General features: G+C 43.0%; 1 protein-coding gene and 1 pseudogene across 4 annotated transcripts; both read right to left on the minus strand.

Annotated features, from left to right (window-relative positions):
* Positions 1-2,997: 2,997 nt before the first annotated feature.
* LOC115162801 (transmembrane protein 25-like) lies at positions 2,998-8,411 on the minus strand (annotated as a pseudogene).
* On the minus strand, positions 8,093-58,779 carry LOC115163130 (serine/threonine-protein kinase SIK3 homolog). Of its 4 annotated transcripts, none has more exons than XM_029714768.1 (25): positions 58,460-58,779; positions 41,239-41,355; positions 40,965-41,028; positions 40,525-40,686; positions 40,264-40,388; positions 39,802-39,925; positions 39,554-39,672; positions 39,300-39,410; positions 39,028-39,162; positions 35,061-35,138; positions 32,668-32,777; positions 32,398-32,554; positions 32,159-32,308; positions 25,460-25,533; positions 24,829-24,963; positions 23,533-23,674; positions 15,592-15,711; positions 15,252-15,310; positions 14,915-15,018; positions 14,451-14,748; positions 12,421-13,109; positions 12,064-12,230; positions 11,646-11,775; positions 10,970-11,096; positions 8,093-10,382 (listed from the first exon to the last, which is right to left on the minus strand). In XM_029714768.1, exons 1-24 carry the CDS (start codon positions 58,742-58,744, stop codon positions 10,975-10,977), a joined length of 3,777 nt encoding a protein of 1,258 aa, XP_029570628.1. In that variant the 5' UTR covers positions 58,745-58,779; the 3' UTR covers positions 8,093-10,382; positions 10,970-10,974. The 4 variants fall into 4 exon arrangements, with proteins under 4 accessions (XP_029570628.1, XP_029570627.1, XP_029570630.1 ...); XM_029714767.1 differs by having other exon boundaries at positions 15,592-15,720; XM_029714770.1 differs by lacking the exon at positions 24,829-24,963.
* Positions 58,780-71,997: the final 13,218 nt, after the last annotated feature.

Genomic DNA, 71,997 nt, shown 5'->3' on the forward strand with positions numbered 1-71,997 from the left:
GAAGGCCAGCCCTGCACTTTCCCAACTGTCCCCTGATGATGCCCAGTCCTGACATGCAAAGCACAGCTGACCTATGACAGCATTAATATGACAAGAAGACACACCGTTATGTGTAAATCAATAGACAGTTGGTTCCTTTAGTCTCCAACTAGGGTATTTGACAGGGTAAGATTAGTGCCCCCTGCTGGTTAAATAAAAACAAACGCAGAATAGACTGTCCATAGTCAAATCCATAGTCATACTCATCTTAATTAGATGTATTTTATACGCATATACATATACATATGAATACAAATATACATGTACACGTTATATACTTTGAGAAATATCTATTGTTTATGTATATATCCATAGAAATATATCTGTTCACATACATTGTCTTGGACATTCTTATGATATACAAAGAACCCTAAGCATTCCGTAATCCAACAGGAGTTCATGGTTATGGTATGTGATCAACAAACTGCAGTATATGGATATTTGCTATTTGCTATTTTATTAGGATCTCCATTAGCTGTTGCAATAGCAGCAGCTACTCTTCCTGGGGTCCACACAAAACATGATATATTACAGAATGACATAATACAGAACATCAATAGACAAGAACAGCTCAAGGACATAACTACATACATTTTTTTTTTAAAGGCACACGTAGCCTACATATCAATGCATACACAAACTATCTAGGTCAAATAGGGGAGAGGCGTTGTGCTGTGAGGTGTTGCTTCATCTGTTTTTTTGAAACCAGGTTTTCTGTTTATTTGAGCAATATGAGATGGAAGGAAGTTCCATGCAATAATGGCTCTATATGATACTGTATGCTTTCTTGAATTTGTTCTGGATTTCGGGACTGTGAAAAGACCCCTAGTGGCATGTCTAGTGGGGTAAGTGTGTGTGTGTGTCAGAGCTGTGTGTAAGTTGACTAAGCAAACAATTTGGGATTTTCAACACATTAATGTTTCTTAATAAAAGAAGAAGTGATGCAGTCAGTCTCTCCTCAACTCTTAACCAAGAGAGACTGGCATGCATACTATTTATATCAGCCCTCTTATTACAGTGAAGAGCAAGACGTGCCGCTCTGTTCTGGGCCAGCTGCAGCTTAACTAGGTCTTTCCTTGCAGCACTCGACCACACAACTGGACAATAATCAAGATTAGGCAACACTAGAGCCTGCAGAACTTGCTTTTTGGAGTGTGGTGTCAAAAAAACAGAGCATATCTTTATTACGGACAGATCTCTCCTCATCTTTACAACCATTGAATCTATATGTTTTGACCATGACAGTTTACAATCTACGGTAACGCCAAGTAATTTAGTCTCCTCAACTTGTTCAACAGCCACACCTTTCATTACCAGATTCAGTGGAGGTCTAGCACTTAAAGAATGATTTGTACCAAATACAATGCTCTTAGTTTTAGAGACATTCAGGACCAGAGATGTGGTAGTTGTCAGTCAGTGTAAACCATCTAAAACACTGGTACAGTATACTCCCCACACTGAGCATCAGTTTAGGTGTTTAGAGCCATCTAAAACACTGGTACAGTATACTTCCCACACTGAGCATCAGTTTAGGTGTTTAGAGCCATCTAAAACACTGGTACAGTATACTTCCCACACTGAGCATCAGTTTAGGTGTTTAGAGCCATCTAAAACACTGGTACAGTATACTTCCCACACTGAGCATCAGTTTATGTGTTTAGAGCCATCTAAAACACTGGTACAGTATACTTCCCACACTGAGCATCAGTTTAGGTGTTTAGAGACATCTAAAACACTGGTACAGTATACTTCCCACACTGAGCATCAGTTTAGGTGTTTAGAGCCATCTAAAACACTGGTACAGTATACTTCCCACACTGAGCATCAGTTTAGGTCTTTAGAGCCATCTAAAACACTGGTATAGTATACTTCCCACACTGAGCATCAGTTTAGGTGTTTAGAGCCATCTAAAACACTGGTACAGTATACTTCCCACACTGAGCATCAGTTTAGGTCTTTAGAGCCATCTAAAACACTGGTACAGTATACTTCCCACACTGAGCATCAGTTTAGGTCTTTAGAGCCATCTAAAACACTGGTACAGTATACTTCCCACACTGAGCATCAGTTTAGGTCTTTAGAGCCATCTAAAACACTGGTACAGTATACTTCCCACACTGAGCATCAGTTTAGGTGTTTAGAGCCATCTAAAACACTGGTATAGTATACTTCCCACACTGAGCATCAGTTTAGGTGTTTAGAGCCATCTAAAACACTGGTATAGTATACTTCCCACACTGAGCATCAGTTTAGGTGTTTAGAGCCATCTAAAACACTGGTACAGTATACTTCCCACACTGAGCATCAGTTTAGGTGTTTAGAGCCATCTAAATGCATTAATTTGATTCTACAACTGCACCTTTTGATGATTCAGTCCATGGCAGTCAGAGTTATTAGCCTGGTCCCAGATCTGTTCATGACATATTGTCACACCAAACAGACAGACAGCACAAACACAGGACCAGGCTACAGATGTATACCCGTCAGCTTGAAATACACTATCCAATAAACAAAGGACCTGATATTCTGAGTTTCTGATTTTCACTGAATCAAGTTGGCATGCTGTAATATGTTAATCTGGACAACCTCAGAGTGAGATAGCCAACTACAGTATCTTCCTGATCGGTTTCTCTTGCTGGTCCGCGCCTGTAATCATCTCAGCATCTCTATTGGTCCTTTTTGAAGATGGGATCGGCTGATTGGCTGACAGGCTCCAGGTTCCTATTGGCCGGTTGAACTGTGGTTTGACCACCCAGTGGTGGGACTGTGGCATAGTAGTCAGAGACAGATCTCATCACTGCTCTTGCTGTTCACCTTATAGATGTAGCCCACCATGGAGTACCGGCCAAAGCCTGGAGGGGGTGTCAACAACAAACTTTATAACAATGTACAGACATATGTGGTGCACGGTATTTACACACAAACAATAATTATACACACACACACACACACTAATATATAAACTTATTCACACCCTTTGTAACAGCCTGAAAGTATGTAACATTACATTAGTGTGAAGTGGGCCAACTAATTTCCATTCAACAGGCAAGCTGACCCTAAACCTCTGAACCATGTCTTAACCCTAGCAGCATAGGCAGCAGAGAGATCCTCCTCTTCCTCGCTCATCTTCTCCCCAAGGTGTTGTTTGGCGGAGTCTCTTCCTACAGAGAGACATCGTGATGAGGAAGTAGAGTAACAGATGGGACGGAGTCATGGAGAAGACCACCGGGACAGGTGCCAGTGCCCAGGGCACCAACATGGCCACTCTGTTTCCTGTTTCCTGTTCTGTAATTGCTTTGCACCATTGATGAGACTTCTACCTCGGTTCTAATGAGGTATCTGTCTCTCAGCAGTAGTGTCTTACCTTTACGCAGGGTGCTGAGGTCATTGAGTTGCATGTTGAAAGGTAGAGACATGTTCTCTCTGGGTAGGTATATCTTGTCTACCTTCATAGTAGGTGATTCGATACTGAAACAAGAATCATGGGGTGTATTCATTAGTGCACACCGTCGCAAACCAAAGCAATGAAAATTAGTCTCTTATTGGATAAGTTCAGGTATGCCCCTCCCCATTTTGGCCTGTTTGCTTCTGTTTGTTTCCTAGTGAATACATACATGTAAAGGATATTATTATACAGACACTTGCCTTATATATTGTACAGTAAATATAAACAGAGGAGCATGCTCATGCATAAATATATACCATTGAATACAATACGTAGGAATTACATCTTAGTAATTTTACCAGACACTCTTATCCAGAGCAACTAAGTGTGCATACATTTTCATACTCCCTCCTCCTTTACCTTTTATTTCATATTCAAAGAAAGACACATTTAGACCGATACCTATGCTGACAACTGACACAAATAGATAAACTAGCCAAATAACGTACGTTACCATTTTTTCGCCATTATAATCTCGACTGGCTCATCTGAAAAAGAACAGGCACAGACATTCTTCAGAGACTTAAAGCACCTCATTCATTGTATCACCGAAATACAACAGTTCCTCCTTGCTCCCCTGTCTCACCGATGATGGCCTTGCCCTTGTGCAGAAGGCAGAGCACCAGAAGGCTGAGGATGAGAAGGGTAATGAAGGCCACAGCGCCCCCTGTCAGGATGCCCAGCACCGGCAGCTCCACCCTGGACTGGAGGAACACTGGAGAATACAGATTCAGGACTGTAGTAGAAAAAAGGGGCTTTTACATTTACATTTACATTTAAGTCATTTAGCAGACGCTCTTATCCAGAGCGACTTACAAATTGGTGCATTCACCTTGTGATATCCAGTGGAACAACCACTAGAAGGATTACTTTATCCTATCCCAGGTATTCCTTAAAGAGGTGGGGCTTCAGGTGTCTCCGGAAGGTGGTGATTGACTCCGCTGTCCTGGCGTCGTGAGGGAGCTTGTTCCACCATTGGGGTGCCAGAGCAGCGAACAGTTTTGACTGGGCTGAGTGGGAACTGTGCTTCCTCAGAGGTAGGGAGGCGAGCAGGCCAGAGGTGGATGAACGCAGTGCCCTTGTTTGGGTGTAGGGCCTGATCAGAGCCTGAAGGTACGGAGGTGCCGTTCCCCTCACAGCTCCGTAGGCAAGCACCATGGACTTGTAGAGCTACTGATCTGAGCCGAGCTGGGCCAAACCAAGCTATGCTCAGGTGGCCTGGTTACGCGTCCACCCTTCACTGGAAATAAAATATGCAAGACAGTCTGGTTCGGTACCATAGTGAGAAAAGGGTAAAAATGATAATAACCTGCCAGACCTGCCAGAGGTAGGTTGCTCTGAGCTGCACCGACACTGTTGCTGGTGTTCACAGAGACGTTCCCTGATAGGCTGCTCAGGGTGACCTGCAGCGTGTGATTGGTCAGCCATGGGTAGCGCCGTGAGTCCAGGATGAGGAAGTCCGAGGTGTTGGCCACCAGCTGGCCAGACTGGTCCACCCAGGTGATGTGTGCAGGGGGTTGGACTGTACCAAGGCAAAGAGGACCAGGGAGAGGCCAGGGTCTGAGGTTTCAGAGTAGTGAGCGTTTACACGCAGAATCTCTGGCAGGACTGGGATAGAAAAGGTATGGGAACATAACAAATAGAGGGAACCTGAGCATCACATCGGTTCAATATACTACTGGGTTTAAATAACCTACAGTGGTGGGATCATATTGGATATTGATATTAGCACTGGGACCAATGATAATATCTGAGTGGGCAGAAGGACTGGGGTTAATACTGTATTTGGTTATGAAACCATAGCAGCCACAACATATAATCATATAAACACATCCCCACACCACAAAACATCAGTAGATCATTCAACAAGCCTCCTGACACTGCACATTAAGGGTGACGGTGGCGTTGTAGCTCTCTCCACAGTGAGGGCTGGAGGCAGCACACACCAGCTTTCTATCCCACTTCCTGGCTCTCAGAGAGAAGGTGCTGTTGTGCTTGGAGTCCGATTTCAGCAGCCCAGACTCCTCCACTGATGTCACCACCAGGCGCCCAGGTGTCCGTTTGTCCGTCGGCTGTCTCTGTTGCTTCCCGTTGAGACAGCACGTCAGCAGGGGCGGGGCATTAGGATTCCAACCCTCTGACTGGCAGTTGAACTTGCGGGTGACATTCTCTTTCAGTGTTAGCGCAGCTCGATGCCGTCCATCAATCTTGGGATCGTGTTCGATCGCACCTGGATGTATAGAGAAGTTTATATGTTCAAAATATGTGCACTTGAAACCCAGTGTCTATTTAAATGTACTTTTCATCTGTTTCTCATGAGACTCTTTATCCTTTATCAGTATATTGTAACTCAAAGAACTGAGTAGTATACTGTGTGGTGGTATATTTTCCATGATCCAGTCTTGTTACTGACCTGTCCATGACCAGGCCAGACCCCTGCATCAGACACACAGGACCACCAACACCCAGCTGCTATCTCACACACACACACACACACACACACACACACACACACACACACACACACACGCACACAGATTGCTCTCCAGTGACTGATTAGAGGGATTACACAGACAAGAGAATAACAAGGAAAACAGAGGTGGACAAACAGACAGAAACAAGACAGGGAGAGAGAGTGCGAGAGAGCGAACATTGACATGTAAGAATTACATTAGCCCTAGAAAGAAAGACAAGAAACAAGAAAACACTGACAGAAGGAAAGAAACTGGAACCAAGACAGTAAAAACACGCAGGGATAAAGAGGACAGATCCCTACGAGAGACAAAGAAAATGTGGTGAACACAAGTTGAGATGGATAAACAACTAATGTGAACATACAATGTCAACAGAGGAGCAGTAGCTTCCTGGACAATCCATCAAAAGACACAGGAACAGCCAATCAGAGAGGATACAACAGTCTATGAAAGACACAGAAATAGCCAAAGTGCATTCCAATTTATTTTTTACATTTTAGTAATTTAGCACTCTTATCCAGAGCGACGTACAGTAGTGAAATCATACATTTCCATACTTTTTTCATTTTTGGTCCCTTGTGGGAATCGAACCCACAATACTGGCGTTGCAAGTGCCATGCTCTCCCAACTGAGCCACAGGGGACCATAGGCATATAAAGACACAATGAACAGTGACGAGGAGAGGTAGAGTAAGAGTTGATTATGCTCTTCACAAATAGACCCTGAATTCAAAGTATTCAATAATAATAGTAAATGTGCTTGTTATCAAAACAAGCACAATCATAACAAGCACAGGCACAAAAGATTGAAGGGAGTAATGGACAAGAGTGGGCTAGACTCTGCACAACACACTCAATCTGCTGTGTAGGGATGCACTCAGTGTCTCAAAACACACACACAGCAATGCACACAGCACTGTCTTTCAAACTCAGATACACCAACAAACACAACACATAACAGTCCTAATCTTTCTTCCCTCATTCTTTCTTATTTTTCTCTCTCTCACACACACACACACACACACACACACACGTTAGTGCTACCTTGGCACAGTCGGCAGAAGGATGATTCAGCCTGTCGGTCCTCCATGCATGCTGGGTAGGGTAGCAGAGGAGACGATAGGAAGCCACCCCCCCCCCGGCTCACTCAACCACACACACACACACACACACACACACACACACACACGATCCTCCGACTGCAGCAAGCAGCATTTAGTGTCTGACGCAGGCCGTCATGCTGTCGCCACACAGATAACGAGAAGGGGAGAGGAAAGAGGAGCGGGGGCGCGAGAGGAAAACAGGATATGCTACGCAATGCAGCCATCATTTAATGAGCCACTAACCATGTATTCCAAGGTGTGAGAGAGAGAAAAGGGAGAGATGGCTGGAAGGAGAGTGATGAGGGGGCAAGGTGTCAGTCTATTAAGGCACAGGGACTAGACTTATCCATCTTCCAATCGCAGCATCCCTGCCTGCCCCTCCCCTATTACATACTACAGGGCTCCCATATATCTGTGCTCAGCTACCATTGCCTGAAAAGCCACTGCAGTGCAGCTCTACAGACAGACCAAAGAAGATGATCACAGAGCACTGCAGCACCAAGGTAGAGGGATGTAGTAGATCAATAGCTTACCCAATGATCCCCAATTCATCCCTACAGTGCTCCTGTGTCAGGGACAAAGAGGTCCTTTCCTTAAATCTGACAAATACAACTAGTGGAGTTGTTCTTCTTACCCAGGAGCATTTTAGGTTTGTGCCCCATGTATCACATACTGTCAGATCTGGAGTATATGGCAGGGTTGATCATTTTTAAATTCAGTCAATTGAGGAAGTCAACTGAAATTCCAATTCCAGTGGGAATTTCTGTTTACTTTCTGAATTGACTTTATTGAAGTGGAATAGAACGCAATCCTGTTATAGTGCATAAAGGTGTTTGCCGTCGGTGTACATGATTGACCATCATTAAGTCTGCTCCTCAACTACAAGCAACTGCATTACAATAACTTCTAGCTTTTGTATCGAGTCATTCAGTATGAAATTCAGACTGGCAAAAGACAAGCATTAATACAAGCAAACTTTCCACACAGGTGGTATACAGATTCCTTAAATGTATTGAACATCACCCAAACACATTGTCTTTTTAAATTATTTATTTATATATATTTATTTAATTCATCTCAGTTTGGTTGGAATTCTATTTAATCATCATTGTTGCACTTTAGTATTTTTGTACTAAAAATAAAATAAAAAAAATGAAAGGATAGAAAAAGAGAACATAGGTGCCGAGCAGAGAGTTGGTTTACAGACGATGAGAGAAGTCAGACAGAAACAGATAAGGAAGAAGAAAACGAGGAGGTGGTCACTCATCAGCAACACACTCACAGTCCCTCGCTGGACCATGATGCACTGGGAGTCCCTGCGGACAAGGGGGAGGATAGGGGGGCAGATCATTCTCCCAACCCCTACGCTCACTATCTGAAGTGTACATACTGCGTTGGGGTCAAAACCCGAGACCGCTCAGTTTATGGTCAGTTCCTCATTTCTCTCCTTCTGAAGCGATGGAGGACTGAGTCCAGTATTGGGGCTGGAGTAGGTCTCACTTGCTGATCATGTGACGAATGGAGGGAATGAGATAGAGCGAGAAAGAGATAGAAAAGGGGGGCAGCACATGTGCAGAGTAGTAGTCTCCTCCTTGGATGTGGCCGTAGTGGGGCCAGAGTCGGGAGGAGAGACCATGTCCATTGTGTCTCGGCCAATAAGGGGGCGACGAGGTCAGAGACGGAGGGTACCACTGCAGATTGGGGGAGCGAGAGGAGAAGGGGTCTTTCTATCTCCACCTCTAAATGTCTTACGTGATGATGGGGATGATATGTCAGCTATATTACAGTTCCCCTCCATTTCAATTACTGCACTCCCAGCACCGAACCGCCCTACAACCCCATGCCTGCAAAATCTACCCCTAAAAAGCAGAGAACGATAACAATGACAACGGCATCAATGATTGAAATGATAAAAAGTAACAAATAATCACTCTCCTCTTCAAGTGTCTCGATAATAAAACAATAAGAACAATATTTTTTTTATGACAATGAAGGAGACTTCTCCCTGTACTCTTTTGGCTAAAAATCTCAATATTCCCCCCCCAAAATAAAAAAAATATGATATCTGAAGACATCCAAAAATACAAATAATAACAATAACAATATAAAAATGCCTCAACACCTCCCCCCAAAAATGTGATACAGAAATTGCAATCTATACATGGTGTCGCTGTACAGTGGAGGAACGGGAAGAATGTCAGTTAAAACTACCCACAATGCCACACTGTCACAAGAGGGGGCAGGGGAGCGATGGGGAGTGGAAAAAGAGAGAGGAAGGATGGAATGATGAACAGGGGGAGGAGAAGGGCATAAAACAAGAGAGAACAAGGGAGTGAGAAAAGGAACAGGCAGTATGAGAGGGTAAACAGGGAGAAGAATAAAAGATAGCATTGAACTGAAAGTGCAGAATTACGTAAGTAATCAAAACTAAAATGTTGTCCTCCTTGCAACACAGAACATTTTTTTCCCCTTTAATAATAGTCATTGTAATCATAATAACAATAAAACTTCTTTTACAGTAAACAGTAATAACAATAATAGTAACAATAATGATCATAACTTCTAGATGAACATTAGCCGTAAAAATTAATTTTAAAAACAAGGAAAAGAACAACAGAACAGGAAAATAAAATGTAAAAATGAGAGCTGGTTGTGCTGTGCGATCCTCGATGTCACTGAGCTCCATTGTTTGTTTTTTTAGCACCCCTGAGCCTGAACCAAACCCATCCCCGCAAGCCCAACGTAATGGGTCATTCTGAGAGAGAGCCTCATGGGATCTGAGATCACAGCCGCTCCGGAATGGTCCACCGGAATACTGTGGAGGGGAGAGGGAGGAGCGGACAGAACCCCACAGGAATCCCCACGCACAGACTTGGTGTGAATACTTTGGGTTTGTGGCTGAGTGTTTGCACGTGTATGTTTATGTGATCTATATGTTTTGCCTGTATGACTGCCTGGGACATTGAGGCGCATGAGTATGTTGCTACAGCAACAGTTGGGGGAGGGGGACCACAAGGGGGTAGGAAGGAAGAAGTGAATGGGGTTGGCAGAGCCCAATCTATCCAATCGGATGGAAGAGCAGAAATGGAGAGAGCCAATGACGGCAACGCTTACTAGATGGCTGTGCAGAACAGAATGCTAGCATTGGACCCACTCCCCTCACCCAGCCAATCCCCTCCCACCCACCCCGGACTGCAGCCTGCTGGCAGCCTGCCCTCCCCCAGGACTGACAGAGTGCCCCCTCCAGACAGACAATGGCGGTTTGGCGTGATGCTGCTCAACACAGGTGGCTGATGTGGACCTTTATACACAGGACACACTCCTAGGAGAGAAAGAACACAGAGGGACAGAGTTAACGCTAGGGGTGAATCCCAATTGTCTTTCCCTCATCTTGCTCTCATCTCAAAACACATTGAAAGAGCAGATTTGAGGTTCCTCCCCACGGTCCTTCTCCTCCAGTGCACTTAGAGAAGGTGGCGAAAGAGGTGAGGAACCAAGTTAATACTATTGAGATTCACCCTCGATATCCCCTAGCTAGGAGCACCAACAGTACAAGTACTGTGCTTTATCATGTTCACCTCTTGACCAACAAAGTCAGTACTGTGAATGAGAATCAGGCCAAAAATGACCTGCCTGGCTAAATTAAGGTTTAACTAACTGACAGCTGATCTAAGAACAGCATTAACAAACAGTGGCAACAGTATGGACAACCATTGACATGAGTCTGGCTAAAGACATTCACTCACTGTAGACGGAGTCTAGCACAACAGAGTCATACTGTAAGGTTACTCCAAAATAGCTCCCTATTCCCTATATAGTGCACTACTGGTCAAAGGCCCTGATCAAAAGTAGTGCACCACATAGGGAATAGGGCACCATTTGGGACGCGCCCTAAGTGCATGTGCGTACCCGTGCTAGACCCCGGCCTGCTCCATGCTGTACTGCAGGTCTGGGGGTTTGTAGGTATGAAGGATGTTGCTGGTGCAGGACGACGGGTAGCAGGCTCCAGCGTGGAGTTCTCCCTCCACGTCACATACTGCCAGGAGAAAACACACAGACACACAGCCTTTCAGAATGAAGAACTCCTCCATGTTCAAGGCAGGCATTTGGTGGGTATTGTGAGTGCATGTGCATGATCCTCCGTGGCTCAGTTGGGCGGCAGGTAGCCTAGCGGTTAGGACGTTGGGCCAATAACCAAAAGGTCACTGGTTCGAATACCCGAGCCGTCAAAGTGAAAATCTGCCGGTGTGCCCTTAAGCAAGGCACTTAACCCTAATTTGCTCCAGGGGCGGTGTATTACTATGGCTGACCCTGTAAAACAACACATTTGACTGCACCTCTCCAGTGTATTTCACAATAAAATATTTATTTAAAACGCTAGGATTCTGGGTTTGATTCCCTTTGGGACCACCAATTGAAAATGTATGCACGCACTACTGTAAGTTGTTTTGGATAAAAGCATCTGCTAAAATGGCATATATTATACTATACATTAGTCATGTGATAGAAAGGATTTACTTAAACCAGACTTCATGTTTCACGCACTTTAACCCATTTGGTGTGTGTATGTGTACGTGACACTGACCCGACTCTTCCCGCTGGTGGAGCTGCTGGCTTCCTGTCAGAGGTGATTGGCTGAGGATGTCAGACATGCGGGCGGAGCTCAGAGCCTTGCCAGCCAATAGGCTCATCCCAGTCATGGGCTCGGCCTGGTCCTGAGGAGGTACAGAAAGACACGTTAAGTACATAAATGCACGCACACAGACACACAATGTTCAATTCCAAATCAACCCCTAGTCCCTACCCCTAGGCATGCCATACAGATCTGAAAGGATAGGTATGAGCAACACGGTGCATCGTGCCCTCTGATAGGCTAGGTAAACTAAGACCTATCCATTGAAACTATCCAATCCTTTGAGATCTACATAAGAGGCTGAGAAATTCTGTACATTCTATTTCTATGGTCCCAAACGGAGCACATTATGGCACCGTGAGAGACTCACATAGGCGTCGTCGCTGGTCTGGATGGTGTGGTGGCGCTGTAGCTGGCCCCGGGGCCGATAGCCGTCCCCCTGGGGGCCCCTGGTGGAGTAGCCCACTCCGTTATGGTCAGGCACGCCCTGCTCCATAACCTGCTGCCCTTGGGTCCTGCAGTCAACATGCTCATTGTCTGGATGGGGGGAGAGGAGGAGGGAGGGATTACTGAAGTTAACAATGTAGAATGTAGCTTGTGCGACCGAAGCAGGAGAGCATGTAAAATGCATGTGAATATTAGCATACAGTGACGTGAAAGCTGTTTGAGACTACAGAAATAGAATGACTAGGTTCTACTTCTGTGGTTGAGCCTGCTTGGCCATTACCTCTGGTCGTGGTGGTGCTTCTGATGTAGCTGTGTCTGTGTGTGGGGGAGTTGTAGGGGGGCGTCCCTCCCCGGGGGGGGCCCAGCAGGTCATGGCCGTCCCCACAGCCTTGGGCCTTGGCCAGGAGGCCCTCATGGTAGCCGGGCGGCAGGTCATCCTCCTCCATGCTCTCAGAGTGGGGTAGGCTGGGGGGCTGGACGTCTAGGGGCCTGATCTGGAGGAGGTGTTGGTAGGGGCTCCCCGGCTCCAGAGACTCCCCTTGGCCGAGCTGGCGCAGCAGCATCTCCCCGTAGTCCTGGGGCACATTGGGGGGCGTGGGGGGTGCCGGTCGAGGGCTCTGCCTCTTCAGCAAGGAGGCCAGGTCCTGGGGGGGCAGGCGGGGGTCGGCGTGGCCCGTCAGGGAGTGGCGGGGGGAGAGGAGACCCTGTAGAGTGGGGGTGACGTGCTGCTGGGGCCGGTACTCGAGGGGGGTGGGGGAGAGGAGAGCCTGCTGCAGGGCAGAGGGGCTCCCGTAGCCCCCGCCTCCGGCCCCACCCTGGTAGCCCTCCATCCCTGGCACCTTAAGGGAGGTCCCCTGGAGATAGGGGTTATAGCCCCCCACCACCCCCGAGGCCCGAGACCCCTCATTGAACAGATGGGGGTTGTTGAAGGCGGCCTGGTCGTATGTGTTGAACCGTCCGAGGCTGCGACTGGGGAGCGAGGGACCCAGGGAAGAGAGGGAGAATAGTCAGCTAATGCCCCTTGCAACCAAATGTACCATCCAACACAAACTCTAGCAAATACTGAGAGTGTTCTTACAGGAAAAAAAACGAATACACCATTGAGATAGTATTCTGGATTAAGGAAGTATACAAGAAATACATGACAGTTATTATTTTTAGTAGTATAAAACTGAAAGGAGTTATTTATGAACAGTATGAGAGGAGTATGTCACAAAACACAAATATGTCTACGTGATACAATGACAATACAGTTCTACATGTTCGTCTACACTTTTAACTACAACACTATGACCCACTATGGGTCAAAATCAGCACAGAAACCCTTACGGTTTTAAAGGTCACAAGTCCACTGAGGGGTGTGCAAGCAGTCAAATACACACAAATGCTGATGCTTTTCCAGAGGAAATGACAAGAAAATTAAAGGATGAGGTAACTGCCAAGCTTGGCTAAATACAACACAGACTGGTAGGCGTAGAGCTGCCTAGCTCCTACAGTATGGTGACACTACTACCGTTAGCAGTCATCCCACCACCTACGTCCATTTTAGTCAGCCAATCTCAGTGGAGGACTCAGTGGTGACGTCTTCTTCTTCAGCCAAGTACGTTGTTTTGGGTTATCAACAAACTTTAGTAACAACGGTATTTCTCAATGTAAAAACCCACAAGGATTTGTCTGAAATCCACTAACCTATCAGGTGTAAGACTCTGTGTGTCCCTAAATAGCAGGGGTGTCCAAAGAATTTCCCCCGCGGGTCGCATTCAGTCTTCCCCGAGGTCCCGAGGGCCACACCTAACGTTGGTTATATTTACTCACAGTCAAAATGTGCAAAACATAACATAAGCATCCATCCATCCATCGCTTTTGGGATTTTCTATGATCCCTGACTGTCTAGATTGTTTTCAAAAGGGCCGGATTGAATGGGCTGACGGGCCCATATGTTTGACACCCCTGTTATATAGAGTACTTTGATCAGGGCACATGGTCTAAAGTAGTTCACCATATAGGGAATAGGGTGCCACAGGCAACACGGTTTAAAAAATGTACTATGAGTGGCTTCAGGAACATGGCTTCCTAGGGTTAACTGAGGTATGAGAGAATGAAATCTACAATAACGGTGAACATTATGAAAACGAAAAATAAAGAGGGGAAAAAAATTTAATTGAAGAATTCACAGGAGTGAGGACATGCGAGAAAGTCCAAAACACAGAATTGAAGAACATGAAAGTTGAAGAAAAGTGCTGGCAGAAGGTGCAAAGGGAAAAAGGCATGCCAGGTCAGGCGCAAAGTGAGCAGCAGTGTGAGGGTCACCTGTGGGTCTCGGCGTTGTCTGCACTCAGCTGCTTCCCCAGGACCCGGTGGGCGCACGGCGTAGAAAGGAAGGCATGCTGCTGGCGCTGTTGGGCCCCGCCCCCTCCCAGCTCTACCTCCTGCACCTGGATAGTCACCTGCTGCTGGGGCATGGGTACACCCCCGCCACGGGAGGAGGAGCAGGGCTGCTGCTGCTGGGGAGGCAGGGTGACGGGGCGCAGGCCGCAAGGTGGAGGACTCCCGCTGGAGGGCTGATAGAGGGCGGGGCCGTGCTGGTACTGAACCGCTGATGGCACACCTGTGGGAAGGAAGGAGAGAGCTACTGTACCTACAAACGGGTCATTTCAACCATCACTACGTCCTAATAAGGGATCATTAACCATTTAGTCATATTGACTGATCATTCCATCCTTTAGTCCAATAAAAAAAGACAAGTACGGCTAAGGGGTGGAGTTAGATCTCACCATGGCCCTGCATCATCGCTGTTGGAGGGGGACTCTGATTGGGCTGTCTGAACAAGTGGTTGCTGGGATGTGTAGGCGGTGGGCTGGAGGGCTGGATACGCAACCTGAGGGAAGGGAGAGAACAGACAGGGATGTAAATAACACTCAAATGAATAGAGCGGCACAAAAGCCTGGCTTGTTGGTGGAGCTTCTCTCAGCTACACTACATGTGTTTAGCAGACTATTGCCATTGAGTGTGTTATTTTGAACCTATGTGTCTAAAAAGAAATGCTTGTTTTTAGTCACTAATGATTATCATTAGTCTCTCGCTCAGAGTTGTTGTGTGTGGGGTTCTCACCTCTGGAGCTGGTGGGTAAGGTGACTGGGCTGGCACTCTCCGTGTCCCAAAGACAGGGCCTGCAGAAGGTGGAGAAAGATTCAGATAATGGAAAAACTATTTAGGAACACATCATGGCATGTGTTTACTGTGTTTGTGTCACATCGACCTGCATTTCATGGTGTGCGAGTGTCTTTCAGAGAGAGAAGAGATGGGGACAGAAATGTCTAGGCTAGGGTCATAGTGACTTGCATCTGCTAGTGTAGAAAACGCTGCTCCCGCTGATACAAACCATGCAGTGTGCGTGGGGTTCTCTGTGAGTGTGTGTGTCCATGTCTGTGTCAGTGTGTGTCACAGGGACCTGTATCTGCTGGTGTAGAATCTGCTGCTCCTGCTGGTACAGGAAATGCTGTTGTTGTGTGTGCTCAAGCAGCCTCTCGTCCTGGGGGCAAGCGTACATCTTCTGCAGCTGCTCACACTCCTGGTACACATACGCGCACAAACACACAAACATATTGTCGTTAGAGACCACACAAAGAAAGAAAGACGGTGGCACCCGAAATAAAGGAATAGCATTATTTGCTGTCACTTTCACTCAGAATACCCCCATCCAATGATAATAGAATGCAACGATAAACGAGACTCAAATCAATCCAGGTCTAGATCCGAAAGGCTTCTAAACAGCTTTTACCCCCAGGCCATAAGACCGCTGACCAGCTAATCAAATGGCGACCCGGACTACTTGCATTGACCCCCCCCCCCTCTTTATGCTGCTGCTACTCGCTGTACATTATCTATGCATAGTCACTTTACCGGTTAGGACATCTACTTTGTAAATTACACAAGTCATTTTTCCTACAATTATTTACAGGCAGATTATTTCAGTTATAATTCATTGTATCACAATTCCAGTGGGTCAGAAGTTTACATACACTAAGTTGACTGTGCCTTTAAACAGGTTGGAAAATTCCAGAAATTGATGTCATGGCTTTAGAAGCTTCTGATAGGCTAATTGACATCATTTGAGTCAATTGGAGGTGTACCTGTCGATTTATTTCAAGGCCAACCTTCAAACTCAGTGCCTCTTTGCTTGACATCATCGGAAAATCAAATGAAATCAGCCAAGTCTGGTTCATCCTTGGAAGCAATTTCCAAATGCCTGAAGGTACCACGTTCATCTGTACAAACAATAGTACGCAAGTATAAATGCCATGGGACCACGCAGCCGTCATTCCGCTCAGGAAGGAGACGTGTTTTGTCTCCTAGAGATAAAAGTACCTTGGTGCAAAAAGAGCAAATCAATCCCAGAACAACAGCAAAGGACCTTGTGAAGATGCTGGAGGAAACAGGTACAAAAGTATCTATATCCACAGTAAAAATGAGTCCTATATGGACATAACCTGAAAGGCCGCTCAGCAAAGAAGAAGCCAGTGCTCCAAAACTGCCATAAAAAAAACTGAATGCGGTTTGCAACTGCACATGGGAACAAAGATCGTACTTTTTAGAGAAATGTCCTCTGGTCTGATGAAACAAAAACAGAACTGTTTGGCCATAATGACCATCGTTATGTTTGGAGGAAAAAGGGGGAGGCTTGCAACCCGAAGAACACCATCCCAACCGTGAAGCACGGGGGTGGCAGTATCATGTTGTGGGGGTGCTTTGCTGCAGGAGGGACTGGTGCAGTTCACAAAATAGACAGCATCATGAGGTAGGAAAATTATGTGGATATATTGAAGCAACATCTCAAGACATCAGTCAGGAAGTTAATGCTTGGTCGCAAATGGGTCTTCCAAATGGACAATGACCCCAAGCATACTTCCAAAGTTGTGTCAAAATGGCTTAAGGACAACAAAGTCAAGGTATTGGAGTGGCCATCACAAAGCCCTGACCTCGATCCTATTGAAAATTTGTAGGCAGAACTGAAAAAGCGTGTGAGAGCAAGGAGGCCTTCAAACCTGACTCAGTTACACCAGCTCTGTCAGGAGGAATGGGCCAAAATTCATCCAACTTATTGTGGGAAGGTTGTGGAAGGCTACCCGAAGTTAAACAATTTAACGGCAGCATGGACATTTCTGTAGGCTGCTGCCTACACGCTTAGGTGCAGAAGGAAGATACAATTAAACAGAAGCGTACAGGGTAAGGCAGGACAATGCTTAGGAACTGCAGTGCTTACCCAAATAAGTATTGTAGACCGCAGATCAATGCAAAAAAATACAAGTTTGTCTTTACATATTTCAATATAGTTCAGCCAGCCCTGGAGTTGTGCAGGTGAGAAAATGTAGGAAAAAACTGGACAAAAAAGCTGGAAAAATGAAGCTGGAAAAGTGCATTGATGACTTGTTCTTTACATGGAAAAAATATTGAATGAAAAGCAGAAAATTAAAAATGTCTGGTTTCTGGGAAAACTAAAATGGTATGGTTCCTGGAAAAAAAGATGGATGGGAGAGGGATCTTTAAGTATACAGACTAAACAAGAAACAAATGATCTAATGATTCTGTCTCTTCACAGCAAAATCTGCAGAGCTGGGATGGTTGTATCCCCCATACACACTACCGTTCAAAAGTTTGGGGTCACTTAGAAATGTCCTTGTTTTTTAAAGAAACCACATTTTTTTGTCCATTAAAATAACATTGATCCAAAATACAGTGTAGACATTGTTAATGTTGAAAATGACTATTGTAGCTGGAAACAGCAGATTCTTAAAGGAATATCTACATAGGCGTACAGAGGCCCATTATCAGCAACCATCACTCCTGTGTTCCAATGGACGTTGTGTTAACTAATCCAAGGTTATAATTTTGTGTTAGCTAATCCAAGTTTATCATTTTAAAAGGCTAATTGATCATTAGAAAACAATTTTGCAAGTATGTTAGCACAGCTGAAAACTGTTCTGTTTAAAGAAGCAATAAAACTGTCCTTCTTTAGACTAGTTGAGTATCTGGAGCATAAGCATTTGTGGGTTCGATTACAGGCTCAAAATGGCTAGAAACAAATACTTTCTTCAGAAACTCGTCAGTCTATTCTTGTTCTGAGAAATGAAGGCTATTTCATGCGAGAAATTGACAAGAAACTGAAGATCTCGTTCAACAGTGTGTACTACTCCCTTCACAGAACAGCGCAAACTGGCTCTAACCAGAATAGAAAGAGGAGTGGGAGGCCCCGGTGCACAAATGAGCAAAAGGACAAGTACATTAGTGTGTCTAGTTTGAGAAACAGACGCCTCACAAGCCCTCAACTGGCAGCTTCATTAAATAGTACCCGCAAAACACCAGTCTCAACGTCAACAGTGAAGAGGCGACTCTGGTATGCTGGCCTTCTAGGCAGAGTTGCAAAGAAAAAGCCATATCTCAGACTGGCCAATAAAACGAAAAAATTAAGATGGGCAAAAGAACAGACACTGGACAGAGGAACTCTGCCTAGAAGGCCAGCATCCTGGAGTCACCTCTTCACAGTTGACATTGAGACTGGTGTTTTGCCACTCAAGTCTCAATGTCCTTGAGTGGCCCAGCCAGAGCCCGGACTTGAACATGATCTAACATCTTTGGAGAGACCTGAAAATAGCTGTGCAGCGACGCTCCCCATCCAACCTGACAGAGCTTGAGAGGATCTGCAGAGAAAGGGAGAAACACCCCAAATACAAGTGTGCCAAGCTTGTAGCGTCACACCCAAGAAGACTCGAGGCTGTAATCGCTGCCAAAGGTGCTTCAACAAAGTACTGAGTAAAGGGTCTGAATACTTATGTAAATATGATTTCAGTTTTCATTTGTTTTATAAAATTACAAAAAAATACTAAAAACCTGTTTTAGATTTGTCATGGGGTATTGTGTGTAGGCTGATAAGGTAAAAAAACCAAAGTAAGAAAATGTGGAAAAAATAAAGGGGTCTGAATACTTTCCGAATGCACTGTAAATTCCAATCATACTTTATCAAAAGCCTTTTCAAAGTCAGCTATAAATACCAGGCCCGGTTTCCCAGATTTTTCATAGTGTTCTATTATTTCCAGTAATTATATTATCTCCAATGTCCATGTAAAGTCCATGTAAATCACCTGTCTGATTAGGATTAATAATGTCCGACAATACCTTTTTAATTCTATGCACAATGCTAGAATTTCTGCATCACAACACTGAAGTGTAAGGAAAGTCAACATTTTTAAATGGACTGGATCTTTATCCTTACCACTTGGATTCTGTTTCAGTAAAAATGAAAATCAGACCTTGTTGAGTATCTGATAATCTACTATTTTTATTGGAGTGGTTAAAAAAACATGCTAATAACGGTCCTCTGAGTATACCAAAAAAGGTTTGATATACCTCCACTGGTGTGCCATTCAGCCCTGGAGTTGTCCCAGACGTAAAGGCTTTAATTGCATCAAAAGGTTCCTCCTTTGTAATTTTGCCTTCACATGAGCCTTTCGGTACAGCTGATCATTTTACATTATTAATAGAAAGAAAGACATACAATTAACTTAGGTTAGTGGAGACGGAGGAGACAAACGAAAACATACTTTAAAAGGACTTTGCTTCCTCTGAAAATATTGTTTGGTGAAGTTTCAGTAAATTATTTTTGGTAGCATTTCTATGTTGAAGACATAAAAAATTATTTGGTGCATTTTTCCCAAATATTACATCCAGTTTGCTTTATTTTTATAACATAGCACACTTGATTTTTCTTGAATAAGTTCTTCCATTTCTTTTTGTTTTTCCTCTAACTTATTCTGTTCCTCTATGTTACAGTTTTTATTGCTATCTAACTGTATTGTTAGTCCTATTTCCTTTGTTATAATGGTCTCTTTTAACTTAAATTGCTTTTGTTTTATAGATGAGAACTGAACTGCATGGCCTCTAAAGGCACATTTAAAAGTGTCCCATACAATAAGGGGATCTGCTATACCTATGTTATTTCGAAAAAAAAGAAAAAAGAAAGTCGGTTATAAATGATTCTGTCCTAGCTAAAAACAAGTTATCATCCAATAGGCTTTGATTAAATTTCCAATATTCTCGCCCACGTGGGAATTCTTTACGAGTAATGTATATGAAAATTATTTTATGGTCCGACTGCATTCTGTCCCCTCTCAACACTTTTTAAAAAATGTGGGTGCCAGCGAGAATGACAAGAAAGTAGTCAAGACAACTAGCTTGATTGAGCCTCCGCCATGTATATCTCACTAGGTCAGGATATTAAACCTCCTCCATGTATATCTCACTAGGTCAGGATATTAAACCTCCTCCATGTATATCTCACTAGGTCAGGATATTAAACCTCCTCCATGTATATCTCACTAGGTCAGGATATTAAACCTCCGCCATGTATATCTCACTAGGTCAGGATATTAAACCTCCACCATGTGTATCTCACTAGGTCAGGATATTAAACCTCCTCCATGTATATCTCACTAGGTCAGGATCTTAAACCTCCACCATGTGTATCTCACTAGGTCAGGATATTAAACCTCCTCCATGTATATCTCACTAGGTCAGGATATTAAACCTCCTCCATGTATATCTCACTAGGTCAGGATATTAAACCTCCTCCATGTATATCTCACTAGGTCAGGATATTAAACCTCCACCATGTATATCTCACTAGGTCAGGATATTAAACCTCCTCCATGTATATCTCACTAGGTCAGGATATTAAACCTCCTCCATGTATATCTCACTAGGTCAGGATATTAAACCTCCTCCATGTATATCTCACTAGGTCAGGATATTAAACCTCCGCCATGTATGTCTCACTAGGTCAGGATATTAAACCTCCATGTATATCTCACTAGGTCAGGATATTAAACCTCCTCCATGTATATCTCACTAGGTCAGGATATTAAACCTCCTCCATGTATATCTCACTAGGTCAGGATATTAAACCTCCTCCATGTATATCTCACTAGGTCAGGATATTAAACCTCCTCCATGTATATCTCACTAGGTCAGGATATTTAAGCCTCCATATTTCCACTAGTTCCAATATATCAATGACATTGGTGATTTCCTTAAGTGCATGAGGGTGATAGTTTGTAGTGTGATTTCCTTTAAGATCCAGTTTATAATTTACCACCATTGTATTGCTTGTAGGTTTGATACATTATTATATATATTTTCAAAAAGGCATGGATCATCATTATTTGGACCGTATATATTAATGAGCCAAATATGTTTATGGTCCAATAACATATTTAAAATCATCCATCTACCTTGAGGATCTGTTTGGACAATTTGCAGATTCAGATCAAAATGATTGTTTATTAAGATCATCAACCCCCCATCAAAACCTCAGTTTCTTTGCCCATGGAAGAAAAATACCCCCCCCCCACCAAATTGTTGAATGAGTTCCCTGGTAATAGATATTATATTCCTTTTCTTTTATCCAGGTAAATACTGATAGTATTTTCTTATTATCTGCTAAGACATTACAATTATAATTGGCTATACTTATTTCACCATTTACCATAATGAGATACAAGTTGCAATTAAATTTATCATAATATATGTTTGTAAACTTACCATTAAAAAGTACCATAGTGATTGAGTGTCCATATAGGTGTACCATGATATTTGCATTGCTATTAAGTTAACCTCCAATTGTTCTCCACTTTTCCACCCTTTCCTCCACAAACAACCACAAGCTCAGATGTTGTTCCAGTTGTTCCATCCTCGAGCCCAACTCAAGAAAGGACTTGATGTGCAAATACAGTTGCAGCTGTTTGAGAAGGCAGGCAAAAATGGGGAGACTTGATTAACCAATGTCAAGTCCTAGCTGATGGAGAAATTCTTTGTATATTATGCTCACCCATCAGAGAGCAGGGGAGGTGCTGCTTTAGTGGGTCTCCGACCGCATTTATCTTTCTGTTTTGGCTGCGTATAGGCTAGTTACAGTAGGCCCAGAAAACAGATAAGGACTTCTCCTTAGTATAGGAGTCGCTCAGGTGGGTGTCTAGGATATAGAGTTGGGGACCGTCTCATCATGATAGGCCAACAAATCAATAACCTAGATTTATAATTTGTTTTAAAATGTATATCCCATATCTGTACAAGATTGAAAGCTCTCTCTCTCTTACAATCCCTGCTCACAGACACACATGGGCTCTGAGATTTGCAACCATTTTCCTTTTTCACTCACCCTTCTTTTTCACTCACCCACTCACCCTTCCATCACAATACACCTGCACATAGACACAGAGGACATAGAAGGCACACTATGTGGGTATCTCTACCATGTTGATTTGAGTACTTTTGTGTTCCAGTTCCTTCTATTTGGAGATGTATTATTTAGCTAATTATTCTTGTCTAATGCTGTCTTATCTATTTATAAAACACTATAAATAGAAAGTGGAATACTAATTATTTTACAACATTCCCTACCATCTTGAATGGTATAGTGTAGTTGTGGTTCATTTCTTTATCAATTGTTGTATTTTATTGTTTTCCTATATATTTTATGATTACAATCCCTACAATTCTTTTTCTTCTAGATGATTACAATACCATGGATAGTATTGGTGTTCCATTATTCCACTCCTCTATGGGAACTTTGTGATATTTAGAATTACCGTCTTCGAACATTTGGTTGTCAATGCAGTTTATCGACTACAAGGGCTACACGTTTCCCTTTTAATCCATCTCCTTGAAGTGTGGGTACAGAACTTTGCGCCGCGCTGCAATTTTCTTTGGGAACTGATCATTCATGCCTATTTTCGTGCCAGCGAGTGTGTAGAATTATTTTTGACTTAGAATAGCCCACAAAAAGAAAACTTGTCATCCGTAGCCTGCACTCGAATAGCAAATGGAGGTTACATGCGGTTACATTTTTAATATGCTAGCATAGGCAGTGCTTCCATAAGGCTAGAGGAAGGGAAGCTTTCCCTAAAGTAAATTTAATTAAATTGCCACAATTATATTGCCAAATTAGCCTATTCCTGTCTATACAGAAAGAAATAACATAATTCAAAATAGGCTACTAAACCATGATTTGGCCAGAGGATAATTAGCTTCTTTAAAAAAAAAAAAGTTGTGGATTGTTTAAAATCGTTCTGCCTGCAGTCAGAAGGAAAGGCAGCGCGTGCAATTCGGCCAGATTATTGTTGAGTTGTGAAAAGTAGAAAGGCCAAGCCAGGCATATCGCAATATTTCAAGATACAGTTGCATAGCCTATAGAAATGTTGTGCAACAAGCCTAGTTACCTTGACTAAACGGTCATGTGGAATTTGACTGCGGTAATACATACGGTCACCGTAACAGCCCTAGGTTGTAGGTTTACAACACCAGGTGGGGGTGTACAGAGCCAGGTGAGGGTGTATAGTACCTGTTTGAGCTGCCTGATGAGGCTGCTGTTCTCCAGGTGGGCCTTAAAGGCCTGGATGGTGGTGGCCCCATCGGAAAAGCGCCTCACGGGGGAGAAACGCTCCATGGGCAAGTGCAGGGTGTTACAGTCCTTGTAGCTGGACCTGGGGAGGTGCGCAGAGCCGCACACATACATACACACAGATCCAGACGCATAGACAGGAGCCAGATATAGATAGAAATGGATACACAGGTGAAGTCGCAGAAATGGATACAGAGGTGAAGTTGCACACAGACACACAGTCATACACAGATGGAAAATAAAAATAAAAACATTTACATGAGCTACTCTGGTCTCTCTGCATCAGAATGTCACTGTAAACACTGAGCTGATCCTAGAGCCGTGAACACAAGATCCACAGCAGGAACGCACCACTGTCATCATACCCAATCCAAACGTAGACCTGATCGACAGGATCATTTGGAGAATCCCATACCTGGCTGTAACATCTTAGCGTCGTTCAGCTGCAGTCAAAAAACCGAAACATCTTATTTTTTTCTATATCGAGAATAGCTAGCTGGAGAAATCAGAGAATATCTAGGCTAACTTAAACTGGCTGTACAATGAACCGTTTGGGATAATAAACAGAGCTGAACGTGTTCAATCAGTATCAGAAGACCAGCGGCCGGCCGTATGTATCAAGCGTCTCAGAGTAGGAGTGCTGATTTAGGATCAGTTTTGCCGTTTAGATCACAATGAATGAGGTTAGATGGGGAGCTGATCCTAGATCAGCACTCCTACTCTGAGACGCTTGATACATAGACAGACAGACCTCATCCAATGAGACGGCAGCTTCTCCACAACACAGACTGTCCAATGGCTGACCTGCAGCTCAGGAGATCTCAGAGCCCGGTGCAAGGCTCTGATAACTGTTCTGTTACCTAGCCTACCCCTGGATCACTAGAAGTCCTCATGTCGTATTCTCCAAGCTGGTGACTGTGATAGTGTAACCTGCACGGTGCACTGGTGTCCCTGCTCCTCTGTGCTGGCTGGGGACCATGCATACCCCCCCCCCCGGTGTGGACTTTCAGCTCATTATAAAGTGAGAATATGTGTCTCGGTGAATGTCTCTAAAAGTTCCCGTGCCCCCATCCCGGCCTCGCTGAATGCTGGGGCCCATGCATAGTGAAGGGGGTGTATGTGTGTCTGTGCATCTTAGTGCTTGTGTCCCTCTCTCTTTTACTGTCCCTGTGTGTTGGGGCCCATGCATGCCCCCCCTGGCCTGGGGTGTCTGTCAGCCGCAGTGAGGCCCCTCACCGGCAGTGCTGCTCCGGGGCCCACCCCCTCTGCCGGGAGCCCTGGGGCCTCTGCGAGTCTGCCAGTGGCTCAGCGCCGTGCGCTGTGCTCATGAGCGCGTGCGTCGTGTGCCGCTTGGAGCGGTTCGCCAAGTACCTGGGCCGCGGGGAGGGAGACAGGAAGCAGCACTGGTCAGCTCTCTGTCCTCATTGGCCCTTGTGTGGGGAAGGGGCAAAACCACCATCCCCTTCCTTCAGGCAGGACGAATCACATATCAGATAACTCCCACAACCCCCCGTTCCAATTTGAGGATTGGATTGTTTGAGCAAGCGTAGTGTAAGCGAAGCCGTGGCGAGATAATTTGGCGGCATAATTTGAAATGAGAGAGATAGACATATTTTAAGAGGATATTTAGAGAGGTAGATTTGGTAGAAGTTGGAGAAGAGTTGATTGATTGCCTAATGAAAGCCAGTTGCGTGATGGAGGGGGGGGGGGGGGGGGGAGAAGACACCGGAACAGTGGCCCGGTCCCCGGTGGCAGAAAGCAGTGCTGCAGCCTACTTGCACCTCGACTCCCAGTAACCCAGGAACACTAGCGCTTCTACAGTCACGCCTCAAAGCCCCCCGGGTCCCTGTGCCCCTCCCAGGCTTACCTCTGCACCGCCTCCTGGTCTGGTTCCCCGTCAGAACCCTCCTCATCCACCGGAGCCACAGCCGGGATGGGGTGCTGCGAGAGGGAGAGTGAACGGGAGGAGATGGAGAGAACATGATGAGGAAAAACAATTTTGGACAGTGAAAGTCTGAAAACAGGTGGGTGATGTATAAAACCACTGTCAACTCAGTAGACAGAGTATGTACATTGGCACTGACAGAGAACATGGCTTAGTAGACTGGACTAAAAAAAACTATGCTCTTAACAGACCTGCGTACAAATACAATTTAGGGTATTTCAATTACCTTCAAAGACATTTGGAAGAACATATTTTGATATTTTTTATTTGAAAAAACAAGTAGTTGAATATTGGAATGTATTTGGAAATACACTGGGAAAGTACTAGCATGTATTTAAAAATACTCAAATAGTGTAAAAACAAATAAATACTCCCATGCATTTGAACCAAGTATTTGAAATAATGGAATTGTAAATAAGTAATTTAATAGGAAATTTGAAAATACGTCAAAAACCTCCAATGTACAGTACCAGCCAAACGTTTGGACACACCTAGTCATTCAAGGGTTTTTCTTTATTTTGACTATTTTCTACATAGGATAATAGTATTTTCTGTAGGATAATAGTGAAGACATCAAAACTATGAAATAACACATACAGAATCATGTAGTAACCAAAAAAAGTGTTAAACAAATCAAAATATATTTTATATTCTTCAAATTAGCCACCCTTTGCATTGATGACAGCTTTGCACACTCATGGCATTCTCTCAACCAGCTCCACCTGGAATGATTTTCCAACAGTCTTGAAGGAGTTCCCACATTTGCTGAACACTTATTGGCTGCTTTTCCTTCACTCTGCGGTCCAACTCATCCCAAACCATCTATATTGGGGTGAGGTCAGGTAATTGTAATTGTCTCTGGCCCCCTCCCAGTTAGGGGGAGTGATGAGCTCTACAGCAGAGTCTCACAACTCAATCACTGGTTGAAAACAGTTTTCTGCCCCTCCCAAAAGATAGAATTTGTAGATAATTGGCCCTCTTTCTGGGACTCACCCACAAACAGGACCAAGCCTGGCCTGCTGAGGGGTGACGGACTTCACCCTAGCTGGAGGGGTGCTCTCATCTTATCTACGAATGTAGACAGGGCTCTAACTCCACAATGAGATAGGGTGCAGTCCAGGCAGCAGGCTGTTAGCCAGCCTGCCAGCTTAGTGGAGTCTGCCACTAGCACAGTCAGTGTAGTCAGCTCAGCTATCCCCATTGAGACCGTGTCTGTGCCTCAATCTAGGTTGGGCAAAATTAAAAATGGCAGTGTTCGCTTTAGCAATCTCACTGGAATAAAGACCTCCATTCCGGTCATTATTGAAAGAGATTGTGATATCTCACATCTCAAAATAGGGCAACTTAATGTTAGATCCCTCACTTCCAAGGCAGTTATAGTCAATGAATTAATCACTGATCATAATCTTGATGTGACTGGCCTGACTGAAACATGGCTTGAGCCTGATGAATTTATTGTGCTAAATGAGGCCTCTCCTCCTGGTTACACCAGTGACCATATCGCCCGCACATCCCGCAAAGGCGGAGGTGTTGCTAACATTTACGATAGCAAATTTCAATTTATAAAAAGTTAAAAAACGACTGTTTTCGTCTTTTGAGCTTCTATTCATGAAATCTATGCAGCCTAATCAATCACTTTTTATAGCTACTGTTTACAGGCCTCCTGGGCCTTATACAGCGTTCCTCACTGAGTTCCCTGAATTCCTACTGGATCTTGTAGTCATGGCAGATAATATTCACATTTTTGTTGACTTCAATATTCACATGGAAAAGTCCACAGACCCACTCCAAAAGGCTTTTGGAGCCATCATCGACTCAGTGGATTTTGTCCAACATGTCTGCGGAGCTACTCACTGCCATAGTCATACTCGGGACCAAGTTTTGTGCCGTGGAATAAATGTTGTGGATCTTAATGTTTTTCCTCATAATCCTGGACTACCGGACCACCATTTTATTACGTTTGCAATTGCAACAAATAATCTGCTCAGACCCCAACCAAGGATCATCAAAAGCTGTGCTATAAATTCTCGGACAACCCTAAGATTCCTAGATGCCCTTCCAGACTCCCTCCACCTACCCAAGGACGTCAGAGACCAAAATTAAGTTAACCACCTAACTGAGGAACTCAATTTAACCTTGCGTAACACCCTTGATGCAGTCGCACTCCTAAAAACAAAAAACATTTGTCATAAGAAACTAGCTCCCTGGTATACAGAAAATACTCGAGCTCTGAAGCAAGCTTCCAGAAAATTGAAACGAAATGGCGCTACACCAAACGAGAAGTCTTCCGACTAGCTTGGAAAGACAGTACCGTGCAGTATCGAAGAGCCCTCACTGCTGCTCAATCATCCTATTTTTCCAACTTAATTGAGGAAAATAAGAACAACCCAAAATGTATTTTTGATACTGTCGCAAAGCTAACTAAAAAGCAGCATTCCCCAAGAGAGGATGGCTTTCACTTCAGCAGTGATAAATTCATGAACTTCTTCGATGATCATTTGAAAGCAAATTACGGACTAATCTTTAAATCTGCGTATTTCTCCAAAGCTCAATTGTCCTGAGTCTGCACAACACTGCCAGGACCTAGGATCAAGGGAGACAAGTTTTTTAATACTATACATCTCTTGACACATTGATGAAAATAATCATGGCCTCTAAATCTTCAAGCTGCATACTGGACCCTATTCCAACTAAACTACTGAAAGAAATGCTTCCTGTGCTTGGCCCCCCCTTGAACATAATAAACGGCTCCCTATCCACCAGATGTGTAACAAACTCACTAAAAGTGGCAGTAATAAAGCCTCTCTTGAAAAAGCCAAACCTTGGCCCAGAAAGTATAAAAAACTAAAAATTGGCCTATCGAATCTCCCATTCCTCTCAATTATTTTTTGAAAAAGCTGTTGTGCAGCATTCTCACTGCCTTCCTGAAGACAAGCAATGTATACAAAACGGTTCAGTCTGGTTTTAGACCCCATCATAACACTGAGACCGCACTTGTGAAGGTGGTAAATTACCTTTTAATGGCTTCAGACTGAGGCTCTGCATCTGTCCTCGTGCTCCTAGACCTCAGTGCTGCTTTTGATACCATCGATCAACACATTCTTTTGGAGAGATTGGAAACCCAAATTGGTCTACACGGACAAGTTCTGGCCTGGTTTAGATCTTATCTGTCGGAAAGATATCAGTTTGTCTCTGTGGATGGTTTGTCCTCTGACAAATCAACTGTACATTTCGGTGTTCCGCAAGGCTCCATTTTAGGACCACTATTGCTTTCACTATATATATATTACCTCTTGGTGATCTAATTCGGAAGCATAATGTAAACTTTCACTGCTATACGAACGACACACAGCTGTACATTGATGAAATATGGTGAAGCCCCAAAATTGCCATCCCTGGAAGCTTGTGTTTCAGACATAAGGAAGTGGATGGCGGCAAATGTTCTACTTTAAACTTGGATAAAACAGAGATGCTAGTTCTTGGTCCCAAGAAACAAAGTGATCTTCTGTTGAATCTGACAATTAATCTTGATGGTTGTACAGTTGTCTCAAACAGAACTGTGAAGGACCTCGGCATTACTCTGGACCCTGATCTCTCTTTTGACGAACAAATCAAGACTGTTTCAAGGACAGCTTTTTCCATCTATGTAAGATTGCAAAAATCAGAAACTTTTTCAAAAAATGCAGAAAAACGTATCTGTGCTTTTGTCGCTTCTAGGTTAGACTACAGCAATGCTCTACTTTCCAGCTACCCGGACTAAATAAACTTCAATTCGTGATAAACACGGCTGCTAGAATCTTGACTAGAACCAAAGAATTTGATCATATTATTCCAGTGCTAGCCTCTCTACACTGTTAAGGCTAGGGCTGATTTCAAGGTTTTACTGCTAACCTACAAAGCATTACATGGGCTTGCTCCTATCCATCTTTCCGATTTGGTCCTGCCGTACATACCTACACGTAGGCTACGGTCACAAGACGCAGGCCTCCTTGCTGTCCCTAGAATATCTAAGCAAACAGCTGGAGGCAGGGCTTTCTCCTATAGAGCTCCATTGTTATGGAATTGTCTGCCTATCCATGTGAGAGACGCTGACTCGGTCTCGACCTTTAAGTCTTTATTGAAGACTCATCTCTTCAGTAGGTCCTATGATTGAGTCTAGTCTGGCGCAGGAGTGTGAAGGTGAATGGAAAGGCACTGGAGCAACGAACCGCCCTTGCTGTCTCTGCCTGGCCGGTTCCCCTCTCTCCACTGGGATTCTCTGCCTCAAACCCAATTACAGGCGCTGAGTCTCAGGCTTACTGGTGCCCTTCCATGCCGTCCCTAGGAGGGGTTCCTGTTCGTGCCGTGGGGGAGATCTTCGTGGGCTATTGTCTTACTATCCTTGTCTCAGGATAGTAAGTTGGTGGTTGAAGATATTCCTCTAGTGGTATGGGGGCTGTGCTTTGGCAAAGTGGGTGGGGTTATATCCTGCCTGTTAGGCCCTGCCCGGGGGATCGTCAGACAGGGCCACAGTGTCTACCAACCCCTCCTGTCTCAGCCTCCAGTATTTATGCTGCAATAGTTTGTGTGTCGGGGGTCTGTTATATGTGGAGTATTTCTCCTGTCTTATTCGGTGTCCTGTGTTAATTTAAGTATGCTCTCTCTAATTCTCTCTCTGTCTCACTCGCTCTCTCTCTGAGGACCTGAGCCCTATGACCATGCCTCAGGACTACCTGGTCTGATGACTCCTTGCTGTCCCCAGTCCACCTGGTCGTGCTGCTGCTGCAGTTTTAACTGTTCTGCCTGCAGCTATGGAACCCTGACCTGTTCACCGGACGTGCTACCTTGTCCCAGACCTGCTGTTTTCAACTCTCTAGAGACAGCAGGTGCGGTAGAGATATTCTGAATGATCGGCTATGAAAAGCCAACTGACATTTACTCCTGAGGTGCTGACCTGTTGCACCCTCTACAACCACTGTGATTATTATTATTTGACCCTGCTGGTCATCTATGAACATTTTGGCCATGTTTTGTTATAATCTCCACCCGGCACAGCCAGAAGAGGACTGGCCACCCGTCATAGCCTGGTTCCTCTCTAGGTTTCTTCCTTGGTTCCGGCCTTTCTAGGGAGTTTTTCCTAGCCACCGTGCTTCTACACCTGCATTGCTTGCTGTTTGGGGTTTTAGGCTGGGTTCTGTACAGCACTTTGTGACATCAGCTGATGTAAGAAGGGCTTTATAAATACATTTGATTGATTGTGGAGGCCAGGTCATCTGAGGCAGCACTCCATCACTCTCCTTCTTGGTCAAATAGCCCTTACACAGCCTGGAGGTGTGTTAGGTCATTGTCCTGTTGAAAAACAAATGATAGTCCAACTAAGCGCAAACCAGATGGGATGGCATATTGCTGCAGAATTCTGTGGTAGCCATGCTGGTTAAGTGTGCCTTGAATTCTAAATAAAATCACTGACAGTGTCACCAACAAGTACCCCAACACCATCACACCACCTCCTCGATGCTTCACGGTGAGAAACACACAATGTGGTGATCATCCATTCACCTACTCTCCTTCTCACAAAGGCATGGCAGTTGTAACCAAAAATCTCACATTTGGACTCATCAGACCAAAGCACAGATTTCCACAGGCCTAATGTCCATTGCTCGTGTTTCTTGGCAGAAGCAAGTCTCTTCTTCTTATTGGTGTCTTTTAGTAGTTGTTTCTTCGCAGAAATTCAACAATGAAGGCCTGATTCACACAGTCTCCTTTGAACAGTTGATGTTGAGATGTGTCTGTTACTTGAACTCTGTCAAGCATTTACTTGGGCTGCAATTTCTGAGGCTGGTTTCTCTAATGAACTTATCCACTGCAGCATAGGTAACTCTGGGTCTTCCATTTCTGTGGCGGTCCTATTAAGAGCCAGTTTCATCATAGCGCTTGATGGTTTTTGCGACTGCACTTGAAGAAACTTTCAAAGTTCTTGAAACGTTCCGCATTGACAGACCTTCATGTCTTAAAGTAATGATGGACTGTCGTTTCTCTTTGCTTATTTGAGCTGTTCTTGCCATAATATGGACTTGGTCTTTTATCAAATAGGGCTATATTCTTTATACCACCCCTACCTTGTCACAACACAACTGATTGGCTCAAACACATTAAGAAGGAAAGAAAATCCACAAATTAATGAACACAGTTAATTGAAATGCATTCCAGGTGACTACCTCATGATTGAGGTAGATTGAGGCTGGTTGAGAGAATGCCAAGAGTGTGCAAAGCTGTCATCAAGGCAAAGGGTGGCTACTCTGAAGAATCTAAAATATAAGATACATTTTGAATTGTTTAACACTTTTTTGTTACTACATGATTCCATATGCGTTTTTTCATAGTTTTGATGTCTTCACTATTATTCTACAATACAGGAAATAGCAAAAATAAAGAAAAACCCTGGAATGAGTAGGTGTGTCCAAACTTATGACTGGTCCTGTAAATAGTTGATTCCGGCTATATTATTTATTTATATTTACATTATACATAGAAAATAAGTATTAAATAACAAATAATCAAATACACATATATTTCAATCCAGTTCTGGCTCTTAAACACAAACACACATTGGGGGGGTGGGGGGGAGGGGCAGGGACTCACAGGGTTGGCGACCAGAGGGGACTGTCCACGTGGCCTCTTCAGTAGCTGGGCGTGCAGCTGGATGTTGGCCCCTCCGTCCGAGGCCCTACGGCCCAGGGGTCCCATGCCATTCAGCAGCTGCAGGGTGGGGGGCTGCAGCAGGGACTGCTCCTGGAGGGACAGAGAGAGAGAGAGAGAGGTGTCAGGACTATGTAACTATACTCTGTCATACCAAACACACATCCCTTCCGATCCCTCACCTTGTATTCCAGCTGCTGTGTGGGCTGCAGGTGTGGGTTCTGGGTGGGCATCAGTGTGTGCATGTGGCCCATGGTGGGGGGCATGGGGAACGGGGGCTGTGGGGCCACACGGGGGAACCCAGGGGGCAGCTTCTGCAGATCCTCCTGCATCTCCGTCCTAACAGAGAAGAACACAGTCAGTAAGGAGATGCAAGCAAGCAAGACAGAGACAGCCAAACAGCCAGAGAGACAGAAAGACAAACGGACGGGCAGACAAGGTGTATAGAGTACCTGGGGTCTGGGACGCCCACAGTGTGACGCCTCATGGACAGGTAGCGAGCCATTGCCTCTGGAGACGGCTCCTCCGCGTCATCACTGTCCAGGGCCATGTTTCCGTCCGGCTACACAGCAAACGACAAACAATATCTTTATGTGTAAAAATGCATTTGTTTCTACATTTGTGTATGTGGTATGTGTATGCCAGTGTATCTGAGTAATTCAGAGTTGGATATATATGAATCCCAGGGATATACAGTGGGGGGAAAAAAGTATTTGATCCCCTGCTGATTTTGTACGTTTGCCCACTGACAAAGAAATGATCAGTCAATAATTTTAATAGTAGGTTTATTTGAACAGTGAGACAGAATAACAAAAAAATTCCAGAAAAACGCATGTCAAAAATGTTATAAAATGATTTGCATTTTAATGAGAGAAACAAGTATTTGACCCCTCTGCAAAACATGACTTAGTGGCAAAACCCTTGTTGGCAATCACAGAGGTCAGACATTTCTTGTAGTTGGCCACCAGGTTTACACACATCTCAGGAGGGATTTTGTCCCACTCCTCTTTGCAGATCTTCTCCAAGTCATTAAGGTTTCGAGGCTGACGTTTGGCAAGTCGAACCTTCAGCTCCCTCCACAGATTTTCTATGGGATTAAGGTCTGGAGACTGGCTAGGCCACTCCAGGACCTTAATGTGCTTCTTCTTGAGCCACTCCTTTGTTGCCTTGGCTGTGTGTTTTGGGTCATTGTCATGCTGGAATACCCATCCACGACCCATTTTCAATGCCCTGGCTGAGGGAAGGAAGTTCTCACCCAAGATTTGACGGTACATGGCCCCGTCCATCGTCCCTTTGATGCGGTGAAGTTGTCCTGTCCCCTTAGCAGAAAAATACCCCCAAAGCATAATGTTTCCACCTCCATGTTTGACGGTGGGGATAGGGTTCTTCGGGTCATAGGCAGCATTCCTCCTCCTCCAAACACGGCGAGTTGAGTTGATGCCAAAGAGCTCCATTTTAGTCTCATCTGACCACAACACTTTCACCAGTTGTCCTCAGTCATTCAGATGTTCATTGGCAAACTTCAGACGGGCATGTATATGTATTCTTGAGCAGGGGGACCTTGCGGGCGCTGCAGGATTTCAGTCCTTCACGGCGTAGTGTGTTACCAATTGTTTTCTTGGTGACTATGGTCCCAGCTGCCTTGAGATCATTGACAAGATCCTCCCGTGTAGTTCTGGGCTGATTCCTCACCGTTCTCATGATCATTGCAACTCCACGAGGTGAGATCTTGCATGGAGCCCCAGGCCGAGGGATATTGACAGTTCTTTTGTGTTTCTTCCATTTGCGAATAATCACACCAACTGTTGTCACCTTCTCACCAAGCTGCTTGGCGATGGTCTTGTAGCCCATTCCAGCCTTGTGTAGGTCTACAATCTTGTCCCTGACATTCTTGGAGAGCTCTTTGGTCTTGGCCATGGTGGAGAGCTTGGAATCTGATTGATTGATTGCTTCTGTGGACAGGTGTCTTTTTTACAGGTAACAAGCTGCGGTTAGGAGCACTCCCTTTAAGAGTGTGCTCCTAATCTTAGCTCGTTACCTGTATAAAAGGCACCTGGGAGCCAGAAATCTTTCTGATTGAGAGGGGGTCAAATACTTATTTCCCTCATTAAAATGCAAATCAATTTATAACATTTTTGACATGCGTTTTTCTGGATATTTTTGTTGTTATTCTGTCTCTCACTGTTCAAATAAACCTACTATTAAAATTATAGACTGATCATTTCTTTGTAAGTGGGCAAACGTACAAAATCAGTAGGGGATCAAATACTTTTTTCCCTCACTGTATTAGTGTAGGATCTTACAAAACAATTGCTGTGCAGCCTAGATACAAATGTTCCCAAATTCCTACTTAAAAAGTCCCAGTGCAGTTTTATATATTTCCACACTATGAGATTGGAATAATACTGTGAAATTGTGAAAATTATGATAATGCCCTTTAAGTGTAAGAGCTGTTTGAAAAAAAAGCCTGAAATTTCAATGTGTTTTGGTGGGATAGAGTCCTGGCCTGCCTGGTAAATTACTTAATAGACCAATCAGAAAAAGACCTCCAAACCTCTCTGCCAATAGCTAGTTTTCCCCTCCCCAATCAGACCACAGTCCAAGCAAAATTCTTCCTTGAGAAATTGCTCTTTGCTAAAAAAGCTATTTTAGATTTTTTTGGCCTATTTTAATTGAAATCAATCATAGTTAGGTACTTAATTGTTACCCAGAATGGCATTGGACCTTAAAGAAGTATGCTAGGAGGCTAAGCTTAAAGCAATCATAGCAAACAGGCCACCATGTCAGTGTCACTAGAGCAGCTGCATTGCAGGATTGTGTAATGGGTGTAGGTGGACCCACTAACCTCAACGATCTGGTTCTCTGGGTTGATCAGCTGGACGTGAGGGACATTCATGCTAACAGGATTACCCTGCTGATCCGTCTGCAGGAAAAAGACATGCATGCATGCGCGCGCACACACACACACACACACACACACACACACACACACACACACACACACACACACAGGTGAGGTCACTCAAGGATTGCACTGATTGGCTCGCAATCTGCTCTGACCTGCTGCTAAGTGGATGTGGGTCACTCAGTTCACCTCAACATAACCTGTACACCTCAACATAACAGATGGAAATGAGGATTGTCACTCACAGGCATCCTTCCTTCAAAACTTGCCTTTTTACTATAATATGCAATATATAACATGCCAATTAGCAGACGCGTTTATCCAAAGTCACACACAGTGCCTTCAGAAAGTATTCACACCCCTTCACTTTTTCAACATTTTCTTGTGTTACAGTCTGAATTAAAAATGTATTACATTGAGATTTCTTGCCACTGGCCGACCCTATAATGTCAAAGTGGAATTATGTTAGACATTTTTACAAATTAATAAAAACTGAAAAGACGAAATGCATTGAGTCAATAAGTATTCAACCCCTTTGTTATGACAAGCCTAAATAAGTTCAGGAGTAAAAATGTGCTTAACAAGTCACATAATAAGTTGCAAGGACTCAATCTGTGTGCAATAATAGTGTTAAACATTATCTTTGAATGAATACCTCATCTCTGTACCCCACATATACAATTATCTGTAAGGTCCCTCAGTCGAGCAGTGAATTTCAAACAGATTCAACCACAAAGACCAGGGAGGTTTTCCAATGATACGCAAAGGGCACTTATTGGCAGACATTGGATATCACTGTGAGCATGGTGAAGCTATTAATTACACTTTAAATGGTGTATCAATACACCCAGTCACTAAAGATACAGACATCCTTCCCAATTCAGTTGTTGGAGAGGTAGGAAACCGCTCAGGGATTTTACTATGAGGCCAAAGACTTTAAAACAGTAACTGAGTTTAATGGCTGTGATAGGAGAAAACTGAAGATGGCTCAACAACGTTGTAGTTACTCCATAATGCTAACCTAATTGACAGAGTGAAAAGAAGGAAGCCTGTACAGAATACAAATATTCCAAAACATGTATCCTGTTTGCAACAAGGCACTAAAGTAATACTGCAAAAAATGTGGCAAAGCAATAAACTTTGTGTCCTGAATACAAAGTGTTGTATTGGATTTGCCCCAAACATATTAGTGAGTACCACTCTACATATTTTCAGGCATAGTGGTGGCCGCATCATATTGTGGATATGCTTGTAATCGTTAAGGACTGGGGAGTTATTCAGGATAAAAAAAGAAACCAAATGGAACTAAGCACAGGCAAAATCCTAGAGAACAAACTGGTTCAGTCTGCTATCCACCAGACACAGAGATGAATTCCCCTTTCAGCAGCACAATAACCTAAAACACAAGGCCAAATATACACTGGAGTTTTTTTTACCAAGAAGACAGTGAATGTGGCCGAGTTACAGTTAACTTAAATCTGCTTGAAAATCTATGGCAAGACCATTTTCAGGTTATGGCAAGACCTGAAAATGGTTGTCTAGCAATGATCAACAACCAATTTGACAGAGCTTGAAGAATTTAAAAAATATATTAAAAAAATTATAATAATATAATATTCAGCAAATGTTGCACTATCTAGGTGTGGAAAGCTCTTAGTGACTTTCCCAGAAAGACTCACAGCTGTAATCGCTGCTAAAGGTGATTCTAACTCAGGGTTTTGAATACATATCTAATCAAGATATATTAGCATTTTATTATTTATGTTTTCATATTTATTTTTTACACATTTTATAATTTCCTTCCACTTTGACCGAGTATTTTGTGTAAATTGTTGACAAAAAATTATGTAAATTAAATCAATTTTAATCCCACTTTGTAACAAACTGAAGATTTGTAACAAACTGAAAAAAATTGACGTCTTCAGCAGCATCGTAGAATTCCTCTGTGTCACTATCTGACGCCATTTAGTTAGCTTGCTAACGTACCTAGCTAGTTTAGATTGGCAACAAAAACATTAAATTGGCAACAAAAGCTTCTCTCTGACAATCAGCGGTATTACTTGTACAAACAAACCCCTTAATTGGCACTCATTGAAACATGCGTGATCTGAGAATGTATCAAGGCAAAAGAGGAGTATTGACAGTACATCATGCGGTTTCCTTTGGGCAAGTGCAGATGAAGAGAGAGGCTATGGAATGTACCGCCTTGCAAGATAAAAGGGTAACACAGACATAGAAACACAGTAAAATGTTGGAAAAGTCAAGGGGAGTGAATACTTTCTGAAGGCACTTGCATGCTTTCATACATTTTATATAGGGGTGGACCCAGGAATTGAATCCACTATCTTGGCGTTTCAAGTGTCATGCTCTACCAACTGAGCTACAGAGGACCACTAAAGTACTAAAGTCAGTCCCTCCAGGATTCCATTTTTATATATTTATTTATTCAACAATGGCCCGCATATTATGCGAGGGCTTGCAAATTTGACCAATCACTGCACTATTTCCACATAAAACAGTCAAATCATCCCAATATTTTAGCATAAAACTGACCACCATAGTACAAAAAGAGGGCTTGCATTTTCAACCAATCACCACATAATATGGTTCAATCAAGCCATGCGTCAAAAAAACTTTTCCCATTGTCGCTCTACATTGGACAAAATCATTGCATATTGCCATGAAAAATGTCAGAATGGCCTACAGCAAAATCAAGCATTTTTGACTGCAAATAAAAAAAATACCCTCAAAATCTTGGAGTGACAGTAAAGTACTAATCACTAAAATACTAAATACGAAAGGCACTAATCTCTCACATAGGTTAAACAAGTGTGAGCTCTGAATTCAGTGTACTTAGTAGTCACGTTCGCTTCTGTCTTTTAAAGGTTGACAAGGGAGAGAAAATTAATTCCTGTCCAGTCTTGTCAATTTTTTTCTTATACTGTTCTGATCCCGCAACAGTTCTATAACCCCGGTACTTTCCTGTCCCGATAAAAATCACTCCAGTCCCGTCCCGTGCTCATTTAAGTGCAGAAATAAGAAATAACTTCTTCCGTTAGCTGCTCGTCTGTCTGCCCCCGACCCCCTTCGGCTCTGCGTGTGAGTAGCCATAGCAACTGCTCCGTTTGGCTGTTGCTCAGCGCTCACGAGACAGTTGCCTGCACACACAGCTGATAATAACAACCACATTACGAGGTTTTGGCAATGAATGCAGCCCTTCTACTTACCCAGAACCGGATGAATTCATAGATCTGGACTTTGGGCCACGATTTCAAAACCTTTGCCACAAACCAGATTAAATGGCCGGAGGTCTTTTGCGCACATATCTGCCACCCTATCGGCAATCCTACTCTGCACCTCAGAAGGCACGGGTTTAGTTAAATATATAAACAATTGGGCTTGACCGCTAACGCTGTTGGTAGTAGAGCAGCTATGCCGCTTGTCCAACTCTCCGGGTTGGTATTTGATAAAACCGCAGCTTTTTTATTCAAGCCGTCTACTCAGTTTGTTCATCGTTAAAGACAACAATCCAACTTAGTTAAAACATCCCTATATAATGTCAGTGATGGGTCCTTGGCTGCAACGAGACATTGCAATTCCTCTCTTGAAGGCTTCATCATTCACTGACATACGTTGGCATCTGAGGTAAAGTAGTGACTGGCAGAGGATACCGGAGCAAGGCGCGAGAGTGAGCCGACGCAAAGTGGAGAAGGGAAATGACCATTTATTTATTTTGTATTTTCATTAAGTAAACTATATATTAGGCCAGTTTGCTCCACACACTACATATTTCTAACCCCCCCCCCAAAAAGAAACCTAATTTAACCATGATATGGTATCTGTTTCATATAATCTTAGTAACCAATCAGATTCCTTAGAATCTGTAGATCTGAGGGGCAAAGGTTACCTGTACAGAGTTGAGAGGGTAGACAATGGGGCGGGGCGTGGGTGGGGCCATGCGCAGGGTCTTGTGTTTCTTCAGGCGGTCAGAGAGCAGGCTGTAGATGGCGCTGTAGTGATCGTACGCATCAGTGTGCAGAGACTGGAGAGACAGGGTGAAACAAGAGAGCCGGTCAGCCAAGACAGACGTAAGCCAATGGCATTTCATATGCACTACAGCGTTTGTCTACTGTAACAATGTGTCTTGTGTGTGTGTGTGTGTGTGTGTGTTGGTCCCACCTGGAGAGTGCGCTCGCGGTCCAGTCCCATCTCAGACATGGCCATCAGCACCTGCTCGTTAATGAGCTCTGTCTCCCGCTCAGACTTCACCTGCTCACATTCCACGATCAACTGAGAAAGAGAGACAGAGAGAGAACGAGAGAGAGAGGGAGAGAAAATCCATTAAAACGTTGGGTCCATTCTTCATTGAGTCCAGAGATGTCTTGTCAGATCATCCAAAAGCAGCTCGATGGAACCAGAGTTTGGGAACTCACCCTCTCAAACTCTGGGTCGGGGTCTCCCTGCTTCATCCACTTGTTCTTACAGATCTGCTCCATGGAGAGGCGTCTACTGGGCTCCAGCACCAGCATGTGTCGGATCAGGTACTCACAGTCTGTCAGACAGAACACAAGGTCAGAAGCAACACTGATGCTAGTGACACACTTCAAAGCAGCCAGTCAGACCCCGTAGAAGACACCATTGTTTCAACTTGCAAGGTATTAGTACTGGCATCAGGTCTCACCTGTGGACATGAAGAAGGGGATGCGGAACTTCCCACTCAGCACCCGGGCCCTCAGGTTCTGGAGGGTGCTGCCATCAAAAGGCAAGGCACCGCACACCAGAACATACAGCACCACACCCAAACTCTACAGAGAGCGAGATAGAGGGAGAGTGAAAGAACGTGGGGAAAAGAAGGATGAGGAGGAGACGTAATCCTCATAGGTGAGATTCTCCACCCTTTCTCATAAGTGGGCACACGCACACTCCCCTGTCATTGATTTGAAAGCACTGGATTGGGGTGTAAGTATTGGCTGGAGGGGGATGTCCACCGTTGTTAAATCCATGCCGGGAAGTGTGCAAGACAAATGCACACGTTGAGAAAAGGGTGGATAATTGGGACGTAGCCATGGTCCACTATAGGCTATGAGGAGTAGCTGTGGTTGTTTCTTATAGGAACTAGGATTGATAAGACTAGGTCACTGACCCAGATATCCACTTTGGGTCCGTCGTACTCCTTCCCTTCGAAGAGCTCTGGGGCTGCATAGGGAGGACTCCCACACCAGGTCTTTAGCAGCTGGCCTCGGGAGAACAGGTTACTGAAGCCAAAGTCTAATACGGACAGAGGAGGAGCAGGGAAGTACGAAAAAGGGGGGGGGGGGGGAAAAGTCAGGGAAAATCAACCTGGTCACTCCTAAAAATCCAGTGGAAAAACTACACACACTCGCACAAACACACTGTACTATACCTGCAATCTTGATGTTGAGGTTGTGGTCCAGGAGCAGGTTTTCGGCTTTCAGGTCTCGGTGGACGATGTTGCGGCAGTGACAGAAGTGGACGGCCGCCACGATCTGCTTGAACTTCCGCCGCGCGTCCTTCTCCGCCATCCTGCCGTGGGCCACCAGGTGGTCTGAACACAGACACGTCAGAGGTCAAAGTTCAAATTCAGTTCATTTTCCTTTTACAGGAGGTTTGCTTTGCATTTCTTGAGCTCCACCACATCACGAATTAATAATGAAACAATGACAACGTCAAACCCAGGATCACAGAGAAACAGACAGTCACTAGTCAGAGCCATTGACATAGGTACCAAAGCCATACAATTGGACGCAGGTGGAGAGGTCAAATGTGACAGATGAGCATACAAAAAAATGACACTAGCTCACTACAAAAGAGACAGAAACTTACCGAAAATCTCCCCGCCACTGGCATACTCTGTTACTAGGTAGATCATCTTCTCATTCTCCATCACCTGATGACAGAGACAGACAGACATTTGCATTGACAATATAACCGCTGCAGTCAACATTAAACACAAGGTATCAGCGGTGTGGATCCGGTGATAGACACTGATCTTGGGTCAGATTTGCTTTCTCCATACAAATGGTAAAGGTTGTGGTTGGGGGAGGGGATGCTGACCCTAGATCTGCAAACTCCACCACGGAGCTGTGGATCTACTGACCTGGTAGAGACGAATGATGTGGGGGTGCCTCAGCATCTTCATGATCTGCACCTCCCTGAAGATCTTCTTCAGGTTTTCATCGTCCAGCTGGGTCTTGTCCACTATTTTGATGGCCACCTGAACAGAGACAGAAAGCCAATGGAGTGGGAGTAGGACAAGATATTCATTGAACCATTTCAAGCGAACCAAAACCATTTGAGAGAAATGATTCATCAACGAGTGACCATACTCGACTCAACAACAGGAGGTCAAAGTCAGAGCACTGATCAGGGACAAAGTGGCACCCTTTTCCCTATTTACTCCACTCATTTTGTTCAGGGCTCAAAGGACTCAAGTCAAAGGTAGTGCACTGTCTTGGTAAAAGGATGCAATTTGGAACTCAGACAGATTGTCAGATATGAACAAATCAGTTACTTCCTTTGGCTTAGATAAAGAACCACTTAGACACCAAGACTGGGACATAGAAAGCCAAGATTCCTACCCAACTCACACCATCCGCAAAAGCCAGGATCCTAAGAATTAGCCTAATAGGTTCATCATACAATACATAATACATGGGTTTTTATAAATAGCTTAGCACTCGTCAAAGACCCAAAGAGGACACGCTCCTACAACCAAGCTGAAACCGGCAGCTAACCAGGCATAGAGAGACAACGCTTCAGATGTCAGTGACCTTAGGGCGGGGGATCATTTACATAACGCCACTAAGATACCAAGTGAATGTATATAATCCAGGGGTGCAAAACTCAGTTCCTTAAGCGCTACAGTGCCTTCAGAAAGTATTCACACCCCTTGAATTTTTCCACATTTTGTCGTGTTACAGCCTGAATTTAAATTGAACTAAATAGCCCATAACGTCAAAGTGGAATTATATTTTTCTAAATTAATTAAAAATGAAAGGCTGAAATGCATTGAGTCGATAAGTATTCAACCCCTTTGTTATGACAAGCCTAAATAAGTTCAGGAGTAAACATTTTCTTCACAAGTCACATAATAAGTTGCATGATTTTTGAATGACTACCTCATCTCTGTACCCCACACATACAATTATCTGTAAGGTCCCTCAGTCGTGCAGTGAATTTCAAACACAGATTCAACCACAAAGACCAGGGAGGTTTTCCAATGCCTTGTAAAGAAGGGTAGATGGGTAAAATAGTTTTTTTTCTTCAGACATTGAATATCCCTTTGAGCATGGTAAAGTTAATTAATTACACTTTGGATGGTGTATCAACTTAGTTGCCAGAGAGGAAACCGCTCAGGGATTTCACCATGAGGTCAATGGTGACTTCAAAACAGCTTGAGTTTAATGGCTGTGATAGGAGAAAACTGAGGATGGATCAACAACATTGTAGTTACTCCACAATACTAACCTAACTGACAGTGTGAAAAGAAGGAACCCTGTACAGAACAAAAATATTCCAAAACATTCATCCTGTTTGCAACAAGGTACTACCAATTACCCCACCGAAGACATTCTTTTAAAAAGTATACTCAGTAATAACAGACTTTATATGGATAAATAAATGTCATAGAATAAAAACACATCCTGAGTCTGAGGGTGGTTTTAACCTTCCAGACTTGGAATTGTATCAACTTGCCACCCAGGGATTTTACTTGCAACATATAGTTAAATACACTAAAGAGGAACAATGGGTATATATTGAAGATGAGCATGCTCATCCTCAGAATATTTTTACGTGTCTAATTTTAAGGACAAAGCTAAAAACTACTTCATAGTTAAAACCATAACAATATAGAAGAAAATTTTACGTATTCTACAAGAACCAATATCAGTCCCTAAAAAAACAAAAACACAACCCTATGGAACAATATTTGGATAGCTTTTCAGAATTCACAGATAAATTGGGCTACATGGAAAACTAAAGACATAGAAACCGTAAATTAATTGGTAATAGGAAATAAATGTATTTCCATGACAGAATTGAAATTTATTACACAAGAGACAAAATTCACAAATTATACAGCACAACGGCAGAGTCAAAACTAACAATGACATCTAACAGTGTAAAACCAAATAATGACTCAATAATCCACAGGGTTGCCAGGTCTAACTCAAATTTCTAGCCCTCTGAAAATCCACCTACAAGGACAGAAAACTAGACCCACAAATATTTCTGCAGCAAGAAAGGAGTTGACACATTTATCCAATAAACCCTTTTCCCCGTAACGTTATTACGTGAATTAAGAAGGAATATCAACGATTTAACTTCTTTGACTGCTATGGGTAAGCAAAAAGGCCTGAGGAGGTGTGGTATATGGCCAATACAGCACAGTTTGAGCTGTTCTTAGGACATAGCCCTTAGCCGTGGTACTGTATATTGGCCATATACCACAAACCCGAGTTGCCTTATTGCTATTATAGACTGGTTACCAACTTAATTAGAACAGTAAAAAGTACGTTTTTTTCATTTTGGTACAAGTCTGATATACAATGGCTTTCAACCAATTAGTATTCAGGGCTCAAACCACCCAGTTTGTAATTGTTAATAAATCCCGTTTGCGCATGTGCATAACTATAGATACATACGGCAGGGGAGTCTGATGTAAATTGGACAGAGGATCTCGAAATCTCTGTGCAAGAAACACTTGTACGAACTTAAATGTTAGGCTATTTTCTGGCAATTGTGCCGTTTTTATGTGACGTTATTATGTGACAGATGTTAAGACGACAAATGTTAACACTAAAAACGGTTATAAATGGCCTATTTGCGAGATTGATTTATTTCAAAAGGCATAGGCTACTGACTAAAATCCGGGTTTATAATTGTAATTCTATTTTGCCATGGTTTGCTGTCCTAGATGCAAGTAGCCTATAGCCAGATAGGCCAACATCTAATTTCAGGGAAAAGTCCACATTGAAACGGACATTAATAAAATGTGGAGAATGAGCTGTGACAGTGAACACAATTGATAACTTCCAATTTAAATTAACTAAACAAGGCCATTAATAATTGCATAATAACACAAGCCAACAACAACAAACTGAGTTATAGGCTATTTAATCCGTTTGCCAGCTTCAGGTAGGCTACACAAGTGCCACAAATTGATTTGCAATGACTCCAGTAATATCGTCATTTCAACATATTGTATGTATTGTATCAAATGGTAGGCTACAGTAGCCTATAATGGAATATACATTAACAGCCTACTTGATGACCAATATGCACATTTTGTCTATCAATCATTCGAAAAATGTAATGTAATTTTCATTGTCCACTTTTTCCCCACAACACAAGCAGGCGAAGGAGTTGAACAACTTCCATCTCAAATGTCCACTGGCGCAGCGCCCCAGACCCTAGAAATGAGCATGAGTAAAACCGTTCGCTTGATACCGTTATCCATAAGAAAAGTAGACATTAGAAAGCAGTTTATTTTAAACCACCTCTGAGTGAACTGATCTAAAGAGCTTGTGCGCCTAAAATCGTTTTCCAATGCGCTGTAGCCGTTACATAAGTTCTACGGCGTTAATATGTTTTATGGGAAAAGGGTGTCTCCATAATGACCAATCCAAATAGCCTACCGACAACCGGTAAAAAGTTGTCACGACGTGTGCGCGTGCTGCTCTGTCTCCGTGACTCAGCTGCAGCACTCTCTCAACGCACACACACTGCTCCGGCCCTCCTCCTCTCCACCACCACTCACTCACAGCCTGATAGTCTGCAGCAGCAGCAGGTCACCGTGAAATATATATATTTCTAAGAGAAATACATTGATGGCAATGGTGCAATTTAGATGTAGCCCAAAAACCCAACACCCACGACATCCTTTTCAAAGTAGCCCAATTTGACTGGAAAACCGAGAACATGGCAACACTGATAACCCATAGCTTCTTGGAATGCTATAAAATCATACAATTATGGGCGGAGTTACAAAATTGGCTGTCAGAAGTATTAAAATGTAAATGTACTTCTAATCCGCAGTGAGATACCCTATGGGTTGGACAAAACTTTTCTCACCAATCATCTTGAAAAAACGTGTACTTAAAAAATGGAAATCAACAAATTCGCCATCATTAACAAAATGGAAAGGTCAAATGCTTTATTATCCAAATGTTGAATGTGCATGGGCTACAGACAGAAACAAAATGGTGCAGTTTGAGGTCATGTGGCAGAGAGTGATACTGGCGCTGGAGATGGTGGTGTGAGCAGGTGGTTCTGGGCAGGGGTTATGTTGTGGATGTTTGTGTGCTGTATGTTGTTGTTTGTATGTGTATGCTTTGTATTGCAAAAAAATAGATAATAATCTTACCAAAAAAGTTATACTGCAAAAAATGTGCCAAAGCAATTAATATTTTGTCCTGAATATAAAGTGTAATGTTTGGGGCAAATTCAATACAACACATTACGGAGTACCACTCCCTATTTACAAGCATAGTGGTGGCTGCACCATGTTATGGATATGCTTGTAATCATTAAGGACTGGGGAGTTTTTCAGGATAAAAAAAAATAAACAGAATGGAGCTAAGCACAGGCAAAATCAGAGGAAATCCTGAATTCACCTTTCAGCAGGACAATAACTTTAAACACAAGGACAAATCTACACTGAATATGCTTACCAAGAAGACAGTAAATGTTCCTGAGTGGCCGAGTAACAGTTTTGACTTAAATCAGCATGGAAATCAAAAGAAATTGTATTTGTCACATGCGCTGAATACAACAGGTATAGATAGACCTTACAGTGAAATACTTACTTGCAAGCCCTTAACCAACAATGCAGTTAAGAAAAAAAAAATTGTATTTACTATTTACTAAAATAAATGGAGGTAAAAAAATAACACATATATACATACAGTTGAAGTCGGAAGTTACACTATAGTTTTGGCAAGTCCGTTAGGACATCTACTTTGTGCATGACACAAGTCATTTTTCCAACAATTGTTTACAGACAGATTATTTCACTGTATCACAATTCCAGTGGGTCAGAAGTTTACATACACTAAGTTGACTGTGCCTTTAAACAGAAAATTATGTCATAGCTTTAGAAGCTTCTGTTAGACTAATTGACATCATTTGAGTCAATTGGAGGTGTACCTGTGGATGTATTTCAAGGCCTTCCTTCATGGGAAAGAAATCAAAAGAAATCAGAAAAACAATTGTAGACCTCCATAAGTCTAGTTCATCCTTGGGAGCAATTTCCAAATGCCTGAAGGTACCACGTTCATCTGTTCAAACAATAGTACGCACGTATAAACACCATGGGACCACGCAGCCGTCATACCGCTCAGGAAGGAGACGCGTTCTGTCTCCTAGAGATGAACGTGCTTTGGTGTGAAAAGTGCAAATCAATCCCAGAACAGCAGCAAAGGACCTTGTGAAGATGCTGGAGGAAACAGGTACAAAAGTATCTATATCCACAGTAAAATGAGTCCTATATCGACATATCCTGAAAGGCCGCTCAGCAAGAAAGAAGCCAGTGCTCCAAAACCACCATAAAAAAGCCAAACTACGGTTTGCAGCTGCACATGGGGACAAAGATAGTACTTTTTGGAGAAATGCCCTCTGGTCTGGTGAAACAAAAATAGAACCGTTTGGCCATAATGACCATCGTTATGTTTGGAGGAAAAAGGGGGAGGCTTGCAACCCGAAGAACACCATCCCAACCGTGATGCACAGGGGTGGCAGCATCATGTTGTGGGGATGCTTTGCTGCAGGAGGGAGTGGTGCACTTCACAAAATAGATGGCATCACGAGGTAGGAAAATGATGTGGATATATTGAAGAAACATCTCAAGACATCAGCCAGGAAGTTAAAGCTTGGTCACAAATGAGTCTTCCAAATGGACAATGACCCCAAGCATACTTCCAAAGTTGTGGCAAAATGGCTTAAGGACAAAGTCAAGGTATTGGAGTGGCCATCACAAAGCTCTGACTCAACCCTATAGAAAAGTTGTGGGCAGAAATGAAAAAAACATGTGAGCAAGGAGGCTTACAAACCTGACTCAGTTACACCAGCTCTGTCACGAGGAATGGGCCAAAATTCACTCAACTTATTGTGGGAAGCTTGTGGAAGGCTACCCGAAACATTTGACCCAAGTTAAACAATTTAAAGGCAATGCTACCAAATACTAATTGAGTGTATGTAATCTTCTGACCCACTGGGAATGTGATGAAAGAAATAAAAGCTGAAATAATCATTCTCTCCACTATTATTCTGACATTTCACATTCTTAAAATAAAGTGGTGATCCTAACTGACATAAGACAGGACATTTGTACTTGGATTAAATGTCAGGAATAGTGAAAAACTGAGTTTAAATGTATTTGGCTAAGGTATATGTAAACTTCCGACTTCGACTGTATACACCCACACACACACACACACACACACACACACACACACACACACACACACACACACTACTGTTCAAAAGTTTGGGGCCACTTACCCATTTCCTTGTTTTTGAAAGAAAAGCAAAACATTTTGTCCATTAAAATAACATCAAATTAATCAGAAATACAGTGTCGACATTGCCAATGTTGTAAATTACTATTGTAGCTGGAAACGGCAATGTTTAATGGAATATCTACATAGGTATACAGAGGCCCATTATCAGCAACCATCACTCCTGTGTTCCAAAGGCACGTTGTGTTAGCTAATCCAAGTATATCATTTTAAAAAGGCTAATTGATCATTACAAAACCCTTTTGCAATTATGTTAGCACAGCTGACAACTGTTGTCCTGATTAAAGAAGCAATAAAACTGGCCTTCTTTAGACTAGTTGAGTATCTGGAGCATAAGCATTTGTGGGTTCGATTACAGGCTCAAAATGGCCAGAAACAAATAACTTTCTTCGGAAACTCGTCAGTCTATTCTTGTTCTCAGAAATTAAGGCTATTCATGCGAGAAATTGATAAGAAACTGAAGATCTCGTACAATGCTGTGTACTACTCCCTTCACAGAACAGTGCAAACTGGCTTTAACCAGAATAGAAAGAGGAGTGGGAGGCCCCAGTGCACAACTGAGCAAGAGGACAAGTATATTAGTGTCTAGTTTGAGAAACAGACGCCTCACAAGTCCACAACTGGCAGCTTCATTAAATAATACCCGCAAAACACGAGTCTCAACGTCAACAGTGAAGAGGTGACTCCGGGATGCTGGCCTTCTAGGCAGTTGCGAAGAAAAAGCCATATCTCAGACTGGCCAATAAAAATAAAATATTAAGTTGGGGAAAAGAACACAGACACTGGACAGAGGAATCCTGCCTAGAAGGCCAGCATCCCGGAGTTGCCTCTTCACTGTTGATGCTGAGACTCGTGTTTTGCGGGTACCATTTAAAAAAAATCTTGATCAGAGCTCATCCAATTTGTTATCCAATGATTGCACGTTGGCTAATAGGACTGATGGTAGAGAGGGATTACACACACGCCGTCGGATCTTTACAAGGCACCCCGACCTATGTCCCTGATATCTCGGTCTCTTCTTCAAGCGAATTACTGGGATTTTGGGCCTTGTTGGGTGTCTGAAGTAAATCCTTTGCGTCCGACTCGTTGAAGAAAATCTTTGTCCAGTACGAGGTGAGTAATCACTGTCCTGATATCCAGAAGCACTTTTTGGTCATAAGAGACGGGGGCAGAAACATTATGTACAAAATAAGTTTTAAAAAAAACAATAGAAAAACTGCAGCCATCTCCTCCGGCGCCATTGAATCTATGACAAGACCTGAAAACGGTCGTCTATGAATGATCAACAATCAACTTGACAGAGGTTGAAGAATTTTGAAAAGAATAACAGGCAAATATTGTACATTCCCCGTGTGCAAAGCTGTTAGGACTTACCCAGAAAGACTCACAGATGCCAACGGTGATTCTAACATGTATTGACCCAGGGGTGTGAATGTGAGGTCGACCGATTAATTAGGGCCGATTTGAAGTTTTCATAACAATCGGTAATCAGCATTTTCGGATGCCGATTATATTGGAATCCACGAGGAGACTGCGTGGCAGGCTGACCCCCCCTAGTTACGCGAGTGCAGGCAGCAATGAGCCATGGTAAGTTGCTAGCTAGCATTAAACTTATCTTATAAAAAACAATCAATCTTAACATAATCACTAGTTAACTACACATGGTTGATGATATTACTAGTTTAACTAGCTTGTCCTGCGTTGCATATAATCAATGTGGTGCCTGAAATTGTGTCACTTCTCTTGCGTTCAGTGTAAACAGAGTCAGGGTATATGCTGCAGTTTGGGTCGCCTAGCTCGTTGCGAACTGTGTGAAGACCATTTCTTCATAACAAAGACCGTAATTAATTTGCCAGAATTTTACATAATTATGACATAACATTGAAGGTTGTACAATGTAACAGCAATATTTAGACTTAGGGTTGCCACCCGTTCGATAAAATACGGAACGGTTCCGTATTTCACTGAAAGAATTAATGTTTTGTTTTCGAAATGACCGTTTCCGGATTTGACCATATTAATGTCCTAAGGCTCGTATTTCTGTGTTTATTATAATTAAGTCTATGATTTCATATTTGATAGAGCAGTCTGACTGAGCAGTGGTAGGCAGCAGGCTCGTAAGCATTCATTCAAACCGCACTTTCCTCCATTTGCCAGCAGCTTTTCGCAATGCTTGAAACACAGCGCTGTTTATGACTTCAAGCCTATCAACTCCCGAGATTAGGCTGGCAATACTAAAGTGCTTATAAGAACACCCAATGGTCAAAGGTCTATGAAATACAAATGGTAGAGAGAAATAGTCCTATAATAACTACAACCTAAAACTTATTAACTGGGAAAATTGAAGAGTCATGTTAAAAGGAACCACCAGCTTTCGTATGTTCTCATGTTCTGAGCAAGGATCTTAAACGTTAGCTTTTTTTACATGGCACATAGTGCACTTTTACTTTCTTCTCCAACACTGTGTTTTTGCATTATTTAAACCAAATTGAACATGTTTCATTATTTATTTGAGACTAAATTGATTTGATGTATTATATTAAGTTAAAATGAAAGTGTTCATTGTTCATTCAGTATTGTTGTAATTGTCATTATAAAAAAATAAAATAATATATAAATAAATAAATAAAATAATATATATATATATATATATATATATATATATATATATATATATATATATATATATTTATTTATTTAATGACAATAATAATGGCCGATTAATCGGTATTGTTTTTTTTGGGGTCCTCCAATAAATCGGTATCGGCGTTAAAATCAAATCGGTCGACCTCTAGTGTGAATGCTTATGTAAATGAGATATTTCTGTATTTCATTTTCAATAAAATAGCAAGAAATTCTAAAAACATGTTTTCACTTTGTCATTATAGGGTATTATGAGTAGATGGCTGAGAATAGCTTTTTAATCAATTTTGAACTCAGGCTGTAACAACATGTGGAATAAGTCAAGGGGTGTGAATACTTTCTGAAGGCACTGTGTTTGCTTGTTTTTGTTATTTCCTTACGTGTCCAATTAAGACCTAGACAACCAGGTGAGGGGTTCCTAACTAATCAATTACCTTAATTGATTAATCAAGTACAAGGGAGGTGCGAAAACTCGCAAACGCACGACCCTCCAGGAATTGAGTTTGACACCATGCTGATCTAACCAATTCTGGCGGTGCTTACTTTTACCAATAACTGTGACGTGTCAGCTCGACGTCAGGTTTCAGGCTAATGAATAAATTAGCCTAACAGTGTAATGGGGTGATCTGTTGAGAATGAGACAAAAACCTGCTCTTACACATGCCTAGACCTCCTTGTGAGCTGGCTTCGCGTTCTGGGAAGACTAGTTATTTCTGAAGCTACTCTTCCCCCTCTCTGTTCTTGGCCGAGATAATAGAATGGGGCCATATGAAAGCAAGCTGCGGCCCATTTCCGGCAAGCGGACAGGAAAAGGAAGAGCCAGGCACATGATGTTCTAGCATTGAACCCTGTGTGTGTGTGTGTGTGTGGTGGGTCCATCTTTCTCAGTAGGGCTGTGTGCATGTCCATCTCTGTGGTATTTTAAGCTTCCTTGGGCTATTATTGCTCTGGCAGTCATCCAGCTGTGTTGATGTAAACTCCCCCCTGCATCGTGGGTACGATGGCCAACATCTGGAGCAGGGACCCACTTGAAAAACACACACAACGTAGTATACAGTAAAAACAGAAAGGCCCAAATGAGGGAGGAAGGTCATGAGGCATTGTGAGTTCACACTCCCGGTCTCACGCCACAAACTCAAATTCTTTGGGAACATCAAGTCCCTCTCCATGCAAATGGACTCAAAATAAGGAAATTGGGTGCGAAATCAAAACTGGATGAGAGTGCTATGCTGGCCTATAAAAGCTGGTGCCAGCATCATGTTTGATAGAACATCATTTGACAAGCCAGATAAGCTGAGCACACAGAGGAGTTTGGACAAGCTATCCGAATGACTAGCACAACTCATTTCCTCACACACGCAATTCAAATGGCCAGTTGTAGTTGGAACTATTGGCTGGTTTGTAATGTACAGCTTTAGTTACAGTAATCTACTTGGAGGGGTGACGTGTCTGGCCTGCATTACTTTGGAATTTTCCATTGAAAGATATGGATACAGAGAGTCAGTTAAGCTGAAGTGTCATATAGCCCCCGCGATCACACGACTGTTGACCTAACCATAGCACCGCGCCACTGCTGATACTTAGCAACCAGGAACAAACAAGTGGCAAGTGGCCTACAAAATGAACAGGAGAGATGGATAGGCCTCCAAAACAAGCAGACCAATAAACTGAGATTATTTGGGGCACGGCACTCTAAACAACACGACTGTGCTGCTGACAATTACATCAAAGGAATGCGGACAAGAGGACATTTCAAGTTTGGTATGATGACTTTGCCGTCATGAAATTCCTTTTATGTTTTATATAACAGCGTATGACTGCGGAGAGCTCAGAGAGGCAAATATGAAAAACCGAAAACGCAATATGGAGATCGAAGATGGAATACAAATGCTGGATCAGAGAGTCTAATAAAAGTTAAGAACAAAACAAGGAGTTTAACACAAACCAAATGAAACACATTGGTGATGGTGTCATGTGTGGATTTAGCCTAACCTCTAACAATATCATGTGGGATACCAGTAAGATGTCTAACAGGTGAGAGCGTTTTATAAAGACACAGTCATAATGACACTATCTCAGCCGTCTGCAATGAGAATAGTCAAAGTCGAAATCTTTACTGCCTCAGTCAGTCAGGCCCAAAGCCACTTGGCTCAGGAGCAATGCTAACCAACGGAGACCAGGTCTGTGTCCTCATCGGAGGAGACTGGACCAAGAACCCCCCCAAGACACACTCAAACATAGCCTACACACACACAAACACACAGTGCATCTAAACATATGACAGTCAGTATGAGTCAGCATGAGTGGGATTGATGATAGGGTTGGTTTGAGTGCACAGAGTGCTAACAAGCATGTGCATGTGAGTGACCGTGTAGCATGCAGGTGCCTGTATTCTGCTGTGCGTGAGCATGAGATGATCAGTGTGACATTGTTCTAGTATGGGGGAAGGGGGGGGAACAGTTGCCAACACTGACATCAAAAACATTCACATTAAAGATGGTCAAAATGACATCATCACAACCAGTTAACAACAGGTTATAATGACTTCATCTCTATCAGCTTAGCCCGCTTGGTTCCCTGTTGTAGAGGGTTGACCTTCTACTCCAATCAAGCTCCCTTATGTGGAGGTTAACGTGTGCAGTGAGCGTCACATGATCACACAAATAAGCCTGTATCTTTTATTCAACCCATGCTGTTGGTTTTCTTTGCGTGTTCCTTTCAGCGGCAACACTACGCAGCGCTGCGTGCGGGAGGTCCTCACCCCTGCTGCTCAACGTTCTGCTCAACGTCCTCATTGTGGGAAATTAGCTTTAAAACTGCAACATTTTCTCTCCGCCAACAACAGAGCTGTGAACAGTTTGGGGTCACATGTGTTACGAGGTGGGGGGTTGTTAGTACGCCGATAATTGGCGATATCCATCCGGGCCTTTGCCACCTAGGTCTGATACCAGTTGATACCATTGTCCAAACTCACCCCCTTTTACCACAGAAAGGTACCTCAGTAAGCATCCCCATAATGGAAACTTTCACCTACATTCAGGTCTTACTGACTGCATGGTCTGGGTCCATGCGTTACAACACTGTATCATCAGCTATATTTAGCCCCTTGACAAATAGCCCCTGGCATCGCCTGCCTGTGTGTGCCAGTCCGGCCAGTCCCCCCTTGAGAGTCAGTTGGCAACATCGACGACATGATGCGTCTTTCACAGAGACTTACACATTGTTACACTTAACTTTAGTGAGTTAAACGTCAGGTGCCCCAGGAACGGTAATTCCATTGGAATCTTGTTGGAATCCATAGAGACGTTGGCCATGTGTTGGTGAGAGATGGAGGACTACGGAGACTTGACCCCTCCATGTATGGAGCTCAGCTGCTGCAAGGGGACCACAGTCATTGGTTGATATCAAGATCCAACGCAAACTCTGTCTACAGAAAAACTGTTGTCATTGGTTTGCAAGTAGAGGTGGCCCATATTATCAGATGGAGGTTTTAGTTTATGTGGGTGATTTAGTCAGATGGACTAAACCACCCACATAACCATGGACATTAAAGCAGTAAGGCACTAGAGACTGTGGTATTGTGAATAGGCTATATCATGATGATACACACGACTGGATCACGAAAGGTTAAAAAAAAAAATATTTAAACACCTGTATTTGGGGAGTTTCTCCCATTCTTCTCTGCAGATCCTCTCAAGCTCTGTCAGGTTGGATGGGGAGCATCGTTGCACAGCTTTTTTCAGGTATCTCCAGAGATGTTCGATCTGGTTCAAGTCCAGGCTCTAGCTGGGCCACTCAAGGACATTCAGAGACTTGTCCCGAAGCCAAAATGTTGTATTGGCTGTGTGCTTAGGGTCGTTGTCCTGTTGAAAGGTGAACCTTTGCCCCAGTCAGCTCGTCTCCCAGTCCTTGCCACTGAAAAATGTTTCTCATGGTCTGAGTCTTTAGGTGCCTTTTGGCAAACTCCAAGCGGGCTGTCATGTGCCTTTTACTGAAGAGTGGCTTCAGTTGGCCACTCTACCATAAAGGTGTGATTGGTGGAGTGCTGCAGAGATGGTTATCCTTCTGGAAGGCTCTATGGCAGAGTGACTAAGGCCATCTCCCCCAATTGCTCAGTTTGGCAAGGCAGCCAGCTTTAGGAAGAGTCTTGGTGGATCCAAACTTCAACCATTTAAGAATGATGGAGGCCACTGTGTTCTTGTGGAACTTCAATGCTGCAGACAGTTTTTGGTACCCTTCCTCAGATCTGTGCCTCGACACAATCTTGTCTCGGAGCTCTACGGTCAATTCCTTCGACCTCAAGGCTTGGTATTTGCTCTGACATCCACTGTCAACTGTCTGACCTTATATCGTCAGGTGTGTGCCTTTCCAAATCATGTCCAATCAATGAAACTTACCACAGGTATCAAGTTGTAGAAACATCAAGGATGATCAACGGAAACAGGATGCACATGAACTCAATTCCGAGTCTTATAGCAAAGGGTCTGAATACTTATTTAAATAAAGTATATGTTTTTTATTTTTAATAGATTTGCCAAATTTCTAAAAATGTGTTTTTGCTTTGTCATTATGGGGTATTGTTTGGAGATTGATGAAGACTTTTATTTTTGTTGACCCATTTTAGAATAAGGCTGTAACGTAACAAAATGTAGAAAAAGTCAAGAGGTCTGAATACTTTCCGAATGCACTGTAAGTAGTATGAAATTGCCTGTCAAAAACTACTGGTTTTGGATTTTTTTTAAACTACATGAGTTAGACCTAGGACAGATTCCACTAGGGCTAGTACTGAACGCACCAACAAGAACATTAGAAGATGGGCATACAGATTCTCTCTGTGCATAACCCAATAACTATGGGACATGAAGGTAGGTCAAGCAGCAACACCACAATTGTCAAATTATTAATGCAAATGAAATCACGGCACGACACGTGCATTAGGCCCGTTATCTAACATTGCCTGGCCATCACGGCTGCTGCTCCTCCTCCTCCTCCTCCTCCATGCAAATCTAAGCTGAGGAGGCGGCGGTAGGGGAAGAAGTAGTCTGGATAGATGCAGTGTAACATGAGGAGACGGCGCGATGCACCGCAGACAAGCCAGAGCACGCCGGCTGCCTTCTTTAGCCATACCTGTCTGACTGTAGTGGAGCCAAGAGGAGGTGCCCCGTCTTCTGATAAGGAGGAGGGAGCTAGTCAGCTGGCAGACACATTTAGGTTTAGAGAAACTTTTTTAATTCAGGTGTGTGTGTTGTTGTTGTTGACCCTAGTCCCGAGCCTGTCAGGTCTGCCCTAACGGCTGTAAGACAGTCCCTCTTCCATAGCTGTGACGCTTGGCTCAGTCTAACACCACGGCTCAACAAACCCCTTCTCCCTGACTGGCTTTGCGGACCGAAGCATTGAGCTATAGGTCCTGTCTATCACACCACTGATTAGGCATGACTAATGCTGGTGGAAAAGGTGTGCAGTGCGAAGATCTGTCCAAATATACTGAATTTGCTCCCTTCTACGTCGGCTAACTGACTGTTAGGGAGGGTGTCATGTCAATGCATGTGAGCAATATTAATAGATAGGCTACTGTTTGAATTCAGAAGAAATTTTGTTGATGTAGCTAGAAGAGGCAACGTTTTTGTTTATTATTCCAATATCATGCAATTTCTCTTATATCGGGACATCAGTAGCTCTTAGGTTGCATAACATGCCCTTCTTTGGACTTTGAATTTCATAAACATGACCAGAAATATCAGTGTTTATAATCTTGAGTTGGTGAGAAGGCAGCACCAAGGCACTGGTTTCATATGTTTGAGCATCTATTTTTAAAAACATAACCTAGTCCCATTTAAATTGTACATACAAACCCGGTGAACCTGAAGCATGTCATGCTTCATAAGATGCAATGGGAGGGGTAAAAAAAAGAAGAAAAAAAAGGTTTTGGGTGGTGGTATATTTAATGACAAACCCAAAACAATCATACTTGGACCAGCTACTTCCCCTAAACATTACACAGAAACCACACTGGCCACATACATGTTATTCAATCAGATCACCCACACAATTCACGCTCGTGAATGAGTCTACGTAGCCAAGCGCTAAAATAGAACTTGGTTCTATTTGAGACACTCCACAAGCTGCAAGTCCCCTCCTTATTGGATATGATGAAAATACAAACCCATGTGGGTGCTTGAAAGACAAACGAGGAGAGATTAAAGAGAACCTAGTTTGTTTTTAGTTGGTTTTCCTTAATCGTTGGAGTAGAGAAACACCCGATTTTGTACGACTCCGGGTCAAAATTCTACAAAGAACCAGCTAAAAAGAAGACCATATGCATGTCAGGTAAAATAACAGCCCAATGTACATCAACCAGGAAAAACTACCTAGCAACAGATAGCTAGTCAAATGTCCATTCATGTGTTGACCTGCCCCTGTGATTCAGCATGGCCTATTTAATGATACATTTATTAAATGACAGAAATCAAATGTAAATTCTCACAACGACGATGACCTCTGCCTAGAAAGGGTCATTTCCAAATTGCACTAATGCAATCCATTCTACCAATCCAGTAGATTGCAAAATATCAGGGCCTGTGTCCCCCTCTGCAAAAGGATCACTCAACAAAAAAACTTGGCACAATAATGGAGAGATTGTAGTTTTTAGTGGTCAGTGTTTTATCAATGAATCGTTAAGTAACTTTAAAGCACTAATATGTGGTTCCCTATAAATACATTTTCACAAGTTCTGTGGCATTGCCTAAGCTGCTTAGGCTACAGCCTAATGTGTTTTTGATGATGTTCCATGTCACCATGTGAGTTCATCTATCAGAATAGTCAGCCTCCCTCTCACACAACACACACAGAGGTAGCTAAGTGTTCTCGGTCTTTGTCCTTACATGACTGGCCTCAGTTCGATTCCATGAGCGCGTTGCAGATCCAGGGACAGGCTTAAAAGTATGGCCCGAGTGGGTAGGCTATCAATTGGCCTGCTCTACTCCTTGGCCACCCAAGTCGTTATTGAGAGAAAAACATTGAAAGGGGGATACCTAGTCAGTTGTACAACTGAATGCATTCAACTGAAATGTGTCTTCCGCATTTAACCCAACCCCTCTGAATCAGAGAGGTGCGGTGGGATGCAACCGCTTCTCAATAAGATACCTGGGAAAATAAAATGGAATGGTAATTTATGTAAAGGCAAAATGTGGATAAAAAAAGTTGTTTACTGTTCATGCTAAGGTCTCAACTATAAGGATGAGAAATGACAAAGGTAAAAGTTGCGACTACTATGATTGTTTTTTGGTTCAATATTGAAAAACAAGATCTGTAGTCTCCCGTGCCTATCCACCAGCAATGCATCTGCCTACAGACGCCCACACTATGCAACAGAATAAGCACACTCAAAGGGATATCAATAAGCTATGACATATCTGAGGCTGCAGATTTTCCCATAGCCTCTGCCTATACTCAAATGGAAATGCCACATAACCTGGCCAAAACTAAAATACTAGCCCTTGAATACACCACTAAAATCAAATAAATACACCATGACAAAATTAAAAACGAACTTTTTCAGTGAGAAAACACGTTAGTGTACACATTTTTAGGGATGAGATATGGCCAGCCAGCTATATGTTTACTGCCTGTCAAACAGGTTTGTTATTTTAGTTAACTACCAAGCCAACTTAACTAGCTTGCCAAAGGCGCATTCACTTCAAAATATCACAAATATATATATATATATATATATATATATATATATATATATCTAGTTGCTTGCTAATGATACGTGTAAACTACTGATGACATGATGCTTGTGATTCTACCTAGCTAATACATAATGCCAAAAATAGCTGGTTAGTTAACGAACGCAGTCCACGCTCATCCCAGCGGTACCCTCATCTCCGTAGACAAGTCACCCCCGCTGCCCTTGTTACATTAGAACTGGTTCTATCATGTGAAAAACTACAAGGCGAATGATTGCTTATGATGCCCCATGTTTACACCCCCGCACTGCGACCAAAAGCGGTCTAGCCGTTGTAACGTTACTCGCTCCCAGCCCGAAGGCCCAATCTTCAGCCTGGATGAGAGTGACAGCGATAACAGTCAAATTAGTACAAATCGTTGACAACCTGGAATTGATCCCCTTCAAAAGCCAAGCATTAATCATCCTACCTTTGCTTTGGTGATGATGTGTGTTGCTAATTTAACAACGGCGAAATTTCCCTTGCCGATGGTCCGCTCGATTTCGTAGTAGCCCACTCGGGCTAGAGGGGGCCTGCCGGACGAGGGGTGGCCGGGGTTGGTGATGCACCCCGCGGCCGGGCGATTGGAGTGGCTGATCCCAGAGGATGGCTGTGCTCGGTTCTGGGCGCCTATGCCTGCGTGGGCCGGTCGGGTAGAGTGCGTAATCCCGGGAGCAGCGGACCCAGCTGCACCTCCGCTTGACACGGCCGCCATCTTCTCGCCTCTCTGCGGGAACAACAACCAGTCTTGCGCAGCGCGCATCGCGAGCACGCCCCCACCCTGCGTCATATTACGTACATAGCCCCTCCGCAGCGCCCTCTCTAGGTTGTAACTATAGCAACTATTAGCGTAACAATGACTTCATCCACAGAAACGGTTGTCTTGGCGACAGAACTGCGCATTATGCACTAGTACAAATCTGTGTGTGTTTCTAACCCGGAAGACAGCGATGCCGTTTCACACGTCTGTCGAGTGTACATCACATGGTTGGATGGATTCAACCTCTCGACTTCAACTCATTCTAATGGACACTGAAAACACTTTTTTGCCTGCAAAATGACACTCATCACCTCTGGGAAAAAATACAGTTATTATGTTCTGTTCAATTCTATTAGTTTACACCTGGTGGCCAATAATTCTGCATTGTTGGGATGGGCTCGTAAGGAAACATTTCACTGTAAAGTCTACACCTTTGTATTCGGCGCATGTGACAAATACAATTTAACTTGATTTGATGTCATGCCTCATCCATCGTCTACAGCAGCGGTGTCAAATATATGGCGAGGCGTCCAATCCCGCTTGAGTAAAATAAACACGGGAACGAACTCAATATACTTTCAACCTCGTTGAAGACCGAATCCTTGTCTCGGAGCTCTATAGACAATCCCTTCGACCTTATTGCTGATTTTTGCTCTGACATGCACTGTCAACTGTGGGACCTTATATGGTAGACCACACAAGAGCCATTCACTTTTCTGAATCTAAATGTATCTATTTCCTTTATCAATATTATACAATTTTTCCTTGCACACGACTAAATCAAGTTGTATAATAAGAATTAGAAGAATAAGAATCTGATGGCAATTAGACACCTAGGCTACTTCCTACTTTGTTGGTGAAACTATAGAGGCATAAGAGTTAAGAAAGAAGAAGAAAGAGAACGAAAGAAAGAAAGAATGCAAACATATTTTTTCTGATGAATTATAACAGATGAGAAACATTTACAGCACTACTTCACTGTTATTACCTATTAATTAAACTATTTCTCTCTGGAAAAACTAAGGGGATGTGACTGACCAGAAAACCAATGTTGAATTTCAGAATTGGTTAATTTATGGTTAGGGTTATGTTAAATTAAGGGTTAGGGTTAGGGTCAGTTTCAGATGTTGTCCTTGTCGGGCTGTCAATGGGATGCTGATCAGTCAAGTCTCTAGATGACCCATTTATCGAATGTTGGCATTTATTGTCATGAATCTTGCCCCGGAGGCAGCTCTGCAGAGTGATCACTAGCTGACAAAGTCATAACATTTCTTACCTTAACCCTAACCACATTGGTAACCCTAATGCCTAACTCTAACCTTAAATTAAGACCAAAAAACATTTTTTTTCATCAACTTTTACGATATAGCCAATTATGACTGCAGCTGGCACATCTAGTGGCAATAGTTCAGTTCTGCCTCCAGGTCAATAAATGTAAATACACACATACACTTTTTTGCAGTAACTCTCCTGCACTGACTCTATGCACACACACACTACATACGCACGCCCACAGACACATAACACGCACACACATACATACTGACACTCCACACACACAAACAAACACACACTTTCACACTCACCACATATCCTGCTACTGTCTATTATCCTGTTGCCTAATCACTTTACCCCTACCTGTGTATATAGCTACTTCAATTACCTCATACCCCTGCACATCAACTCGGTACTGGTACTCCAGTTCTAGACCTCAGCTGAATCTGGTAATGAATGGTGTGGCTGTTGAACAAGTTTAGGAGACTAAATTACTTGATATTACCTTAGATTGTACTCTGCCATGGTCAACACATATAGATTCAAATGGTTGTAAAGATGGGGAGAGGTCTGTCCATAGTAAATAGATGCTCTGCTTTTTTGACACCACACTCCAAAAAGCAAGTTCTGCAGTCTCTAGTTTTGTCTTATCTTGATTATTGTCCAGTCGTGTGGTCGAGTGCTGCAAGGAAAGACCTAGATAAGCTGCAGCTGGCCCAGAACAGAGCGGCACGTCTTGCTCTTCACTGTAATAAGAGGGCTGATATAAATAGTATGCATGCCAGTCTCTCTTGGTTAAGAGTTGAGAGACTGACTGCATCACTTCTTCTTTCTTTAAGAAACATTAATGTGTTGAAAATCCCAAATTGTTTGCATAGTCAACTTACACACAGCTCTGACACACACACTTACCCCACTAGACAAGCCACCAGAGGTCTTATCACAGTCCCCAAATCCAGAACAAATTCAAGAAAGCATACAGTATAATATAGAGCCATTATTGCATGGAACTCCGTTCCATCTCATATTGCTCAAATAAACAGCAAACCCGGTTCCAAAAAACAGATAAACGGCACAACGCCTCTCCCCTATTTGATCTCGGTAGTTTGTGGTATGTATTGATATGTAGGCTATAGAAGAGTAGCTGCTGCTTTTGCAACAGCTAATGGGGATCCTAAGAAATTACCAAATACTCCCTGTATATAGCCATGTTATTTTTTACTCGTTATTGCTGTTCGTTATTCACTGTGTATTTATTCTGTATACATCAATGATGTCGCTCTTGCTGCTGGTGAGTCTCTGATCCACCTCTACGCAGACGACACCATTCTGTATACTTCTGGCCCTTCTTTGGACTCTGTGTTAACAACCCTCCAGACGAGCTTCAATGCCATACAACTCTCCTTCCGTGGCCTCCAACTGCTCTTAAATACAAGTAAAACTAAATGCATGCTCTTCAACCGATCGCTGCCTGCACCTGCCCGCCCGTCCAGCATCACTACTCTGGATGGTTCTGACTTAGAATATGTGGACAACTACAAATACCTAGGTGTCTGGTTAGACTGTAAGCTCTCCTTCCAGACTCAAATCAAACATCTCCAATCCAAAGTTAAATCTAGAATTGGCTTCCTATTTCGCAACAAAGCATCCTTCACTCATGCTGCCAAACATACCCTCGTAAAACTGACCATTCTACCGATCCTCGACTTCGGCGATGTCATTTACAAAATAGCCTCCAATACCCTACTCAATAAACTGGATGCAGTCTATCACAGTGCCATCGGTTTTGTCACCAAAGCCTCATATACTACCCACCACTGCGACCTGTACGCTCTCGTTGGCTGGCCCTCGCTTCATACTCGTTGCCAAATCCACTGGCTCCAGGTCATCTACAAGACCCTGCTAGGTAAAGTCCCCCCTTATCTCCGCTCACTGGTCACCATAGCAGCACCCACCTGTAGCACGCGCTCCAGCAGGTATATCTCTCTGGTCACCCCAAAAGCCAATTCCTCCTTTGGCCGTCTCTCCTTCCAGTTCTCTGCTGCCAATGACTGGAACGAACTACAAAAATATCTGAAACTGGAAACACTTATCTCCCTCACTAGCTTTAAGCACCAGCTGTCAGAGCAGCTCACAGATCACTGCACCTGTACATAGCCCATCTATAATTTAGCCCATACAACTACCTCTTCCCCTACTGTATTTATTTATTTTGCTCCTTTGCACCCCATTATTTTTATTTCTACTTTGCACTTTCTTCCGCTACAAATCTACCATTCCAGTGTTTTACTTGCTATATTGTATTTACTTTGCCACCGTGGCCTTTTTTAGCCTTTACCTCCCTTATCTCACCTCATTTGCTCACATTGTATATAGACTTATTTTTCTACTGTATTATTGACTGTATGTTTGTTTTACTCCATGTGTAACTCTGTGTTGTTGTATGTGTCGAACTGCTTTGCTTTATCTTGGCCAGGTCGAAATTGTAAATGAGAACTTGTTCTCAACTTGCCTACCTGGTTAAATAAAGGTGAAATAAATAAAAAATAAAAAATACAATTCCTCGTATCACTATTTCTATTTTTTAATCATCAACTTTAAATCTGCATTTTTGGAAAGGACCCATATGTAAGCATTTCACTGTTAGTCTACATCAATTCTTTACGAAGCCTGTGATTTGAACATGACACGGCAGTTCAGTTGGAAACAGTGCCTCTGCTGGTGTAAGACCCATCCTGCATCCAGGCAAGGCTTAATTTCTTTCAGGAAAGGCCTGTGTTCACAGGCTTCAGTCATGTGTTGCATGAACAGAGTTCCAATAATTACAGGATTAGTTCCAGGCTTATGGGAATAATATGAAGGACCTGTGACTTTTCTTGTTCCTGTGATAGTGTGAATGAGTTAGGTCAAATTATTTACCCTGGACACAGAATATGTCTATAAATCTAAATTGAATGAATGTGAGTTGCATTATGGTTTAAATAATAGTTTCTATAGTACCCCTGGGATGGTTAGTGGAGAGGTAAACAAGACAGTCACTGGGATTGACTGAATGTACTCTCTTCTTCGTGTGGCTTTCCGGCAGAGTAGACGCTGTGTTGCGTATTGCTGCCTTTAGCAGGTCGGAGTGCGAAATGCACATTTTGGTCACCCAGAAAATAGGGGAATGGGAAAAACTTAAATTGCACCAACATCTAACTCATAAAAACCCACCACCCAATCCCACTACCTGGCCCTAAACGATCCTACACCAGGGCGTCTGCCTGTGAGGATGGAACCCCTTCTCTCAAAACTCCCTGTAGCTCTTCTGCACTAAAATCTCTCACACCCAAATATTTCTCTGCTGCTGCAACTACCACATCTAGCTTCTGTGATTTCCACTCCATCAGTGCAGTGAAGTTGATCACCATGGCTATAAAAGCAAGAAATCCAACCTTACCAAAACTCATCCTCTCTGTCTTTTCAGGCCTACTCACTGGGGGCATCCCAGTCGACTCACTGACCCTTGGGTTATCCTCTACTCTCTTCACTACCTTAGCATAGGAAACTTTCTGCCCAACTCGAACTCAGTCAATCTCAACCTTTCTCTCTCTCACAGGGCACTTCAGACCCCCAGCTGCATGGGCACCCCCACAGTTGACACACAGTGCTTTCTCTATCCCAATTGTCCACTCCCTATGACTATGCCCTCCTGCACATTTCTCACATCGTGGGATGTCCCTTCTACACACTGCTGCATCATGTCCGAATCTTTGGCACCTAAAGCACCGAAGCGGGTTCGGAACATAGGCCCTCACAGAATAGCAAATATAACCTAACATGACCGTATCAGGTAGAAACTCTGTGTTAAAAAAACAGAGATGGTATTCTCAGTCTCGCCATTGACACTGGGTCTACGTCTCACCAAATGCTGGGCGTCACAAACACTAGGAATATTCCTTTTCATTGGATCCACTTCTACACTCAACGCTACCTCACTGATCACCGCTTTTAGCAGCGCCATGCTCTGGAAAGCAAAGCACACCACAGGTCAACCCTCGAGCCATGTGACTCGAAGCACCCACTTCCTCTGGGAGGCAGATACTTCTTGAAGCTTTCACAGATGTAACCATTCCCAGTTTGTCCTTTACCCATTTTGACACAACATATGGGTCCGCCAAAAAGCAGGAATCCATTCTTTCCAAAAATGTCACTCAGGGCAAATGTTGGAAGACTCTACCTTGGTGATGCTTCGGAGACTGTAGAAGCACCAGTATAAGACCACCACACCTAAGCAGTGTTTCAGAAAAGCCCCCTACGAAGCAAGCTTCTGCATCCCATCACACAACAGTCCACTTCCCTCTAGGAACTGGGGCAGGGAGCCAAAAAGCTGATGCTGTTGATCTGGTGTTGCGGTATCATTCAAATCATGGCAAGCTAGCTAGTCAAGCCAAATAAACTGACTTGCTTGCCATAATCAGTCCAGATATTTCAGTTAATCTATCAACAAGTTATCAAACACCAAAATGTTGATTACATTTTTTAAATAAAATATACAAATGCAATAAAATACACAATAAAAATCAAGAGAAATGCTATTTTTAAAAAATGCTTTAAAAACACTTAGAAACAATAAAATATTTACTATATTGACTATGGCCGCGTTTGTAAATTATCTCTGGCTATCTACTCCGATTTCAGAGCACTCTCATCTGTGTGCCAGAGCGCAGAATAACTGATGAATTTACAAACGCCGGTGTCGGTAAACGTCGGCAAAAGGCGTATTTAAATTGTTGCCAACAGCACAATTACAGTCACCAATGCTCTGGATATCATGAAAACAGACTAACCAGCTCTACTAGGGCGAGTAAAATGGTCAGAGTGAGGTGTTCTCTCATTTGTGCCTGGCAGTTGCTAGCAAGCTAGCCAACGTTAGCCAATTAGCTTGGGTGCTTGACTGCCATTGTGTGGTCAGAACGCTCGGATCAACCCTAGTCTGGGCGCTCTGAACGCTCCGAGAGCGAAACGCTCTGAATTTACCAACGGACAATCTGAAACCAGTGTTGCCAACTAATTTTCAGGGTATGTTGCTAGAGGCAGGTTGATTTGTTGCTAAAAGACGTTGTGACGTCATTACGTAGAATACAAAAAAACGTAACTCAAATTCACTGGCCATCTCGGCAAAAAATATGATTTGACATTTGTTCAGGTAGACTCCCACTCTTTTCTGTACTTCTGGCTGTACAGTTTTGATTGAGACATGTTGATTGATGTTGTAAATGTATTTGTTCAAGATCAAACATTCATGACCAACTATATTCATTGGGTTTGGCTCGTCGAACCCGTACTCCTGCTGCTGCAGTCATCCAACTGCATGGGCACCCCCACAATTTGCTGAAATTGCTGCTGGCCTGCTGCTGCCGTGCACGAGCTGGGCGCCTGTTGTTGACGTCACTCACAACGCACTTTTGCAGCCAGGCAGGTGTGTTGTGACTGAGTGTGTGACAGAGAAAATCGGTTTCGTGTCATTTAGAGGGAAAATGCGTGCATTTTAGTGTTTGGGTCACTTTTAAAAAGTTGCTAGAAGTTCCAAATACATTTTTAAAAGTAGCTAAATTTGTTGCTAGGTGCTGTTTGAAAAAAAAGTTGCCGGGGTAGTCTGAAAAGTTGCTAAATCTAGCAACAGAATTGCTCAATTGGCATCACTGCTGACAACGCTATGAATTTACGAAGGCCCAGCGCGCACTCTGTCACGTCAGAGTGAATTTACAAAAGCACACTATATTTACAATATTTGCAGAGCGCTCTGCCTCTCAGCGCCATGGCAACCACAGAACAAGGCAGCATAGTCATCCATAAAATATATATGTATTTTCACTCGACTGTCCCATCATGTATTATATAAGTTATCCCTATAGTTTTAAGTTTTATTAGTCGTATGTAGGCCTATAGGATACACTTGGTATCACCGTCCAACAAAATGCTTACTTGCAGGTTCCTTCTCGACAATGCAACAACAATAAGAAAAAAATTAAGTTAAGAATACGAATACGAACATAAAGTAAATGGCTCAGCAGAATAGAATAAACATTTTAGTTTAAGTAGACAGGAAGGAACACTTTATGGTTCAATATTTACAGATGTTTGGGAGGATTGGGGGGAAAGTGTTTAAATTGTGCAGTATTTAGCAATCATAATATTCTGGAAATGTGTGCATTTTTGATAAACTTTCTGGAAGTTTCTATGAATTCTATTTTTTTTATTATATTTTTTTGCACAAAAGACCAGTATACCTACAGGAAATATACAAACAAACAAACAAACAAGAACAACATATATGCTATATGCTAGGGGGTACAACAAACTACAGATTAAACAAAGGCCTTTAAAGACACACATATTGACTGTTTTTACAGCTTTATCATTTGAATGATGTAGAATGGTCTCAAACTCCTTACAGAAAACAAGGAAGAGTGTTTTTTTATTAGTGAATTTATATTTATGAATATAATATTTTTCCTTTATCAAAATTAAATATCAGAGGTAAAATTGTTTTTCTTTATCCTTATTATAGTTAAGGAAACTGAGCACCACATGCTCCCATAATAAACAAAATTAATCAAGAATATTATCAATTATAAAATCTACAAATATCTTGCCATAATCTCTTTACATGTAGACAGGGCCAAAATAAATGCAAAAATGTTTCTGGATGCTCATCACAAAAAAATTGCAGTTAATGTAAAAATAAATTCAGGTAATGATTCGCAGGAAAATACAGGTATTGTGTGGTAATAACCATACCTTTTCACAACAGACAGAATTGACAAAGTCAACGTTCGAATGCAGAAGGGTTGTTTTTCATTATGACAATTGTTCATCTCTTGTGACACCTATGGGTGCGTTCGTAAATTCAATCTGGAGTGCCAGAGAACGCTCAAGAAACTGGCTAAAATTAGCTAGCTTGCTAGCTACTGCCAAACAAATGAGAGAACACCATTTTACTTGCCCTAGCAGAGCTGGTTTGGCTGTTTTCATTGTTATCCAGAGTGGTGACTGTAACTGTGCTGCTGGCAACAATTTAATTAAGCTATTTTTGCTGATGTTTACAGACAGCGGCCAAATTCAACGGGTGTTGAGAGTTTGTAAATTCATCAGTTATTCACTCAGACGAGAGTGCTCTGAAATCTGAACTTTACGAACGCGCCCCTAGAGCTCGCTATAGTCTTTGATGTGTTCCATCTGCAACGTGCATGTGTACCCAGTCAAACCTCACTTTCTTGAGATACTTTCGCTTTGTCCAGTTGAGTCTCCAGTAGGAAAAATTATTTCTCCTTACTCCCTCAGAACAATAATATATCTAATACGTGCTTTATTTCAAAGGAATGTTGTATCTATTCCTTATGTCAGAATTTACCGGGGTACATTAGGTTATGTGCTCCAGATCAAAACTCCAAACCTACAACCTAATTTTGACCAAAATTAACCGGAGAGATTACTGCTTCCAAGATTTTCTTTTTCCAAGCTATACAGAGGGTGCTCTAGCAAACAAATATGCAGAGACCTAAGGACACCATTCCAACCTGGAACTGAGCTCCCAGGCTTGAAAGGACAGACCAGATACAAAATCAATTAGCACTAAGGTGTGTAGTAAAAGGGCTTTTGGCCCAACAAGTGTCAGGTGTCTTTGAAGCGTCCCCTGAAGCCCCCTCCTGCTGTTCAAAGACCACTCACTGGCATTTTCAACAAGAAATCTGCCTCCAGAAATAAAAGCTTCTTCCAAGTGGGTGTGACACACACCTACTCCCATTGCCTGCTGTACTGCTGCTTGGATTCCACCTGGCAACCTGGCGATCTGATCACCGTCTGCCCTGGCCTGTCTCCCCCTGACTGGTACAGGTAGCTCCACCACACTCACCCCTCTCTCCCGAGCTTTCGCTCGCCTCCAGCACACGCACTGTGGGGGCGAGTGACTCTGAACTTACAATGGCTAGCCCCAAGTCGTTATATATTTAATTTTTTTCTTGTGCATCTTGCTATTTTGCTATTTGCCTCATGACTCCTGTATACTTTGTTGACTACAAACTTTCTTTACCCCACTGTGGGACAGACTGTTTGTTCCCACACTCGGGACTCTGACCCTCTATTGGTTAGACAGGCTTTTACCCTCCCATCCTATTCTAACCACCTCTCGCCAGCTTTGTATTCATGTTACCTGATGAAATTGTTGTACAATATGATCTTGTTGCTATCTGATGCACATTCAGATGTCATAAATTGGCACTGCAGAGCTCTCAGTGTACTATGCAGTGCCTTGATTGTATTACTGTTGATGATATCTGGAAATGTCGATGTACTCCCTGGAACATCTACTGTTGCTAGCCCCAATTCTGACTTGTGCTCTGATATCTGCTTCATTGATTTCTGCTCTCGTAAAAGCCTGGGTTTTCTGCATGTTAACACTAGAAGCTTATTACCTAAAATGGATCAATTGAAAGTGTGGGTTCACAACTCCAATCCAGATGTGTTGGTCATTACTGAGACGTGGTTAAGGAAGAGTGTTTTGAATACTGATGTTATCCTTTCTGGTTATAACCTTTTTCGGCAAGACAGATCTTCCAAAGCTGGGGGAGTGGCAATCTTTACCAAGGATCACCTTCAGTGCTCGGTTGTCTCTACCAAGTCTGTCCCCAAACAATTTGATTTGCTGGTATTAAGCATTAAACTTTCAAATAGCTCTTTGTTGACTGTTGCTGGGTGCTATTGTCCTCCATCAGGGACGGCCTGTACCCTACTTGCCCTAAGCTCTCTCCTGGCCCCTTACACTAAGTCTGAATTTGTTTTGCTAGGTGACCTAAACTGGGACATGCTTAAACCACCTGACCAAGTCCTAAAGCAATGGGACTCCCTAAATCTTTCTCAGATTATCATCAATCCCACAAGGTATGACTCCAAAGGCTATTCTCCTCAATGTTATCCTCACAAATAATCCTGATAGGTATTAGAGGTCGACCGATTAATCGGAATGGCCGATTAATTAGGGCCAATTTCAAGTTTTCATAACAATCGGTATTTTTGGCCACCCGATTTGCCGATTTAAATATATATTTTTTTTAAATAAAAAAATGTACACCTTTATTTAACTAGGCAAGTCAGATTAAGAACACATTATTATTTTCAATGACGGCCTAGGAACGGGGGTTAACTGCCTTGTTCAGGGGGGATTCGGGGATTCTTTTTTGCAACCTTCCGGTTACTAGTCCAACGCTCTAACCACCTGCCTTACATTGCACTCCACGAGGAGCCTGCATGGCAGGCTGACTACCTGTTACGCGAGGGCAGCAAGAAGCCAAGGTAAGTTGCTAGCTAGCATTAAACTTATCTTATAAAAAATGATCAATCTTAACATAATCACTAGTTAACTACACATCGTTGATGATATTACTAGTTTATCTAACGTGTCCTGCGTTGCATATAATCGATGTGGTGCCTGTTCATTTCTCATCGAATCACAGCCTGCAAGTGCATTTGCGAAGAAAGCACTGTCGTTGCACCAATGTACCTAACCATAAACATCAATGCCTTTCTTTAAAATCAAAACACAAGTATATATTTTTAAACCTGCATATTTAGTTCATATTGCCTGCTAACAGGAATTTGTGTCACTTCTCTAGCATTCCGTGCAAGCAGTCAGGGTATATACAGCAGTTTGGGCCGCCTGGCTCTTTGCGGACTGTGTGTAGTCCATTCATTCCTAACAAAGGGTGTAATTAATTTTCCAGAATTGTACATAATTATGACATAACATTGAAGGTTGTGCAATGTAACAGGAATATTTAGACTTAGGGATGCCACCTGTTAGATAAAATACGGAACGGTTCCGTATTTCACTGAAATGATAAACGTTTCGTTTTCGAAATGATAGTTTCCGGATTCGACCATATTAATGACCAAAGGCTTGTATTTCTGTGTGTTATTATGTTATAATTAAGTCTATGATTTGATATTTGATAGAGCAGTCTGACTGAGCGATGGTAGGCAGCAGCAGGCTCGTAAACATTCATTCAAACTGCACCTTCATGCGTTTTGCCAGCAGCTCTTCGCAATTCTTCAAGCATTGCGCTGTTTCTGACTTCAATCCTATCAACTCCCAAGATTAGGCTGGTGTAACCGATGTGAAATGGCTAGCTAGTTAGCGGGTGAGCGTTAATAGTGTTTCAAACGTCACTCGCTCTGAGACTTGGAGTAGTTGTTCCCCTTGCTCTACATGGGTAACGCTGCTTCGAGGGTGGCTGTTGTCGATGTTCCTGGTTCGAGCCCAGGAAGGAGCGAGGAGAGGGATGGAAGCTATACTGTTACACTGGCAATACTAAAGTGCCAATAAGAACATCCAATAGTCAAAGGTATATCAAATACAAATCGTATAGAGAGAAATAGTCCTATAATTCCTATAATAACTACAACCTAAAACTTCTTACCTGGGAATATTGAAGACTCATGTTAAAAGGAACCACCAGTTTTCATATGTTCTCATGTTCTGAGCAAGGAACTTAAACGTTAGCACATATTACACTTTTACTTTCTTCTACAACACTTTGTTTTTGCATTATTTAAACCAAATTGAACATGTTTCATTATTTATTTGAGGCTAAATTTATAGTATTTATGTATTATATTAAGGTAAAATAAGTGTTCATTCAGTATTGTTGTAATTGTCATTATTACATTTTTTTTTTAAATAAATAAATTGGCCGATTAATCGGTACCGGTCTTTTTGGCCCTCCAATAATCGGTATCGGTATCGGCGCTGAAAAATCATAATCGGTCGACCTCTAATAGGTATTAGTCTGATGTTTTCTGTAATGACCTTAGTGATCCCTGTTTTACAGCCTGTGTTCGTAATGGCTGCTCAGTGAAACGACCTGTCCTGATTTGTCATAGACGCTTGCAAAAAAATTTGAATGAGCAACCCTTCCTTCATGAACTGGCCTCTGTAAAATGGTATAAAATCAGCTTGATCCCCTCTGTCGATCCCCTTCTGTTGATCCCCTTTTTGATATTTTCAGTGGTATTGTTAACAAACACACCCCCATAAAGAAAATGAGAATTAAAAACCGGTTCAGCCCCTGGTTCAACTGTGATCTTGCAGAGTTACTCCACCTCAAGAATTGCATTTGGCGAAAGGCTCGGCACCCGCATACTCAGGCTGACTGGCTATCGTTCAGGCAAATGAGAAATAAGTGCACCCAGGCTATCCGGAAGGCCAAAGTTAGTTACTTTAAGGAGCAGTTCTCTCTCTTTGGGTCTAACCCCAAGAAGTTCTGGAAAACGTTTAAAGACCTGGAGAATTAACCCTCCTCCTCACAGCTGCCCGTCCCTTAAAGTTGATGATGTGTTTTTTACTGACAAGAAGCACATGGCTGAGCTCTTTAATCACCACTTCATTAAGTCAGGATTCCTATTTGACTCAGCCATGCCTTCTTGCCTGTCCAACATTTCCTTATCTCCCACCCCTTCTAATGCAACTATCCCCAATGCTTCTCCCTCTTTTCCCCCTGCCCCACTACAAGGTTTCTCCCTACAGGCAGTCACTGAGTCCGTGGTGCTAAAGGAGCTCCTGAAACTTGACCCCCAAAAAACATCTGGGTCAGATGGTTTAGACCCTTTCTTCTTTAAGGTTGCTGCCTCTATTATCGCCAAGCCTGTCTCTCCTTTCTGGGGAGGTTCCCATTGCTTGGAAGGCAGCTACAGTTCGTCCTTTATTTAAAGGGGGAGATCAAGCTGATCCTAACTGTTATAGGCCTATTTCTATTTTTCCTTGTTTATCAAAAGTGTTGGAAAAACTTGTCAATAATTAACTGACTGGCTTTCTTGATGTCATAGTATTCTCTCGGGTATGCAATCTGGTTTCCACTCAGGTTATGGATGTGTCACGGCAACCTTAAAGGTCATCA

Source organism: Salmo trutta, chromosome 26 (genome assembly GCF_901001165.1).
Source record: "Salmo trutta chromosome 26, fSalTru1.1, whole genome shotgun sequence".
Taxonomy (NCBI): domain Eukaryota; kingdom Metazoa; phylum Chordata; class Actinopteri; order Salmoniformes; family Salmonidae; genus Salmo; species Salmo trutta.

Coding starts and splice junctions, on each gene's coding strand:
- LOC115163130 (XM_029714767.1), bottom strand. CDS start 58,744: ATGGCGGCCGTGTCAAGCGGAGGTGCAGCTGGGTCCGCTGCTCCCGGG. Junction 32,778..35,060: donor CAGAGAACCAGATCGTTGAG/GTTAGTGGGTCC, acceptor TTTGCTGTGTAG/CCGGACGGAAACATGGCCCT. Junction 11,776..12,063: donor AGACCAGCGACGACGCCTAT/GTGAGTCTCTCA, acceptor GTACCTCCTCAG/GACCAGGCCGAGCCCATGAC.